Source organism: Pteropus medius, unplaced genomic scaffold (assembly GCF_902729225.1).
Source record: "Pteropus medius unplaced genomic scaffold, Ma_sr-lr_union100, whole genome shotgun sequence".
NCBI lineage: Eukaryota > Metazoa > Chordata > Mammalia > Chiroptera > Pteropodidae > Pteropus > Pteropus medius.
In genome coordinates, this window is record NW_024340695.1 from 1,495,714 (window position 1) to 1,567,802 (window position 72,089).

A 72,089-nucleotide genomic window follows, 5' to 3' on the forward strand; every position below is an offset into this window, starting at 1 on the left:
GGCCCCTGTTTGTTCACTCTGTCCCCAAGTACAAGTCCCATTTGGCCCTGCATGGCATTCAGTGTCCTCTTCCCCCAGGCTGTAAGTATATATGATTAACAAGCTGCTGTTGATCTCATCTGTCCAGTGTCAGGTGTCGGGTATTCAGCCATCCCCATAATCCTAGAGCAGGAATCCCTCTCTCACTGTTGGGTGAAAAGGAGGCAATTAAAACAACTCACATTTTCCTAAAGTGAATCCTGTGGTTTTTAATTCTTGTGCCCCTTTCTCAGCATTCTAGCTGCAGCTGTTCCCTGCAAATGTTTAACTCCTGCTGCCCTTCTGGAGCACTATGTGCTGCGTTTGCCATGCTTGCCCACTTTCAGTTCTTCATACTCAGCGAGTTACCATCTCTTCTTACAATATCAACAGCAACATGGAAGTGATCCAGAAGCACCTTCTTCCAGGTCAATAAAAAAGTAATAGAGTATTTCACTTTCTTTCATTGAAACATTAATGTCCTCCAAATCCTCTTTAATATTTTACTACATCCCCCCTCTCTGAGGGTTATCCACACATATTCTGAGAGTAAAAGTTTTTGCTATAAAGACCCAAATGTCAGATAGTTACATGGTAGCACACCTTTAAAAAACCCTCCACTACTCTAAACGAAAAGCCTCTTTATTATTTCACTCTCTTGCAACACTTAAGCTGACTGAAGTATAGCCACAGTAGAATGTATTATTGACTAACCAATCTGCTTCTAATGTACAGTTTCTGCAGTGGGCTTCAACTTGCCCTAAGGAGCAATAAAGGGAAAAAGAGCACCTGAATAGTCGCTGCTGAGTTTTGGTGGATTCCTCTTACAATCTAGGATGTAGATCTCCCTTCTGTAACTTTATGACAATTTGACTAGTTCACCTGAAGATTTAGAAATTAGAGTTACTTAGATTAGCCAGAAAATATAGGTGAATGCTTATCTATCTCCTGATTGGAGAAGGCCTAAATTTTGGAGTAAAGTAAGAAAACATAATGGGAAAAGGTCATGGGCTTAACTTTCTAAAATAGGCAAACTTCTGCAGGCTAAAATTAAAAATTCCTAAATGAAAAATTTAAAATTCCTAAATGAAGTCAAATAGGAGGAAAGATGAAACATATATAGCTGTTAAAGAGTTCCTACTCTGACTAACAAAAGAAAAATCACTAACTACCAAAAGGTCTATCTAAAAAGTCCATCTCTAGCAAATAAATAAATGCAAATTAAAATAAGACTAAGGAATTATTTTTCGCCTATCAAACTGGCAGTAAGTGGGCTCTCCCACCTTATGAGTCTTGGAAGAAGGCAGGGCTCATCTCTCTCAATAGAAGGTATACACACCAGGTACCCTCAGTCTCTGTCCCTAGGCTTGGGCACTCAGATGTGATGACCCAAGATTGTGCACCTGTTGCCTGTCATACTGAGAAGCCGGGAGAGAACAGAACTCTTTCTGGCCGCAGTAGTTTCGAGGAGCTATAGGATAGTGGTGCCTCTCATTCAATGTGGCTTTCATTCAGCCTCAGGGGCAAGAACAGAGGCTGCCTCACTGCACTGGATGTGTGGCATGGCCCTGGCTGGGTCTCCGGCTGCACAGCCTTCCTTCATTCCTGCCCATTTCTAAGCCTGAGGCTCTAGCTTTCCTGGCAAATTTGTAGGCTGCCCAACACCTTGCAGCAAATTTCTGCAATGGCTTCTGTGGCTTGGCTGATGTAGTAATACATAACAAAAGCTCTTTAACCTAGTATCTTCACTTCTCAGGCCATATCGTAAGAGATCATTAGAAATGTGTGCATTTAAGTAAAAGGATATTCTTCCAAAACCTGATTAGAGTAGCAAAAACATGGAAATGATCTGAATATTCTACCACAGGGAATTGGTTAAATATTTTATAATATATCTACTACATAGAACATGATATAGTAATTAAAAATCATGTTCTTAAAGAATATTAAAAGACATGAAAATAGTCATGATGCAATAAGTTTAAAAAGCAAAACATTTATAAAAGTTCAAGTTTTTATAACCAAAATGTTAATAGCTGCTTTCTCTTGGGAAAGAAATATGGGATATGAGAGTCCTGGTGAGACGTATTTTTTTTTTTACTTATTGTGTGTCTGTTAATTCTTCATTATAAACATGTATATATATATATATTTTGCCAATATCAAAAAAGTGAACAAAAGCTAAGTTAGAAAAAAAATATTTACATGAAATTGTCAGGTGCATCAATTGGTCTTTTGGTTATGTGTTTGCTTTTTGCAGTTTGGTAATAGATATGCTAGCAAAGGACAGGGAAGATTTAACGAACTTCTGAAGAGATCTAATATTTCATTTTCTGTGTGCTATAGACTGAATATTTGCATGCCCAAAAATTCATATATTGAAATCCTAAGCCCCAGTGTGGTGGTTTTCGGAAGTAGAGTCTTTGAGGGGCAATTAGGTCATGAGAGTGGAGTCCTTATGAATGAAATTAGTGCCTTTATAAAAAAGACCCCAGGGAGTTCTCTGACTCTTTCAGCCATGTGAGGACGCAGTGAGAAGACAGCTATCCATGAACCAAGCAGGCTTTCAGCAGACACCCAATCTGTTGGCGCCTTGATCTTGGACTTCCCGGCCTCCGGAACTCTGAGAAATAAATTTCTTTTGTTTATAAGCCACCCCGTCTGCGGTACTTTGTTACAGCAGCCTGAACTAAACACCTTATTTTTTTTCACAACTATCCAAAGAACCATCTCGATAAACCAATGGTAAAACTAGAAAACTTGATTTTTTAAAAAACCAATAACCTGGAATTCTTTTGTATACTTGAGGCAGGTTGTTAACAAGAGAAAATTCAGGTCTGAATTGGAGAAAAGATTAGAAGATAGGTGTATGGACTGATGGAAAGACTCACATAAGGAGGGCGAAGAGTCATAAAAGCAACACAAACTCTAAAAACCTAGGGAACACAAGTATATCAACATTCTCCACTGAGAATATGTTAATTGTCTTTGCCTTCTGCTGATGCTGCTCTTAATAACACTTATTACAGTGGCGTGATGCTTTACAGTTTATGAAGTACTTGTATTTCCCCATATATTATTATTAGGCTCATTTTACTGAAGAGAAAATTAAGCCCTAGAGAAGGTAAATGATTTATTGAATGTCTCATGCTTATTATGTGGCAGAACTGGGCCTACAGACCAGGTCTTTTGCTCTTTTGACAGTTCCTGGAGGTGTCAGAGCAAAGTGATTAAAAGCTTGGGGTTTTGGAGCCAGACAAATATGGTTATGCACCCAGCCTGGCCCTATATAACTGTGTGAACTTGGTGAAATTGCCTAGCACCTCTCGGCGTCAGTTTCCTCATCTCTGGGGTGAAGCTGATTTTAAAAACCCACCTTAGAGAGTCCCTGTGAGAACAAAAGGTAGCTGTTATTATTATCCTCCCCAACTCTATCTTCTTGAGAAGCTTTGTTTTCAGTGTCCTAGGGCCTACATCCCCGTTATGGGTTAAATCGTGTCCTCTCAAAATTTATATGTTGAAATCCTAACCCCCAGTACCTCAGAATGTGACCTTATTTGCAAACAGAGTTTTTGCAGATCTAATAAGTTAACATGAGGTCATACCGAAGTAGGGTGGGCTCCTAGTCCAGTATAACTGGTGTCCTCATAGAGGGGGTAATTTGAAGACAGGCACACGCAGGGAGAACACCACATGAAGATTTAATTATGCTGCCACAAAGCAAGGAATTATCAGAAGCTAAGAGAGGCCTAGAGCAGATCCTTCCCTACTGCCTTCCGAGGGAGCACGGCTCTGCTGATACCTCGATTTTGGACTTCCGGTCCCCAAACTGTAAAACAATAAATTTTGGTTGTTTGAGCCAGCCAGTTGGTGGTACTTCGTTATGATAGCCCTAAAAAAAAAGCAGTTTGAAAAATATTAAATGAGAGATTTCGGAAATAAACAATTCATAAGTTTTAAACTGCACGCCATTCTGGGTAACGGGATGGAATCTCGTGCCATCCCGCTCACTTCCACCTTCCACATGAATCATCTCTTTGTCCAACATATCCATGCTGTACACACTACCCTCCCATTAGTCACTTAATATCATTCTGGGTTAACAGATTGCCTGTTGCCGTATTGCAGTTTTTGTGTTCAAGCAACCCTTATTTTACTTCATAATGGCCCCAAAGCAGAAGAGTAGTGATTCTGGCATTTCAGATATGTCAGAGAGAAGCCATAAAGTTCTTTCTTTAAGTACATATGTTTGTATGGTTCAGTCCTATCTGCAGTTTCAGGTATCCACGGGGGAGGGGGCTTAGATAAGGCGGGACTACTATATATGCATTAGTTTCCCATTGCTGCTGTAAAAATATTACCATAAACTTAGTGGCTTAAAATAACTCAAATTTATTAACTTACAGTTCTGTAGGTCAGAAATAGTATCTGTCTGTAGCACCGTTCCTTCTGGAGGCTCTAGGGAAGAATTAGTTTCCTTGCATTTTCCAACTTCTAGAGGCCATCTGTACTCCTTGGTTTGTGACATCTTCCTCATATCACTCTGACCTCTTCTTTCATCATCACATCTCTTCTGACTTTGCCCTTCCTGCCTCCTTCTTATAAGGACACTGTGATTACATTGGGCCTGCTCTCCCAGAACATCAGTGTGTGACAATATACAGAGTATTGCCAACCATGGAAGCTCACTCAAACTTTAGTGTCCAGAATTTTCATTAGGGTTTTGTTGCATAGACATGATTAATTAAATCATTGGCCATGTGACTCAATCTCCAACTCCCTGCTGCTCCCTGTACCTTGGGCTAATATCACTCAATTCAAAAGCCCAACCCTCTAATCACATGGTTGGTCTTTTGGTGTGATCAGCTTCTTCCTGAATCATCAAATTTGTTAAACTAAGGGTCCACCATTAGTCACCTCATCAGCATAAGCGATGAGAGAAAGTAAGGAATAACAAAGACACTCCTATCATTTGGGAAATTCCAAGGTTTTAGAGGCTGCTTCCCTGGAACTGGAAACAAAGACTTTTTCTTTTTCTTTCTTTCTTTCTTTCTTTTTTTCTTTCTTTTTTATATAGGCTATGAACTAGAATACCTACACATGGCCCCTCCCTGTTACCTGGGCTTCCTTAGAACATGGTACTGTGGTTCCAAAGGCAAACATCCTGAAAGAGAGAGAACCAGGTAGAAACAATATTGCTTTTTATGACCTAGTCTTGGAAGTAATGCGGTGTCACTTTAATCACACTCAATTTGTTGAGGAAATTCCAAAAATTCACCCAAAATCAATGAGGAACAATCTAGATCTTCTCTCACCTTTTCATGGAAGAATGGCAATGTTTGGAAGAGGAGAGGTGAAACAGGAAATATCATAAAGGCCTTTTTCAAAAATTAAATCTGACATAACCATCAAATCTAAAGACCTCCTAGAGGTTTTCAAAATCTTTGGCAATTGGGTCTCACACTACTTTTCCTTCCTGATCTAACTGCCTCTTCACACTTTGCTTCCAATTCAGTTAAGGGAGTCATTCGCATCTCAAGGATTCTGGGCATAGTTCTTCCCCTACTGAAAAGTCTCCTTCCAATGCAAATCCAGCCCATTTCTTCAAAGATCATCCCTATTGTGACATCTATGAACCAACAGACAGAACACCTGATTTAACATAACAGAGAATGTATTGCCTCAAGAAACTAAATCCTCCAGAGGAATAGCTGACTCTGGCCATGCCCCTGAAAGCTCCAAACTCTTATTATCCTTACTGCCATTATAGAGGAATAGGGTGGCTTTCCTCTAAAGAATCCCAAACAATTCTTGGGATTTACTCTAATTGGTCCACTTAGTTCATACACCCAACCTTGTACCAGATTGTGAGGTCAGAGGAAAAATATATATTGAGAGAGGAAGGGGTGGTTCCCCCTAAAGAAATGTGATAATTGTTACCAGAATATGGGGGAAATAGAAGTCCAATTCCAGAGCGAGGGTTTTTTCCTTGCTAGAGTGGTGGAATGTTGAGGCCGGAAGGGACTGTAAAGAGTATTTGGTTCAATACATTCGTTTTACATATGTTGAAACTTGAAATTCAAAAAGTTTAAATGACTTTCCTAAGGTGCTCACATTGGTACAGCATCAGAGCCAAGGCTAAAACCCTGTGTTCTGGCTTCCCTGTTTGAATAGCTTGGTGTTTTAATAGACACCAAGATTATATTTTAAACTTCAGTTTCATGTTATAAAAACAGCAAAAATTAGAATCACATGGGCTTCATATTCTATTCACTCACTAGCTTTACTAATTTGAGCAGGTGACAACCTCTCTGAGCCTCCATTTTGCATCTGTAAAATATAGCAATAACTGCTACCTTGACAGGATATTGTCAAGATTACATTAGATACTATAGAAATATTCTAGTAAACAGGAAATGCTTAATAAATGGTAGCTATTACTTGCATCTTTTGCCATATTTAATAGAGTTTGACTCACATTCCATATTTGGTGTTTTACTAACTTAATTCTTGTCACAGGTGTGGGTTAAGGTTTACATCATTTAGAGCATTTTATTGAGAAATCAGTAGAAGTTTTTGCCCTCAGTAGGCTTCAAATAAACATTAAATAACCACAAAGGATCTGGCTAATCCAAATTAGATGGAATTACAAGGAGCATTTCATGGGCTTTTGAATATCCTTTTGCAACATTGCCTTTGGGAGTATAAGCGTAGGACAGCAGAAATTTTATATATTATCAATTCCATGTGTTTTTGTATTTTAGTTTTTGCTTTTCAAATTCAGGCAGGACTGACATGTGATGATGAGTTTAACGATGACAGTCTAAATAGTGTGACTGCCTTTAAGCCAGTGTTTATGGGTACATAACCCAGATATAATACACATGACTCACCAGGCCGTATAAATCACTGGTATTTTATTTCAAGCCAAAATTTTTCTTTTGGCATTGCATGTTTCAAGTACTCACAATGTTCCCCTTAACCTTTCCATGCTTTTGTTGTGACTGACAACACAAAAGAGTTTTGTATGTCTTGCCTACTTGCGCAAAGGTGAGTACTTTTACTGACCCCCCAAGAGATGTACATATGGTTCTTTAAAAGTACAAATGCATATATTCTATCAAACATTTCTTTCAAGAATTTATAATTGCCACAAAACATAATTTGAACAATGAATTATTTCTAACAGAGATTTTGAATAGAATTGACGTGATATATATGAGTCTAATAAATAGGAGGTTTCTAATATATTACAGCAGCTATTATTTGCATTACTCTCCATTTTTAATAGTGTTTGACATATGGTAGGTTCTTAATCAGTACTTGGTTCTGAATGATGGATTATTCTTTCCAATGGCAGCTTATGATTTAAACCATCTAGTGCATAGGCTGAATTTGGCACTATAGGTACAAATTATTGTTTGGCTCATCAATGTACAGATTCTATAATTTTAATAAAGCAGCCATATAACTTTTATTATGAAATATTTCTTGGGTCTCTACAAGGTACTAGTATAAGATAAAACATAAAATTAGTCATGATCCTTTGCCAAAGGCCTATACTAGGTTTACTTCGAAGCATACCCACATATAACCATTAAATTAAGTGAAGAAAATCCAATAGCAAATGAGAAGACCAAATATATGAAGTGTATATATTTCTTTCATAGGTCCATGAGCAAGAGAACCTTGGCATGGTTGTGGAAGAAATAGAATTCATCTTTGGTATTATTGAGGGCTTTACTAAATCCCTTCTCAAATTTCTTTTACCTTATTTACCAACACTTGTCAAGGTAACCTACTTACCGAATATTAATATTCGACTCTGCAAAAGATCTAAAGACTTTCATATTAAGATGTAAATGTATGCCTTAGGTAAGGACACCTAAACTATTATCCTCACTAGGGGTACAAGACATAAATTAATGAGTAGAATTTTAGTCTTTAGCCTTCAGATGTGTGTTGGGAGAGTAGTGAATGGAGAGGGAGAAAGAGATTCTTAGAGTATATTTTTAAGGGCAATAAGTATTCATTCACCTGTATTGAACTGCTTAAATGGGTATTAATGACTCTCGGTCTTTCCTGTAAGGTACCCCTTACTATATTTTACTAAACTTACCAAGAAAGGTTACTTGATAAGTCATTGGCAAAATACCTAATTATAGTTCCTAGATAATGAAAACATGAGCCCTAGTAACAAGAGCTCTCTAAAAGACCACATTTCACCATGAAAATGTAGTCACTCTGTGCCATTTAAACCTGAAAGCTAATTTCGCTTCCTCTTTAAGGATTTTTATGAAACTGACACGAAAGGATTTTTCTACTTCCACTTTTGCTTTCCTAAAATCTTTTCTCCATGCTGTAGCAAGAGCAAAACATAAATCATACATGTCACTCCCCAGATAAAAGCCTCCAGCAGTTTTCCATCACACTTTAAATCAAAATCCTAACTGTGGCCTACAGGTAGGTAGCCTGCTTACATAGCACTCTCTCTCTCTCCTTTATTATGCCCCAGACATCCCAGAGTTCTGTCTGTTCCCTGGCATACCAGGCTCTCTCCCCACCAGGGCCTTTGCTCTTGCCCGGAACACTCTTCCCAGACACTCAGCCTCATCTCACACTTATAGTAGGCCTACCTGGTCCCTACCATAGGCTCTTGAGTTTTCGGTCTTTCATGTTAACCTGACTTCTTCCCACTATCCGATACTTCTCTACAAAGAGGCCTCTGCCATGTTTGTACCAACGGCAGGATGATAGGCTCAAAATGATATGTGGAATGGGGCCTATGTGTGTTGTCTTGCTTAGTGGGATTTTTAAAGAGTGTGCCAAAAGGAAAGGAGAGTGTGTTAGAGTGGAAGAGAAAAGTTTTCCGTGAGTGGACAGAACAGAAGAGTGGAGGAGGTTATAGCTGGAAGTAAAACTCTAGGAAAAGTGATGATTTTACATGGAGCTTGAGAAATATTTTGCTATGTAATGTGCAGTAGAGCTCCTTTCTCATCTCACCAAGACATCTTCAGTAAAGATACCATTTCTCCTTGGATGGGAAAATGCACTGGAAAGGGTCTCAAGGAGAGAGCAAGTCATCGAGAAGGCCCGTCAGCTTGTGCAACAGAAAAAGCAAGGACTTTGAAATTAGATGGTTCTAGATCTGCAAAAGAGCTTTTTTCTCAGCCTTAGTTTCCTCTTTTGTAAAATAGAAAAATTGTTTCTTTTTTGCAAAGTTATTGTGAGAATTAAATAATACCCCTAAGTGGTCTGGTGCGGAGCTTGGCACATCTAGGTCAAGGTCGTTCCCTTCCCTTTGTATTGAACTAAAATTATCTTCTTTGTAATTACCACGAATTGGTTCTAGTTCTACTCAGCAGAACACAAAGGGATTTGGTTACCTTTTTCTGCGATAGAGCTCTAGTTTATCTAGATCCTGCAATAAAAGAAAATGCATATTAATATCTCCATATTGAATTGGCCTCAAGCTTAAAATGACTTCATTTTTCAGTTACTGCTTTTACTGCAAATTATTGCTTTTAGTATACTTTCTTGAAAGTAACAATCGAATAAAGATTAAAAGTAAATCTAAGTGCTGAACACATCTCTCAAATATGTATTCAGTACACATCTGACTATGGCAGCTTTTCTAAAGGCAAAGGATTTGTTTGGGTGATTAACCTTTCTGAGCACTCACTGGGTGTCAGAGATTGGGTGCTTTTAGCTACAAATGCCAAATACAAAAATAAAAGTGGTTTAAACAATGAGGAATATTTATTATCCTCACTGAAAATAAGTTCCCAAGGTAGACAATTCCAGGGTTGGGCTCAAAGCCTCAATAATGTGAATGACCCAGTCTCTTGCCATCATTCCCCTTCTCCACATTACTTTGGTTCTTTGCTAGATGACCCAAAAGTTCCAGGCTCACATATAGACATAACTACATATGGCTGAAGAAGGCATTTTCTCTTCTGTGACTCTTTTTATTAGGGAGGAAAATCTTTCCCATATCCATTGCCCCATTTATTTCCTTTGGGTTCCATTGGTCAAAATTACATCACATTACCCATGCCCTAAGCTAGTGCTTCCCAACTTTTTTCACATCAGGACACAAAAAGATGATGTTTTTATGACCCAAAGGGGTACCAGGGCCAGATGAGAGCATCTCAGGGGTTCAGCAGGTGAACCTCACTTGTATGTCCCAAGGGCTTAAGAGACCAATACCTTGTCACATCTATAACCCATTCAAGACATACCAGTGTGTGCTGGCACATGGATTGGGACACTCTAGGCTACGAGGGAGACTAAGAGAACATGTATCCACATACAAACTCTAGTGAGTGAGGGGTCTACCAATGAAGAGAAAAAAGGACATGTTGGTCGAGGGCACCTCATCTCTTCTAATTCTCATAATATATCATGAGAGAAAGTATTTTGTGGAACAAAACAGGGGCTAATAAAGTCACAGAGCCAGTAAGTGGCCCACTTGGCACAATGGAGGCTGATTCAGCGGTGTGCTGGTAAATGTTTAACAACCAGCTCTCCAAATGTAGCTCGTCATGCCTCTTGGCTAATATTTTAAGATAAAGGTGAAAAAACAAAGATGTACAATGTGGGAACATACTTGTTTATGATGCGAGTGACTTTTTTTCCTGAATCGGATGTTTCTGTGCTGTTCACCATGTAACAGTTATAGACACAACATACGTTTTAAGTTTAATTTGGGTTATTAACACTTTCTCTATCACTTTCTTAGGTCTATCTAGACAGTCAACAAAGCAATAAGTCAAGTCCTGATTTGTGGCATTTGCTGATTTGCAAGGGAGTAAACACTCCCTCTATGGCTAATTTCAGGCTACCAAAGTGAAGTCACTGAAACCAGTGTTGGGAAGAGATGTGAAATAACACATGATAGAGAATTTTCATCATACATACACTATATGTGTAAGTAATCACAAGCATAGATAATAGTAAGATATGTTAAAATAATTTGGGTGTAGTAAATTTGAAGTATATATTACCTTTGTTTAAAATTTATTTAATTAGAAGTTTGTATAATTTAATTTTTCATAATGGCTGTGTTTAAAAAACAGCTGGCAAATTCCTAAAAATTTAGCAGTCTGTTCTCATGACAGTACAAGCCAGCTCCACACACCACGACATGCTCTTTCTACCCCTTGACTCTCCTTGTTGCTTTTCTCACTGGCACGTAAATGCGAGAGATGATCAGTAGAAGACAGGGGGAAACCTGGGTGCCAGTCATTATTTTTGATGACCTTGGGTAGTTGCTACCCCTTTGACACTCAGTTTTCTCTTTTGTTAAGGATAAGAACAACAGTCCTTGTCTGGCCTATCCACAAGATTTGTTGGGAGGATTAAATTGGTTGGTCTAAGTGGCAGCGCAAAGCAAGATATAGAAAAAAGCCTTTTTGATGATGGTCATTTCATCACTGGTTTTCAACCAGGCCATAATTGTTAAGGATACAAAATGTGTTGCAGCTTTCAAAAGTATGTTTTAGTTTGAGATCTTATGTGATGCCCACATGAAATAGTAATCACCTAGAAAAAAAAAATGTTCTCAGGAAGTCCAAACTTTTGCTAGTCTTTACTCATTAAGAACAGCTATCTATGGGGCGGGGGGCGGGGAGGTGGTATTTTTTCAAAGCTTGTAGTTGACTCATTTCTAGCTGCTGTTGGATTGTCTTAGAGAACTTTCCTTGGGATTGCGGAACGCTTCTTAGTTTCAATAGTTATATAAAGGTCTTTTGATTTTTAATTTGATTTTTCAAGCTGCTTTTGCTTTTTGGGACAGACCAATTCACTACGTTATTTTGTATGGACTGTACCCTTCTGCTCAAGGTGTTTTCCTGATTGTAAGATGGATTAAGTATCCAAATATCCTAAATTGAAATTCTAAACTTGAGCAACTTTATAAAATATTTGCTTTGAGTTTGCTGAACTTCTCTTTGCTGTGTAAATTCTTTTTCTGCTAAAGCTCTTCTTTGCACCTAGCTCTTTGCTGGTGCTGATCCTCTAGAAAGCTCTCCCATGATCCTTTGCAAAAGCTGACTCTCATCCTTCAGCTCAAATGCTAACTTCTTAGAAAAGTCTCTTCTGAACACCTGACCACAATCTGCAGTTTCCTTATTTATTTGTTTACTTCTTTGTCTATATCCCTCGTTATAATATCATCTCCTTGGGAGCCAGGCTTTTGCTTATTGATGTGATTATCTAACCCCAGCACCTAGCACAATGCCTGGCACACAATAACTATCTGTTGAACAGATGAACTTGTCTGACAAGAGGCATATTAATGTTGTAGGGCTATGGCCATACACAGTTCTCTTAAGGCAAGGACCGACCATAAAGATTATCCAGGGCTTGGCCTGTGGAGCTCATGGTGGCCCACTTTCTCTCAAAGCCCAGGGGAAGGCCAAACGGCAGAAGACCGCTGACTTCCCTCTGCCCCACCCTATTGGGCTTCCTCAGTGATGTCACACAAGACCGGATTCTCTAACCCTTTTCATTCTATGATAGTCCTCTAAACAGCTAATGTTTCATGACCTGATATGGTGGGAGGGTGCAGGAATGGAGGAAGGAGGACTGGAGTAGGGGGATACACCCCCCAACAAAATTAGTTTAGGGGCACTATCGACCCATATGTATTGTTTCAGGAGAAAGTGAGTAGTAGAAGCTATAATTTGGATTAAGCTAAGAAAAAGAGAGAAAAGAAGAATGGGGAAAAGGGTAAAGGAGATAAAAAGAGAACGGAAGAAAGAAAGAAGAGCGATAAAAAGAAAAGAGAGAAGAGGAGGACAAATGAAGAGGATGTTTGTGAGAAAAAAGCATGAAACAGGTAGTGGAGGAGGAGGAAAGAAATGCTGAACCTATGTTCTGCTTGGCTTTGTAACTTTTGAATAGTGACTGGTTTCAGTGTGAAAGGATGAATGGTTTAGGTTAGGGGGATTCTCAGGTATTCCACGGAGGGATAACTTAAATTGCTAAGATTTATTCTGAGAAGCTCTAGCAAGACTCTCTCAGGGGTGACTCTCCTGGATTCGCAATAGCAATGGGAAACCCGGAATGTTAACCCTTTCTTTAAATGATGAATTGTCGGGGAAAAAAAGGAGAGTATTAATGACTGGACTAAGTTTATACTCCTCACTGCAGCCCCTGTCCTCACCCCAAGCCTCCAAATTACTAGGCTAATAGCATACAGTTAAATTCAGGACTTGAAAGCCAATCTTTCAGAAAATCTTCCTCTTTGGTAACTGAAATACAAACAGATTTCCAAAGAAGAGTAGAACAGTTTTAGAATATACCTATAAAAATTACTAAAATACAGTGTGGCAGTATATTCCAGCAATGTTTCACAAAAACTATGAACATCCCTAACATGTGTAGGCCCAAACAAAGCCTTGTAGTTCAAGAAGAGAAGAAAACTTTTAACATTCTTTTTCAATGTCCTTTTCCCCTACCCCTGCCCCTTTTAAAATAGTTTTTGCTCTTAGTATAATATTCAGGGAATATTTAGGATAATATTTAGGGAACTTAACATTTAGTATAACAATAAGAAAAGGGATATTATAATATCAAGCATATTTATTTAGACAATATTAAGATAACTTTGTTCTAAATTTTAAAATGTTAATCTTATAACCCGTTTCCTAGTTTATACCAAAATGTCTTTACAAGCTGTATCCAGAAATAAGAAATAGAGGAAGGCACAGCTTTACTGGTAGTCTGTGGTACACTATGCAAACTCCTTAAAAATATCTATGTTCATATTTTCTATTTTTCCACCTTTTCTGCTACAAATGAGCCAGATTCTCCTACAAGTGTAGAGAAGAGGGAAGAAAGTTATGAATGCCTAAAGGAAGGAAGCAGAAAGATAGGCAAGACCTTCATGTTTAATGCCATTGCGCCATTAGCAATCCTGGTTCTGTCTTATGAATAAGAAAATTTGTTTTCTAAGGCACTCCCAATAGTGGTTGCCACACGGGCTTTTCTATTTCAGAATGGTAATGAATCCACTAGCATGCTAATCATGCTGTTACTTGTCTGAAGTATTAAGGATGCCATTAAAGGCAGAGTTTCAAAGATCCTTGATCTAATTTTCCTTTTTTTTTTTGGCAAGTGTGTGGAGAAGCAATTTGAAATTATGTCCTCACATACTAGACCAAATGCAGAAGTGAATTTTATTTTTACTTTTTATACCTGGAAATGAGCCACCTTCATCTTACTCTTAAGAAATTCTAACCTCAAAAACATAGGGTAGAGTAATTTTCGGGTTCTTTGAAGATTTGGCAAAAAACAGTGACCATTTGGTGATACTGTTTGATCCTGTTGCTAGATCCCAGGCCTAAAAGTGAAAGGAACAGAACCTTCCCATGAAAGTTATGTTGAAAAAAATTGGAGATGGCTTTCACAGCTTTAAAAGCAGCTAAATGTTTGCTGGTGACAGAAAGACAAAACAATAGGTTGCTTCTGCTCTGAGCTGGGGCAACAGAGTGGTTTTAGGAGATACAAAGCAGTAGAGTACAACTTGCTACAGTGAGCTCCTGAGGTAAAACGGAGAGGCCTCGCCACAAATTGACCATTTTATTGGCCAGAACAAAATTTGGCTAATATTTTCCGTGTTCTTTTAAAGTAGTCGTCTCCTACAATGAAGCATGTATTTGGTTTTTTTGTTTGTTTGTTTGTTCGTTTGTTTTTGTATATACCAGAGCATTTTTTTAAAACATGGATTTTTCTTTTAAACTTGTGTTCCTGCAAATGTGGTGTAGGTCAAATCTATGAACAGGTTAAGCCTCTGACAAGAAGGAAAGGCACCCCAGCCAATGGGAACCCGTGCTGGTGATGTACTGCTCCCCAGTTCTGATTCATTGGCCTGCTAGGGTTTGTCATTCTATCCCCCGGCGTCTGCAAACCGCGTGGGTCGGGTTTTCCCTAGTCGAGCTAGCTAAACTGGATTTTGGACGCCTGCACGTGCAGTTTCAATCAGAGTTAGCTCATCTCTAACTCTTCATAGAAGCAGCTGTTACGTTTCTAAGTATCCTCCACATTTTGAGAAATCTTCCATTCCTTTGCACTCACTGGAGGTCGCTGGAGGTTCCCTGTGACAGAATCATGCAAATATATACAATGTGGGACCCCACGAGCTACAGCTATACAGAAAACCCACCAGCAATTCAGCATGTGCCCTGTGCGCGTATGTGGGTGGGCGGTGATGGTTAGCATATGTTGCAGCCTTTTGGGACGCGAAGTGTATGGCTGGGGCACCCGCGTGGGCCTCCCAGGATCACTGGGGGAGAATGGCTCTGGAGACGTGGAGTCCTGGGGGGTGGGGGGAGGGGGTCTGACGGCGGCCTGGGACTCAGAGCGTGTTCGAGCCGCAGCAGCTAAGCCGTGAACAGGCCGCGACTGAGCTCGAGATAAGTCGAAAGGCCGGGATCGGTCTTAGGGGATCCGTGGACGGCGTTTTCACGGTGACTGTGGTGTTTATTTGCAGACAGGTGGAAGCGCTGGGGCGGGAGGCCCGGACGCCTTAGAGCTTCCGAGTCCTGGCTCGGCAGACTGCCGGGTTGGAGAGGCTTCCGATTCCTGGGACTCCTAACAGGCTCACTCTCCGTTCAGTCCCCGGCGCCTGGGCTCAAGGCTCCGGTCCCGGGTCTGATCCGGGATTCAGATGCTCCCGACGGCTTCACCGTGGGGCCCAGGCCGCAAGGGAACCTAGACTAGAAAACCTGGGTAGGACAGTGGCGTCATCTGCGGCCGCCCCTCCCCCCTCCGCCCGCCAGCCCCCGCCGCAGTTCCTGCCCAACGACATCCGGGTCTCTCCAGCTGCTGCGCCGCAGCTCTAGCGGCTGCTCAGCCGGCGGGGCGGGGCGGGCGGAGGAGTGGGGGAGGGTCAGCACGGCGCCGTCGTGAGCGCGCCTGCGCGGGGACGCGCTCGAGGCGGCGGCGGCAGCGGCGCTAGGGGCGGGAGCGCGCGAGGGAGCAGTGGCCTCCGCGCCGGCCCGGGCCGCAGCTTCGGGTGCTCGGGAAGCTGCAGCTCGGGAACGGGTGGTTGGGGAGGGGGGGTGGGGGGGCGCTAGTCTAGTGGGGCGCGAAAGCAATGAGTCTTCGGCTCTTCCTCCTCCGGGACCCGCTCTCCGCCTCCCGCTCCAACGCCCGGATGATCTGAGCCGCGAGAGCGCCGAGAGCCGGGGGCCCGGACGCAGCCCGGCTCCTCCCCTCCTCCGCCCCCTCCCCTGCCTGACCTGGCCGACCGCCGCGGTGGTGACCCCCTTTCCGCCCCCTCCCCGGCCGCCGCCGCCGCCGCCGCCGCCGCCTCGGCCGACCAGGGACCTGCCCGCCTGCGGCTGCTCCGGGTAAGCGCGACACTCGGGCCGAGGGCGGGCGACGCGGGCCTGCGCGGCGGCAGCGGCGGCCAGGCCTGGGGCCTGTAAACAAGCCGGGCGTCTGCCCTGGCGCTCCCGGGAGGAGACGCGACAACTCCACCCCCTGGCCCGGCCTCCTCCCGGAGCCGGGCGGCGGACGGCGAGGGGTTAACGCTCGGCGAGGGCGGGGAGGCGGGGGCGGAGTGTTTGTGGCGGCGACGCGGGGAGGGGGCGCGACCCTCTGGCCTCCTGGGCTGGGTTGGGTGTTTGCCTTGGCGACGCGGGCGAGAGCCGCAAGGCGGCCTGGCCCGAGACCGGCCGGCGGAACTTTTCCTGGGCGGGGAGGGGGGCTCCCGGCGCTCCCACCCTCGCGGCCGCGCTGCTTTGGCTGCCCTAGCTGCCCTGGTCTTCCACCCCGGGGGTTGGGGGTTGGCGACTGGGAGAAAGACGGGAGAAGGCGTCCTTTGGACCGGGCTTAGCTTGGAAACCCAAATTCTGTAGAATTTGCTTCGGGTTTTATAGGGGGCAGAGCTGAGAGTGAGGCTCTTTCAGAACTCAAGCCAGTGATGCCTCCAATTCATTCATTATTAAGGCATCGAACAAATCCATTGAAGTAAATCACACAGATTTTTTTCATCTCTTTAACCGTGTAAATTGTGTGGGTAAAAGTTCTTGATGTTAGAGCTTCGTTGAGGTATGGTTCTGTTCTGCTTGTAGACTTGAAATATTTTCTTGAAAGACAGCTGGCTGTGGAGAGCCATCTACCAAGCACACTTTTATATGCATTTTGAAAATTTCATCACCTAAGCTATTTTTCCTTTTTCTCAAGCACCGCATGGTGCTTAGGAAATCCATAGAGATCATATTCCAGTTGTCCAAACCAAGAAATCTATGTGCCGCCCTCACCTCCAACCCTTTTTTTTGCAATTGGAATAATGAGCCGAATTCGTTTTAAGAAATGATTGGAAGGAGTGTGAGAGGTGTAAAAATCTATGGAAGATAGGTATTATTTTCCCAGAGTAAATGATTTTTATATTGTAAGATTAGAAATTTTAAAAATTGTTTTGAGGGAAAGGCTTATTCCTTTCCAGCTTGCACGTTGGAATTTTAAACATAACCACTGTTTAGATGCAAAGAGCTCTGAGGAGTCAGAGGATTTATTTATTTAGACAGTATTCTACTGAACCTTAGGGGCTCTCAGTCCAGCAGGACTTGCTCCTCAACTCTTTAACTGAAACAACCTCACTTTTATACTTTTGTCTTTTTACATATTGAGCCTTTCTCTAAGATTATAGTCCTGTAACTCTTTACAGATTAGAAAACTGACTAGTGACCCACCCCACTTTCAGTTTTCTAATCACAGATGTTACCTTTACTGATGTAATGTTTCCTTTGCCAGTAAATAAGTTGAAGCACAAAGTAACATTCCTTGCCTGATGTTATAATTATGTTATGTGTAACTCTCATATATCTGATTAAACATTCAGTCATGTAGGGATGATTACTTTTAACTTGCAAGTTGGAGTAGTCCCATCAGAACTATAATGAACTGCACGTGGAAGTTGCTTAAGACATTTTTTGTTTGATATCATTAAACATTTTTCATATTAGTGAAGTCATTATGGGAGAGAGATTAAGACTGGTAAAGTTTGGCTGGGTACCTCAGTATATGAGAAATAACATGATTGAATGCTACTGTCATCAAAATTTTTTTTACATGGCATATATGTATATGTGTGTATATATATTTTTAACACGGATTGCATCTGTTTATATTTTAGTTTGAAAGGCTGAAGCGATGACCATAATTACAGTATAAACTGTTGAAGGGAACACTGCTCTAGGAGACAAAAATTGTTTAGACATGGCTGTGCTCCAAATATCTGTGTCCATGGACAAGTCCTTTAACCTTTTGAGTCCCAGCTTACAAATCGGTAAAGCCAAAGGGGTAGATTATAATATCAAATGTACTGTCCAGTTAAATTTTTTTAATTCTCTTAACATTGTTTATTCAGTATGCCTTGACCAAATGCCTAGTATGTACTTAAATGTTTCAGCATTCTAATCTGATTATCTTTCTAGGTTTTGTTTTATTTAAAAGAATTTTAAGTTGGTGATTGTTCTTTAGGAAAGATATTCCTGTAGGTGGCCTTTATTGATTTTTCTGTTGAGATTGGGAAGTCTAAAAATTCCACAGTAGACAAAGGATGGTTGAGACTACACGTTTGAACAATCACAGGACCCTTGGTAGTTTGATGTGAAAGGCATTTTAAGAACACGTGAAGGTTTTTCAGTTCAACTGGGTCTTGCTTATCTTATTAATAAACCTTTGAAAATTTGTTCTGTAATACCTAATTTTTTCACAGAAATCTATAGCAACATCATGTTGTCGTATGGTAAATATCGATAAGCAGTTACTAAAAACCTACAGTCTTTGAATTTGTTCAGATTACACCCAGAACCGTTTATTATAATGGCTGATAGGATATGTAACCAATTCTGATTTAACTATGAATCTGTTTAATAATTTAAAACTCAAGGCTGACTTAAGTCCACAGGGAGCTTGTTATCCCTGAAATGCTCACCGAAGAGAGCTGGATTAATTTCTTAAGGTGTAAGTCTGTGATCATGGAAAAATAATTCATTGAAAGCTAATATTTTGATGGTCACCCCTAATGATCATCTAACTCTTGCCTGGGCCCCGACCCTGAGTGGTACTCTTGACTACTATTCATTCTTAAGCAGATCAGAGGAAGAAAGTAGTTAAGCAAGAAGATAAAACAAGGTGTGGCCCTGTGAAATATTTGGACCTTGCGGGGTGGGGGGAACGTGTTATAAGGCAACTAGGTAGGTAAAAGTTTCTGTTTTCCTATACCTTGGGTAACTTTATATCTGAATATATTCTCTTTTCCATCTCAAATAATGTTGATATCAACATTTTAAAAATTCAGTTGCTTCATTTGTTATTTCATTATTAGCCAGGATGTATAAATTCTCTGAATTTCCACAGGGATTATTAACCACCTTATATGAAAGAAGCTTGGGTTAAATTATATCTGAATCAAAAGGTTGATAATATTCTTTTCCTCCTTATAATATCTAGTGTGCTCCGTATTACACAAGTAACAATTTTACATTTTATTATGAGTCTTCAGGATATATTTCTTGATGATTTTGACCTTTGCATGTCCTAGCTATCTGTGTACTACCTAGATAATCTCTTTACCTAGCTTTTCTTTTGCTGAGGCAGATAGGAGGAGCTAGAGAAAAATAAACAGTTATGAGAGGTGAGAGTTTCCATATACCTTTATCTAAAATATAATAGACTTTACAATTTTTGTAGGAAGCTGAGGGAAAGGTACTGGATGTTAGCATATATTAATAAAGTAGACTATTGATACTGTGTTTATAAAATTAGAACTGTTTTAAACATTCTTGAGTAAAATGTATGATACAGGATAGAGCTTGAGTTTTATAATTCTTAATATGTTTATTTGGAATCCATTGACCAAGTTTATGTAATATTTGTATTTAGGATCTTGTTTGAAAGTCATTAAATGAGTTTTTGTGGCTGATATGATTTGAATTAAAATCCTATGAGACCAATCTACTTTTAGATCAGAAGAAAGTGAATAATAAAAGCCATAATTTATTGGTCATTTATTTGTGTCAGGCTTTAATTTTCACCGCAGCTCTCTAAAATATATGATGTTATCTTTGACAAATGAAGAAATGTAGGCTTAGAGAACCTAAGTTACATGTCAGAATCAGATCTGTGTAGATACAAAATTATTTTCAAAATATTCGAGTAGGTTTTTCCCAATTAGATGAGCCTTCTTGTTCCTAATAGTCAAATTTTGAAAAGCTGATGTTAATACTTCTGATCCAGATACCTTGAATCGAGTCTTTATAAATTTAGTTAAGACTTCTTATGCCAGGATCTCTTCTAAAACATTCAAAAAAGATTTAAGAAACTCATATTCTCATTCAAAAGTTTCAAAAATCAGCAGAGCTAAACAGTTTTATATCTTTAGCTATCATTGTTCAAATTGAGGAATGGAATCAAATGTTAATTTGCAAATGGTTGATATCCTTAATGAAGAACTAAGAGAAATGGTTCTGAGTACACATAGTAGAGCCACAGTGAAGGCTGCAGAGAGGAAAAGATAAAGTATTTTAGTGGGGTGATCTTGGGCAGTTACTACTTGATTTCTCTGAGACTCAGTTTTATCTGTCAGATGGAAAAGGCTTTTTCATAAGGGAGTCTTGAGATTAAATGAAATAATTGTGCAAAGCACTTGACATTTTCTACCATGAAGAAAGTACCAAAGAAATATGGTGACTGCTGTTACTTAACATATGAAATCTTGAGATTCTTAGAGGGGGAATATAGACTTAATGAGTGTGAGATGGTTGTCTTTGAATATAGTTTTAGCAGTGAGACTGGAAGCTATAAGAATTATCAGAAAGTGAATAGAGACTTTAGAAGAGGTTGTAAAGGTTGTGAGTATATAGAACTGGTATATGAATAGACTAAAAGTTAAGAGGTACTGGAAGAGGAAGTTGAGTGTGAGTAGATTTATTTATATGAAGCTGGAGAGAAGTCATGGAGTTAATGATTAGGTAGGAGTAGATGGTTAAATAGAGGATAAAAAGTAAAGCAAAGGCAAATATTCAGACTAGAAAAGTGAGGGAAATTCAAGGGTTGGTATTTTGAAGAGAAGTTAACAGGTCATGATTAGAAATGGGCAAGAAGATACTGCTATAGTAAATGATGAAAGTAAGAAAACTAAATTATTCTAACTCATTTCTTCCTGTTCAGAAGAAATAAAGAGTCTTCATAAAAGGCCTTAAAGCTTTGCATATGGGTCCTGGTAATTTAAAGTTGAAGAATTGGAAAAGTTCCGGTCTTATTACCTCATATCCAAACCATGGTTTTAGAACTCGTAACTGGTCTTTCCTACCAGCATCTTGTACTGCATCTCCCCCCTCCCTCGTTCTATAAACATCATAAAATTCTTCCTAAAATATTATTTTCATCATATTTACCTGTTCAGTATACTTAGTGTCTTCTTTTGCTTCTAGAATAAACTTCAGAATTCTTGGTTTGGCTTTTGACACTTTCCATAATTGGACCTCAGGACTGATCTATTTCAACCAAACTGGTACACTTGCCATCTCTGGGACACGCCCTATACTTTTAGTGGATCTTTGCTCATGCTAATTGGTAGCTTGGAATTCTTGCCTTTCCTTCTCCAGTTTGTTTTCTCCTTTATCAAGCTCATTTCTAGTATTTTCTCTTCCATAAAACCATGCCTGATCACCAGAGTATTTTCTCTCCTTTTCTCTGTACTTCTAGAGCAGTGTCTATTGTATTATTTGTATGGCTTTAATCATATACTTTACTGCTAGATATTTGTGTTTTAGTTATAATTGTGTGTTCAGTTAAATTATAAAATTCTGAAGGGCAAAATACAGTAACTTTTTATTATATCCAAAGCCTTGTGTGTAGTAGACATTCAGATATTCTGTTAAGCATTAGGCAAAATCTACCTGAGAGTGGGAGTGATTACTGTAGGAGATGGTAAAAGAAGTTGAGCTTTCTGGGAGCAGACACTTATGGCTGAACCTAGATACTTAAGAGTAAAGATTCTACAAATCTGAAATGTGCCAGAGTTTACGTTGGAAAATTAGTTGACTGATTCTGGACCTAAAGGTTTCATTCTAATTTCCTGTGTTTGGGCTTCCAAGGTTAACAGGATATTCATAATTATGCATCTCTTTCCAGAGTTACATTTGCAAATATTATGAACTAGGCTTCCTTTTAGACAACTTATTAGTTAAAGAAGAGAAATAACTATCAACTGATTGAATGTGAACTGAACAAATGTCTAATTTATGAGTAGTCTTGTGTTCATATAAACTAAGCTAAACTTTATACCTTATCAAACTGTTAAACTATTTCTAGTATTTAGAAAATATATAGTAAAATTTCTTTCATGAAATTTTTAAATAGGTAATTTTATATAGGTAGTCTGTAGCTGCTTAGATCCATTTTTCAGAGTATGATATTAAGGAGACCAGAATCATGGATTAGATTCTTTGTGTGCCTCTTAAGTTTTTCTAGCCCTGACATTAGCTAGTAACAATGATAGGTAACATTATTGAGCATTTATATGCCAAGCATTATCATAGGAATTTTCAATTATCTCATTAAATCTTCATATCTATGTGAGATACTGTTATTGCCTGTGTGTTAATAGATGAGGAAATTGACACAGAAGTTAAGTTACTCGTCCAAAGTTTGACAGCTAATTACAGAAGCCAAACACATGTCATTGGACTTTTCAAAGTAATAAATATGTGCATTGCTGCAGTTTTATTGCCACTTAAAAGAAAACCTGTTGGCAGTTGTGATAGCTTAGAAAATGTTTGTATAGGAAGGATATGACTACACTTCCATTGTACCCAGAAAGTGAATCTTGTGATTGAGCTGGGATCTGACGATGGAAGTGTACACTAAATTTGAAAAGCACAGAATCACTTGTCGTGTCAGCTCCCTTTAGAACATTTCACCAAGAAGAATTATAAAATTTCTTAATATAAAAAAGCATATGAGATATAGTTATCATACAACTAGTACCACAAGCCATACACAATTTTGCCTTATGGCTTATTTTATTCATATTCACTACTTTGCAACCCACTGACAAATGATTTCATTAGTCCTTTAGTCAATGAAATTTTTAATGAATTTAAGAAGATAGTCTTTAATACAAGCTACCTACTTGGGCTTACAATAGAGATTATACTATAGATGGAACATTTTAACATTAAGATTTATTAAAAATCTTTGAAAGCAGAGACCATTTGGTTTAAATGGGTACTCAGTATATGATTGCTTAATCTTAGTAGTCTCTCTGCTCATTTTCTGATGAACACATGGCAAAGAAAATTGAATGTGAGCCAAAAATATAGTAGACTATAAGAGAGCATAGGTCATGTATAATCCAGTTTAAATTTAGGCTTGTGCTTTATATTCATCAGTGATCAGTGTTTCAGGCAGCGATGTAGATAAACAAGGTTTTTGGTTTTTGTTTTGAGTCATGCTGTAGGTGGCTTGCTTTTTTTTTTTATTTAAAAAATATGTTATTCAAGAACTGTCATGCTTTTTCAAAGAATAAGAACAGAAATCATTACGTATTTGACTGTCTTGGCTTTTTAGCATTGCTCCTTTGCTTTAGCATGAGTGGTAAAAAAAAAAAGTGCATCAAATTTGGCATTACGTCTGTAGGAGATACAGCTTACTTACCTTTGTTAACAGAATTCAGAAATGAAAATACTAATGGTAAGGATAAGTAAAGAAAGACTATTATTTTTTGTTTTTGTTTGCAAACAATCATAAACCTTAACCAAGCTTTAGAAAAACATCTTTGCAATATGACATCATGTCTCAAAATGTAAATAAGTAGTAAATAAAATTTTCACTTTTTATGAAACAGTAGAATATTATCCTTGCTGAGAGTCTGTAAGCCTGTTTTGGATGTCAAGGGGCTGATCTTAGAATTGACAGCTTTTGTTCTGTGGTCAACCCACAGCTTAAGCCTCTGTTACTCCATATCTGTCATCTTCATTTTCTCCATCTGTATAAATGCTTCCTGATACTCTAAGCCTATTAAGCCATCTAGTGTGATCTTGTACTGGTTTGCTAGTCAGTAGAATAAGGAGCTCCTTAAGTGCAGATGAGATTATTCATTTTATATAGTAGAACTCCCAGGCTAAGTTAAAGATATTTTTGTTTAAAATACATTGAAAGTGAATTTCCTAGTTCCCAGAAATTATTCCTTGTGTCTAAATGACCTTATACTTTGCTTCTCACATAGAAACTTTTTAAAAAAATTTACCCATTCATGAATGTTGAATGAATGAGCAGATAAATAGGGAAAGAATGTATGCGCTCTAACCTCTGGTCAAAACTACATATTTTCTCTTTTGTCCCCTCCAATATATCTTACATGGCATTTTTCAGTAGAGTGTATCTAATGACGTTGAGAAACTTAAAAGTCATTAATGAACAGTAATCTGAAAATCAAGTTTTTGATTAGTAAGCTGCAGATTTGTTTTAGAGTCCAATATTTTCTTATTAGAAATCAGTTATATTTTTGTAGAGATTTAAAAGCTTAACAGTATGTATTCCATAGAATAACAAAGTGAAAATGGTAGAATACCGTTTGTAGGTCAACTTCTATGGGAGTACCTGGGTAGAAAAGAATTCCTAACTCTGTTGACAAGGGAGAAGTCACAATCATTTGCCCTACATATTAATCAAGTGTCACTAAGAGGTAAGTACTATGAATAAAAAAGACATGATCCCTTCCCTCAATAGATGTTAAAATCTAAAGTGAGAATTCATCTACAGGGTCTTATGTGCTCTGATAAGGAAAATAGAGGATTCTGTGAGCTCATGACTAATGGTAGATTTATTTCCTGAGGGAACTAAGTAGAAGTGGTAGGGAGTTGAGAAATTCATTTTGGGCCAGGTCATTTGAGGTGTGGCTAATCAAGTATAGGAGGGAGGGAGGGGGTGTGTGTGTGTGTGTCTATTAGAACTTTCACTTAAAAAAAAACAAAAACACCTTTTCTCTGTGTCTTTCCCAGCACCCTTTTCCATACACACAAAGCATCTCATGCCACTGTTTATAGATTCAGTGAATGATTCTGTTTTAAAAATGTTAGAATGTATGGACAGAAGTCTGTTTCTTAGAGACAAATACTTTTTGGTCCTTTTTCGAGCAGGACATTTATTTATATGTGTCAAATATTTAGAATCCCCACATATTTTGTAAGTGATTGGACCTTTTACCATATTTACATTGAATGTTTTATTTTCTCTTCTTTGAAATTAAATATACGAGGTTATCAGCAAACACTTACAAATGCTCTCTATGAGGGGTTTTGTTTTAAGAAAAAGAAAAACGGGTAGACTGGCTGAGAAAGTCAGTTACTGTTTTCTGGGTCAGTCTGAGTCTGAATCCTCCCGTATGCAAGGATTAACAAATAGCAAACTGGGAATTGAATCCACTTCTCAGTTTGTATACAAGTTATCCAAAACTGAGAAATTTGAAATAATTAACAGATGAGGCAAATTGAGATTGTGAATACCAAAACATTCTTAGGAAACTTTATAAACTAGATAGCTCTATGCCCTCTAAATCTTTTCAGTGTTTGGCTTGTACTATAATTGTTAGGGAAAATAGGTCAGTATCTAATTTTTTCTAGTCACTAGAATCCTCCAACTAAATTTAACTTAGATATTTTTCAGGTACTATGTACTTCTAAAGGTTACTTTTTAAAACTGTACAGTGCATACCTTTGTAGAAATTTAAGACTATCTCAAGTATATAATTCAGATCCCAGCACATATTTAGAAGATGGTGATACATTAAAAATCATGAAACGTGAAGGAAACATGAAAAGTGGCAAACTGTCTCACACATTTTGTGTAATTGAAACTGCTACTAATACCTGCAAACTGTGGCTTAGGTGCTTGTATGCTTTTATCTAATTCAGTGAAAACTAATTTTTTTTTAATTTTTGGTAGCAAAAATGACCTGGGTCATGTGCTTTATGGAAATACTATTTAGCATAGAAGAGCTTTATCTGCTTTACTTTGGTTGGTTCGATTGGTCAGTTTTGGTTTACTTTTTGAAATTTCCTTTTTAAGGTTAATTTAGGGCATTTAAGTTAGGGTATTTAACTTGGTAACAGTCTTTTGCATTAGAATTCATTTGGTTGATATTTGGTTTGTTGGAGGATGTTACGTAAATATTTAATTGAAAGAGTGAAATATTTAGTTGAAGCTATAAGGTAAAGAAATATTGAACAGCTGAGAAATTTTCAGGTAACTCTTAATCTTTGAAAACATTTCAATATAATGTTTTCCATATTACTACCTATAGTCTATAGTAGTCATCTTTTTTAACTTTTTTATGTAAAATAAAATACAGATACAGAAAACCATGTAAAACCATAGTTATCTTTTTAAATGGCATTATTGAGATATAACTCACATGGCATAAAATTCACCCAATTAAAATTTAGAGTTCAGTAGTTTTTAGCATATTCACAGAATTGTACAGTCATTACCACAATGTTAATTTTAGGATATTTTCATCAACCCCAAAAGAAACCTTGTACTCATTAACAGTCACTGCCCATGCTCTTCCCCCAGCTTTTGTCAAACACTCTTCTGTTTTCTGTTTCTGTAGGTTTTTGTCTTTGGGATATTTTATATTGGTGGAATCCAGATAACTTTAATGATTTCTAGCCTTTATCAACGTCTTATGTATATCCTGAGATAATAGCCAAGTATGAATAATTTAGCCTCCTTTTATAGCTTAAATAATGGTTGCTTTCTCTTTCTCTGACCAGGAAAAATTATTCAGTGCTTTGGAGACTGTATCCAAATTTAAACCAAGAATTGGGCTCTTCACTAGTATTACAATTTCAGTCAATATGTACTGTTAGTGCTCACCTTCAGTAATATTTTTCACTGTGGATTGCTCAGTAGCCCCTCAGGTTTCCCTAAAATTTTGCCATAGTAGCCATTTCTCTTCTACCTCTAAAACAAATTTGCTGAGTTTACTGAATGGTTCCCTTTGCAGCTGGCTTGCCTGAACTCTACCTTCTCATTCCCCTAAACCCAAGAATGAGGAAGAATTAAAAGCAAGAAAAGGGAATATAGAAGAGATTACTCAGGCTGGGGAGGGACAAGGTGATAAGAGCAATAATAGAAATGGTGTAAATTTTTCAAGGAGATTGACTTCGTGGGCAGAAAAATAAAACTTGGCAGCTGTTTAAGAGAATAAAACCTAGAGGGAAGAAATAATAGAAGGCAAAGATGTTATAATGTAATAGAAGATAAGAAAGGTGAAATTTTTTTAAATTTTCAGTTCTGAATTTTGAATTTTAGTCACATGTCAGTGAAGCACACATGAAAATTTCATTTTCTGATGAGAATTAGTACCCTTAATAATATCTTTCCAGAACTCTGTAGGAATTTTGAAGCTGAACTACAGTCATGGGTCATCCATCCTTTGTCTTTCGGATTGTTTGAAGATCTTCAGAGTAGGAAACCCATTTCACCTTGAGATTATTCTTCAGAGAATTCCTACAGAGAATTAAAGGCACTATCTTCTTGGGGTTAGCCAGAGTACAGCCACTAATTGAGAAGTTGCCACTGCCAAAGAACGTCCTATTTGAGTTGATAAATCAGGGGCCTTCTGGTTGGATTAGAACTGTTAGCGAGATTTTAGGGACAGTCAGTAAAAGTGCCCTAAAAGAGGCAGAATCCTACATATAGTTTTAAAATGAGTAGAGTCCTTTCATAAGCAAACTGGAAATTTGGGATGAGGAGAGTACAGACTAATAGGAACTGTTAGCACCTGCATTTGATCACTTGGGTATGTTTCAAACCCTATATTCAGTTCCTTGTTCAGACATATTGCCTACAGTTTTTTCTATACAGCTTTTTTAAGGAGCAGGTGATGAAGATAGGTTACCTTTTTTTAGAACAATTGAGATTTATTAAGAAAATATATGATTTATATGAATTTAGTAATAAAACCAAGTTCACAAAATGTGTGTATAATTTGTTTTAATAACAAGTATTCCTTTCTTTACAAAAGAACTGTATATACATTGACCCTTGACAACATGGGTTTGAACTCTGCAGGTCCACTAATATGTGGATTTTTTCAATAAATACTGTAAATGTATTTTCCTTATGATTTTAATATTTTCTCTTGCTTTCATAAAATTACAATATATAAAACATGTAACATACAAAATAATGTGCTAATCAACTCTGTGTAAGGCTTCCAGTCAACAGCAGTTCAGTTTTAGGAGAGAAGTCATACTCAGATTTTCAACTGCATGGAGGGGTCAGTGCCCTTAACTCCTTCCTTGTTCAAGAGTCAACTGTATATCTTCATACCTGTTTCATAGATTACTTACATTGTAGGAGAAGCTTAAGAATAGTTGTTAATTTAACTAACTTGACTATAGGATTGAGCTTTATTTTATTTTATTTTTTTATTATTATCTATGCCTACAGCACCTGGTCTTCCTAGGTGGTCTCCCATCCAAGTACTAACCAGGCCCTACCCTGCTTAGTTTCTGAGATCAGACATCTGGCTTGTTCAGGGTGGCATGGCCGTGGACCATGGACCATGGCTCCACTGGGGCATGAACCCAGAACCTCCTGCATGTAAAGCACACATGCTAACCGCTACACTGTGGAACCACATCCTGATTGAGCTATATTAAAAGAACATCTAACCAGAAAAACCTGTGAAAATTTAGTCCTTAGACTGGAATAAACCTAGACCTTGGCCCTGTGAACTGCAAACTAATGAACCCTGTAAGAAATTTGTACCTCTAAAGTTAGGTGTGAGAATTTAAAGATTGCTGTGATTTACATATATTTAGAAAAAATGAAATACCAGAAGAGCATTTGTTAAATGAGATTAAGCTTTACTATATAGAATTAAGGTACTCTTATTTTGCTGCTGTTTTCTGATTCTCTGTTGATAGTAGAGTCTAGAGTACTTAATCGTAGCCCATTGCAGGGAATTGACATGAACAGAGATGTTATAGCTCCTACGCTTCCAGGGTATACAATGTCCAAATCTTAAATTTCTTAGCTCATGTTTCTGTAGGGGAGCTACTTAGTATTGTTGGAGGATTTTTTTCTCCTTCCCCTTTCTGTCCTTTGGTTGTAGGTTTTTTTGAAGTGAACATTATTTTTTCATCCTTCAGCTCAGTGAGCTGATTTGTTTCTAATCCATTGTTTAAGTCATTCTTTGAATTTTTAATAATAACAGTTTTTTTAAAAAATGGTATTTAATTCTCAATTTGCCTGGTAATTTTTTAATAATTTCTTTCATTTTTCTTTTTTTTAATCTTGTTAAACATTTCATACATAGTTATTTATTATATTTGTTAATTCCAGTTATCTGAAGTCTTAACAAGTTATATTATTATATGTTAACTGCTACTCTTGGCAGTTTGTTTCCTAGAATATTTGATGATTTTTTTATAAGCTCATATTTGATTGAACAGTAAACATCCCTCCTATCATCTGTATAATTGCCTACAACTTTATTTCCCCTTTTTGTAGCTTAAAAAAGCCTTCACTTTTTTATAGTTAATACCTAATTTAATTAGCCAGTTTCTGTAATACTACTGTTCCTTGTATCTCACTCCTGAGTTCACCTTTCTTCTTGCTAAAAGGTATTTTTTAGTAATCTTTTTAGTAGCTAGCAGAGGATGGCTAGTTGTTGTCTAAAAGTATATTTTATACATTACTTTCTTTTTTTAGCAAATAAATAGTTCTTGGTTAATAGAACTATTAACCAAGATATTATTTCCCCCCCTCAAGATATTATTTCATTGTATTATAAAACTTAGCTAAGTTGTATCTCTGAAAAATCTGGTCTCTACCTAATCGTTAGGCCTTTGTATATAATTTTTCTCTCTGGTAGTTTTTAAAAAGATTCCTGTTCTGTATCCTGGCACCACTGTTACTTTGTGACCATGGACAAGTTCTAAATAGAGTTAATGAAATAACATCTATATCATTGTAGTGATGATTACATTAACATATTTAAAGCACTTAAGACAGAGCCCTGCATATTTTAAGAATGATATAAATGTTAGTATTTGTTTGTTTTACCATTCTTGATGTCCTGAACACATTCCCATGATGTGCCTAGGTGTGTGTATGTTGTATTACCTGTAGGTACCCTGAAATCCATTGTTGATCTGAAGACTCATCTTTAGTTCTAGAAAATTTCTTAGCCTTCATTTCTTTGAATATTGCTTTTCCGTATTTCTTAACCTATGCATTATGCTCTAAGCATTTCCTAGGTATCATTTTCCAATTCACTGATACCTTGGCTTTGTTCATCTAGAGTTTAATGTGGCCTCAGTGTTTGTTTTTCAGTGAATATTTTTCTCATGTTCAAGTTCTCTTGCTTTCTGTCTCTGTCTCTTTCTCTTTAATAGCCACTTACTCTGGTTTGATTTCCAGCTTTATTAGATTCTTTTCCTCTCTTCATGTCTACTGTTCTTTTTAACTTTAGAAGGAGCCTAAACACATATTTTATTTTCATATTATTTTTTCTTCTAGATTGAATTCTACAATTATTGATTTTGTTGGCTAATTTTTATTAGTTTAGTTTTCCTCGTGTGTTTTGGAGTTTGGTTTTGCAGTCTCATATTAAACAGACGTTTTTTTGTTCTGTTTTCTTTTCACCTTTCTTATCCAGTGATTTGCATGTGCCTACTTCTTGGCCCTAGGCTGCCCATTGTGAAACCATGTCTTGTATTGGAGGCTTGGTTCCCTGATTCTTGATAACATCAGGATCAGGCTTAATCTCTCCAAGAGTAAGGTACAGGCTAAAAGATTTATACTTCTGCTCACCAGGCACATAATTTCATCTTCAGTGAGCCTGGGGTCTATTCCAGCCTTGTACAGGGACATTTTTAGTCCTTGTTACTATCCCTACAGGATGTAGACGTCTCTCCATCTCTGTTACTTGAGCCCAGGAGTCTCACAGTTTCATCTTCACAAAGTGCTTTGTATTTTAAGTTTATCTTTAGCAGGTGGCTTGGTCTTCTTAATTTTCCATTTTATAGTTAATCTGTTTTTAAAATGCATTTGATACAGAGGAGCACTTCAAAGTGTGAATATAAAAAATCATTTAAATGTAAGTCAACATTTAAAATTAATGTATATTATACATATCCTTCAGAAAGGTGCCAGTTTACTCTTCTCTCTACAAGAAACGTATGTTTTTACTCTTTTGCTGATAGTGGACATTATAAAGTTTTAATCTTTGAAGTAATGTACAAAAATAAATTTGCGTTTAATGGCTAGTGAGATTGGTCATTGCTCCATATATTTATTGGCCAGTTGTATTCTTTTATGAATTGAATTGCCTGTTCATGTTCTTTGTCCATTTCTTTTCCTTTAAAGTATTCATTTTATTGTCTTATAGGAGCCTTTTGTCTATTTTAGGAACATTAACTTTATCATATGTATTGCAAATACTTTTAAAAAATACTTGCCATTCAAGTTTATGAGCTTTGTTTTATAATTTAGAGGTTTTATTCTCTGGAGTCACTTTTTATGCCTTTGGAGTCAGTCTTCTCTTTTTTGCCATTGATGTCATACTGATACCTAAAAAGTCCTTTTCTACCATAAGGTTATAGAAACATTTGCCTGCATGTACTTACATGATTTTATTAGTAGTATTTCAAACTTAAATCTTTAATCACTTGGTATTTATTTTAAGATGTACAATAGGGATTCAGCTACCCTCCATGGGAGGGCAGGAGTGGAACAATAGGCCAGCTGTTCTAACACTGTTTATTGTTTATCTCTGTCTAGATTCTATTCTACTGATCAGTTTCCTCTTAAATATCATAATTTGAATCATTTTTAATATTGGATTTGGCAATTATCAGGGTTTTTGGAATATTTTGGCTGTTCTTAAACATTTATTTCATATAACTTTTGGAATCATTTCATCAGTCTGGGAACAAAAAGACCTACCTGTGATTATATTGCATTTATTGATTAATAAAAGGAGGAGAAACATCTTTTCAATAACGACTCTTCCTATCTAAGAAAAAGGAATGTCTTTTTTCCTGAGTCTCTCTTCTTAAAGGTGTCTTGAATAATAATTTCTTGTTAATTATTTATTTAGATATATTTTTATTTTCTAAGTGATTATTGTTAATAGGTTTCTCAGTCTGTTATGATTTTCTCTAGTCTTCTTTCTAATAATGTTTTAAGTTTTGAGTTTGCCTTCACATTGTCATCTGCAAATAATAATTTGATCTCGTGTCATAATTTTATACCTTTTTTTAAATCTTGACTTACTGCATCGATCCCTGTTTCTAGATGTTGCTAAATAACAGGGATAAAAGCAGGTGTCCTTGTTCTTGTTTCTTTCTTGGGAATTGTTTTAATCACTATGCTTTCTGTTTGGCTTGAAATATGTATTGTATTAGGGAATTAATTTCATTAGATCTCTTTTAGTATACAAAGAGATGAAAATATGGCTTTTCTCCTTTGAACTTTTTAAAAGGTGACTTATATTTACATTGCTGAATGTTGGCTTATAGTTAAATTCCTAAAATAAACTCTACTTGGTGATTTGTATTAAATGCTTATATTTTACTTTTTTTTTTTTTGCATCTGTATTAATGAGTATGGTTAGACTATAGGTTTTTTTAGTGTTTAGTCAAATTTTATATCAGGATTATGGTATGTTTGTAAAAAGTGGGAAGTTTTTTTCTCTGTTCTTGATGTAATTTAGATAATTTGGAATTATATGTTCTTAAGGCTTGAAAGATCTTGGTTATGAAGTTGTCTTGCTCTTTTATTTTTTAATGACTTTTTTGAAAACAATTCAAACTTACAGAAAAATTGAAAAAAAGAATACAGTGAATGTCCATATTTCCCTAAATGACTAATAGTTGTTAGCATTTTGACACATTTGTTTTATGAACTTTGTTTTTTTCCCCACTCTGTGTGTGCACATACATGTCCTCTTTGCACACACAAATAAATATAAGCCAGTGCACAATTACACATTATACTTTGTTGTAATATCTCTTTGGTCGTCTTTAAACTGGAATGTTCTTCAGCCTTTTTGTTTTTCATGAGCCCTAGTTTTTTTGAGGGATAGTCCTTTGATAACTTTCTCATTTTGTTCCAGAATTACTGGTATTTATTCTTATTTCTTGAAAAAAAAAATTTGGTGATTAGTTTTCCAAGATCATTCTTAGTTTCCTCCATATTTTCAAATTTATTAGCAAAGAACTGTGCAGTGTGTTTAAAAAAAAAAAAAAGTCTACATCCATGCCACCCTGAACAAGCCCGACCCTGTCTGATCTCAGAAGCTAAGCAGGGTCAGGCCTGGTTAGTACTTGGATGGGAGACCACCTAGGAAGACCAGGTTCTGTAGGCAAAAAACAACAACAATAACAACAAAGAACACCTTCCTATCTGTGAGGTAAGTATAGCATGTTTGGTTTCTAATTTTAGATAATAGTTTTTCTCAATTAGGCTAACCAGTGGTTTACCTATTTTACTCATTTTCCTCATGTAATTTATCATATTTACCTTAATTTTTCATAATATATTTCTAAACTTTCCTTAGGTTTTGTGTTGAATACTTAAAATACTGATGTTTACTTTTTTTAATTAAGTTTTCCTGAGAAAGATTTCATATCATAGAATTTGATATGTGGCTTTTCTCATTGATTCTCAATATTCTGTAGTTGTAAAAATATAGACATTCAGTGCAAAGTTGAAAGCAATTTTCAGATGCTTAAAGGTTTTTTTATTGTTATCAATATTTACTGTTATTGTATTAAAGTCAGTAATGTGGTCTGTATCATTTGTATCTTTTTTTCATTTTGATCCCTGGGGTAGGGTGGGTGGGAGTGTGTTAGGAAACTCTAAAGCTTTCGTTTTCCAATATAAAGCCCAATAAATGCTTGATTTTTATTAATGCTTTAAGCATGTTTGAACAGAATGTATAATCTTGGTTTCAGCATATAGTATTTTTGATAGGTTTGCTATGAATTATCTGGCATAAAAATATTTAGCACATAAAATTCATGTTAACTTATAATTTTAGACTACACCCTTATCGATTAAAAAACAATACTTATCTTGTTTATTAGTTAATTCCTTGTGCTTTCCTTGTCTGAAATTAAAATTGTAACCCTGAATTTCTTTTTGATTATATTTGCTTGGTATATAGTGCCTACCGCAAAGCCCTGCATTCTATGACATCTTCATTAATATGTCATTAAACAGGCTTTTCAGGAATGGTACATGGATGATACATTTTTTTAGTGCTGGCATATTTGATGATATCTTGTTACCTTCACATTTAATGCCAGTTTTGCTGAGTATAGAATTCTTGGAATATCCTCCTTTACCCTCAGCATTTATAGACATTACTTTATTATCGCCTCTCACCTAACATTGCAAAGAAATTTGAAGCCAGATTGATTTGTTTTTGTTTGGGGGGTTTTTTTGGTCATGTTTTGTCTAAATTCTTGTATTCTTGAAATTCATTATCTTCACCAAATTATGCTTTGGCATTAATCAGTTTTTACTAAAATTATCTAGTACATGATGAGTGCTTTGAATTATCAAGTTCAAATTTTCCCTCAGTTTGGTATTAATTTCTTCTGTCTTTGAATTTCTCTTCCACTATTTGACTTTCTTTTTACAACTGTTGGATCTGTATTGTTTGTACTTTTTCTCCACCAACTCTAATCAATTTATTCTTATGCTACTGGATGATTTTTTAATTTTGGTTTTTACTCCTTACAAATTATTTTCTATAGGTTCTTTGCTCCTCATTATTGCTTTTCATGCCATTTAAAATATTACAATAACTTTATCTCTTAAATTATTTTCCTTAGCTCTGTTAATACTTTTCATATTCTAGCTTCTTATTTTTCAGATACATTTATTCTCTTACAACTCTGGATGTCAAGTCCAAAATCAGTTTCACTGGCTTGAAATCAGGGTGTCGGCAGGAATGTGCTCACTGGCTTTAGGGAAGAATGTTTTCCTTGCCTTTTCCAGCTTCTGGTAGCTGTCAGCATTCTTAGGATTGTAGCTACATCACTGTAATCTTTAAGGCTGCCATCTTTAAATATCTCTGCTCTGTCTTCACGTCACCTTCTCTGTGTTAAATCTTCCTCTGCCTCTTATAAGGACATTTCCTATTGCAGTTAGAGTGATATAATCCAGGATAATCCCCCCGCCCCCAATCAAAAGTTTCTTAATTTAACCATATCTGCAAAGATTTTTTCTAAATAAGGTAACATTTACAGGATTAGGACCTGATAAAGTTAGGAGCCATTATTCAGCCTACTACAGGTATCTTTTTGTTTTGCTCTTTGGGATGAGGTGGCCACATTAGTGAAAAATGAGATTAAATTCTCATGGATTGTATGCTTTTACAATCACAGGTATTATCCTCTTTACCAAATGGTACAAACTTAGATGCCATGGCAGAAGAGTAGATGAAACAGCCTACATGTGTTCAATAAATAGTAGTAGGGACTCTGGAGAACTTATTTTTTTTCAGAGAGAGAAGATAACTGTATGTGAGGGTCAAATTCAGGCTACCAGATTGCAGTACTGGTTGCTTGGTAGCTGCTTTTTTCTCCTTACATTCCTTACAGGCTAATTTTTCTGTAGTAAAATAATCTTGTTTATTTTTCATAATCTTCTTGGTGCTGAGAATAAGAGTTTTTTTATTCTGCAGCATGATTTTAGACTAAAGTATTATTTTTACTAATGCATTACCTAAGTATTCCTAGAACTTTAGTCTTCTCATTTATATAATTCTCAGAACAATTACCTTGTTACAGTACAATTAATCACAGTCGCTTTTTTTTTTTATCAATGAGGAAAGTTAGACATTAAGCTCAAGGACTTGTTTTAAGTTTAATCTTATAAAAGGTATTTCATTTTTTGATGTTTCATATATGCTTTGCTGTTGATGTGAGGGGTTTAAAGACGTAAAGGAGTGCCTCCTGGTATTAAATTGGATAATTGCGCAATTTCCCAAGTTCTTTTACTTTATATATTTAGGATTTTGTTTTTCTAGAGTCTTACTTTTAAGAAGCACGTTGCTTCGGACTTTTTCTGTAATGTTATTAAAGAGTTTAATGACAAGTCAGACATTAACTTAGTTTTAAGACATAGTAAGATGTTTGCTTGGCTGAAATTTTTTCTTGAATTTTTTATAAAGAAGGTATAGTGTATACTTTGAGTCCTTCTGTATCTTAAAATGTCTCCCGCCTTCCTTTCCCCCTATACAAATGAATATAGTTTAGATGATTATGTAATTCTAGGTTCATTAATATTTACTCTTAGAACACTGTTGATAGGGTTTAGATTTACAGTTGTGATGGCTAATACCAATATAATATTTTTTCCTTTGAGGATTACCCAAGATGATTTTAGAAGCTTACATTAGTTTTTTTCTCTTTTCTTTGAATTTCTTCAGTTGTAGGTAACTAGATGTGGGTTTTAGCAGTTAATCATGCTAACTTTTCAGTGACCTTATCAAGTTTGAGCACTTCAGCAGAGGGAAAATTTCTGTTATTTGATTATAGGCTCTATAGTTCATTTAATCAGCAAATGTTTATTTTTTGTGGAATTGACCTAGGGCACTGGTCCCTAACTTTTTTGTACCAGGGAATGGTGCTTCTAGGAGAATCTAATGCCTGATGATCTGAGGTGGAGCTGAGGTGGTGATGCTAGAGCTGGGGAGCGGCTGCAAATGCAGATGAAGCTTCACTCCTTCACCTGCTGCTCACCTGCTTTGCAGCCCGATTCCTTACAGCTGGGGATCTGGGGACCCCTGACCTAGGGTATTTGAAGGAGGCTCTCCTAAAGAATTGATACTTGAGTTAAAATCTGAAGAATATGAATTGACTAGAATAAGAGATGAGGGAATAGCTTTTTAGGTAACAGAAGTAGCATTTGTTTATCTTATTTGCAGGAAAGAGGCATGACAAGTACTAGGTACTGTAAGAAAGCCCTTATAGTTAGAGTAGAGAAGGAACGGGACATTATGAACTGAGATAAATCTGGAGAAGGTTGTAGGGGCCTGAACACTCAGGGCCTTCATGTGATCTATATTAAGCAGTTTTTTATCCCCACAAAACAGTGGAAAGCCATTAAATAACACTTTTAGTACAGAAGTGATATGGCGAAATTTGTATTTTGGTGAGGTTTTTTTTGGTTTATCTATGAAATAATTTTTTAAATTTTTATTATTTTTTTAATCGAAAAAATGATTTAAAATTTCCCCTTCCCCCCGTCTACCTTCCCCCTCAAAATTTGTATTTTGAATAGTTTACTTAGGCTTTGGTTTGTAGAATGAATTGGAGGAGGCCGGCAAGCATATGAAGACAAAATAGGAGGCTAGTATAGAATAATGCAGTGAGAGATGATGGTAGCTTGTAGACTAAAGTGTTAGAGAAAAAATTAAGCGTATTTTCCATGGGACTTAATGATGGACTAATGGGAGATAAAGTAGAAAGAGGTGTGAAAGATATGTCCTCGGTTTCTATTCACTTTGATAGACGATGGTGCCATTCGCTACCAAAAGCTGCAGATATGTGAAAGGCAGCCAGAGTGGAGTGAGAAGAGGGCCTTCATTTAACCTTGAATGTCAATATTTAATGGCTTGGGAGATGGACTTGGGGCCTGCAAAGGAGACAAAGATGGAAAAGCTAAGAGTAGGAGGAAAGCTGGGAGTGTATAGCATCTTGTAAAACTAATGGGAAAAATGTTTCAAGAGGGAGTGTTGTGTTGAATGTTGCTGTGAAAAAACGTCCATTGGATTAAGCAACTTGTGGGAGTTTGTTTTAGTGGAATGGCCTAACAGCAGTTTGGAGTATCAGTGCTTTTTTTTTTTTTTTTTTTTTTTTTAAGAAGTTGAACTGTAAAGAGAAGAAAGGAGAACTAACTAGAGGGGAATGAGTCACATAAAGACTTACAAGTATTTTTAATGGGTGACATTTGAGTGTCTTTAAAAGTTGTACTCCAGTTGAGAGGGAGAGGTGGAATAAAGGATAGAGGATAATAGTATAAGGTTCCTGAGAAGACATTGCATGTAAAGACATATAAGATTCCTTTGAAGCATGGACTCCAGAGCTTTAGTAGAGGTATTTACCTGAAGTGAGAGGACAGATTCTCTATTATAACAGAAAGGTATGAGGATAGGATAGGTGCAGATGTGGGTGGGTTTTATATGTTTAGAATCAGCAAGATGAGGAAAGACTTGAATTTTAAGAGAATTCCTTGAGGTGATCTGATTTATAAGTTTGTTGTTTTCCTGTGGTCTCCAATTTCTACTCATTGTCTCTATTGAAATTTTCAGTCCAGTAATTGTTTTTCATTTCCATGAACCTACTTTCAAGAGTGCTTTTTTTTTCAGTTGACAGTTAAAAATGTTTGTTTGGTTTTTTTTGCTCATTGTTGTATTTTATTTAGCCTGAGTATTTGAAATTGGCTTTGCCAGAAATTGCAGTTATTTCACTTGTTTTCTTTTAGTCCCAGACCAAAAAAAAAGTTTAGAGTTCTTGCTTTTCTTTCTTTTCTTCTTCACCTTTCCTTCCTTCCTTGTTTTTTGAGGGCAGGGGTTATTTTATCTTAGAAAACAAAGACAGAGAAAGAAATGGCACTAAGGGCACTTTCAGCTTTGTTCTGCAACAGTCTTTCCTACCTTTCTGCCTTGTTGTCTTTAAAACGTATATGTTTTTAGATTTTCATTACTTCATTTCTAAGTATACAGGATAGCATATGTAGAATTGGAATGCAAGGCCAGAAACATAAGTCCTATTCATAACCTTACTGCTGGACTGCCTTTGTGAACTGGGCAAACCATTCTATTTCTCTGCACCTTCTCATTTGTAAAATAGGTTTTCTACATTTTGACAAAAATTACACAAGTTATCAAAATAAAATTTGTAAATGTAAATACATGCAATCATTTTTTAAAGTAATGATCAGTGGGAAATTTCAGACCCCAAATGGGAGGAAATTTACCCAAAGGTTAGCCTTTTTTTTTTCCCTCAAATTGCTATAAAGTGTTGTTCATGTGCTTATTTGTTTACCATACATAACTTTGAGATGGCTGCTTTGGATTATAAAATATGATTTGTGAATTACCATGTCTCTCAGGTTGGGAAGTAAAATAGTTTGTGTACCCTAAATTATCCTTTGCAGAGTGATGCAGAGATGTTTCTTTACTGAACCCCAGCTACATAATATATTGCTTGTTATTCTATTGTGCATTCCAGAGGTCAGCTGACCATTTGTCCTTACCTTTGACAAAGTCTATTTCATTTATATAAGCATTAGTGGACAATGTAGCATATACTAAAGATTTGATAGTAGTGGAGAGTTTACATCCCACACTCCACTGCAGATAACTTGAATGTTGCCATGTTGTTATACACCGCTACTATGCTGCTAGCATTCCATTTTTTTCTCTCCCCTCCTCCCCCGCGCCCCCCACCGGGGGTTCAGAGATGAGGCAACTTGCTGTTTACTTAGTCTCTCTTGCTTTACAGTTTTTTTCCTCTGGATTTCCCCCAACCTTTAGATTTCTTATTTCTTATGCAGATTTACTCCAGATTTTCCTCCCCAGTTTTTATAACCAAATCTATCTCAGTGCTCATCAAACTAAGGTCCTGCAGTTACCAGCATCTCCCCTCCTTCAGATGCCTGTTTAGCAGTGATCTTTGGTTATGTGAGTACATCCTTTGATCCCTACCCCCTACCTTTACATATCTGATCAAAGTCGTGTTGCTCAGAGAAAGCAGGGCTTGCCCTAAGAAGAATTCTGATATCGATTGCTAAGAGAAAATAATTTTCTCGATATTGTTCGCATATGTCTATTTTGTCCTCTGTTAATGGAGCCTGGTGGTGTTCTATATTAGACCCTCTGTCCATAGGTAAGCAGAAAAAAAACCTCAGAGGTTTTTATTTTTCGATTTTTTTGCTAAAGGACTTTGCCCAAATTATCAGTTGAATAACTCTTGTTTCGGAGCTAATGTGTTGCTAAGGAATCTTAACAGTGGAATACTATATATAGAGCTTCTTTATAATTTGGGATGATTTTGAGGGCATGAAACCATATGACCAGGTTCAAGACTCTGCTATGATTATGAGATCAGTTTTGCTTAATAAAACACAGTGGTTGAACTTTAATGAATGACTTTGTGGCCCATCCTTAGAATTTTTCAATTTAGGAGTTAGTTTGGTTTTGAAAGACAAAAATCTTCACCAGATTTCCGGGTTATATTATTGATGAATTCACTCTTTTGATTGTTATAGTACTTTGAAAAGTTAAAATGAACTGAAACTACTAGTATTAAATGAGACCCAGCATGTGCTCAGAATAGAATTAAGACTAGATGAGAACTAGAATTTCTCTCAGAAACTAACTTAAACCTTCATGGACAAATTGAATCCTCTTGGGGTCTAGATATATGCCCATTTAATAATTTGACTAAATAAAATATTTTTTAGTTGTCCACTTATGGAGGATGACAATCTCGCTAAGATTCTTCATCTGTAAAATGGAGATAATATTATTACCCACTTTCGAGGGTTGTTGAAAAGAATGAATGAGGTAATGCTTGTAAAAGTTATTTTTAGAATTCTTTTTAAACATTAATGTGTCATTATGTTAACCTTTGTTCAGTCAGAACACTCACCCTAACCATAATATCAGCTTGGTGTCAGAAAGGTAATCTGATGAATACCACCATAAGGAATGAATGATGGTTAGTTTTCATTATTTGCCTTCCATTAGTGGAATTGTAATAGAGGGGGGTAGCAGAGTAGGCAGGAGATTGTTTTATCGCACCAATCAGCCAGACTTTCTGCCTGCGTTATTAGTAGGAAAAAGAACGGCATGGTTGCTGGTAAATTATTTCTTTCCTTAAGGGTTTTTATTTCTTCTTCTTTCTCTCCTAGCTTCATAGAGTTTAGCATCACCAGCATCATTAATCCCCCAGTATCATAACTGCATCCTGATTAACATAGGTACTTTTCCCCATCCCTACTGCCTACTACTTATCTCCCCTTCACTTCCATTAAATCTCATTCTTTTTTCAGATTGCTTTTGTGTTCAGATGTGACTCATTTGATGACTTGCACCCCAAGTCTCTACATTCCCAGGCTATTACTCAAGTAAAGGCCAACCTAAATCCTGACCGATTGTCTCCCTGCCTTGTGTAGTTCTGCCCATTCTAGACCAGAGGTTTTAGCTTTTGATTATTGGGAAAGAATTGTTAATGAAGCTACCTAATGGTCATAGAATGTAATAATAATGATACATGTTATTACCACTAGATTAATAGGATGCCAGGAGATTAATTTTGTTGTACATAATCTTCATTATATGTATGTATAATTACTTTCCAACTTGAAAATTGAAGCTAGACTGTTTATAGTAATTTAATAACTTATTGGCTTTATCAAAGACTGAAAACTTATGGAAAATGGTAGAATTTGGTCTAGACTTTAAAGGATGGATGGGTATACTTTTTTTATAAGTATGGAGGTGATGCAAGGGATTCTAGTTAAGGGGACTGACATGAGCAGAGGCTTAAAGGAAAGTGTGCAAATTTGGACCACTGCGAGTAGATCATTTTTTACTTTTTCAGAGGTTTGAAGTAGAGGTAAAACTAGGTAGTTCAGAATCAAACTTTGGAAAGTTTGAATGTTCAGCTAAAATGTAGTCTTTTGGTATGTCCTGTGAATTCATTTTGCTTTTCTTGATTTATATACATATACAACTCAGTTTTGAGATTCCCTAAGAGATTCACGTGCATCCTTAAATGCTTAGCCTGGTTCATGTAAATTGATGGTCACTGCCAAGTCTTCTTTCCACTCAAGCAGTTGTGCCTTGGAGATAGTGTCAGATCTGCTACCCTTATCCTGATGCTTTAGTTCTGTCTGCCTTTTGCCCATTCTGAGCTGTGCCTGATCAGTCTTTCCCCAAATTCTTCCTTGCTAATCTCCAAGTCAGTAATACAGTGAACATCTGCTTATAACAAGAGTTGTGAATTTTTATTGAAAGCTTTCTTTGTATCTCCTTCACTCTTAAAAAAAGGTGTTGGATATGTAGTTTGTTTTCAAATTGGTTAACTTTTTTTGTTTTTCTTCCTTTGCAGACCTAAAGGATCAAGACATAATGGGAGCATTTTTAGACAAGCCAAAGATGGAAAAACATAATGCCCAGGGGCAGGGTAATGGGTTGCGATATGGGCTAAGCAGCATGCAAGGCTGGCGAGTTGAAATGGAGGATGCACATACAGCTGTGATTGGTTTGCCAAGTGGACTGGAAACATGGTCATTCTTTGCTGTGTATGATGGGCATGCTGGTTCTCAGGTTGCCAAATACTGCTGTGAGCATTTATTAGATCACATCACCAATAACCAGGATTTTAAAGGGTCTTCAGGAGCACCTTCTGTGGAAAATGTAAAGAATGGAATCAGAACAGGTTTTCTGGAGATTGATGAACACATGAGAGTCATGTCAGAGAAGAAACATGGTGCAGATAGAAGTGGGTCAACAGCTGTGGGTGTCTTAATTTCCCCTCAACATACTTATTTCATTAACTGTGGAGACTCGAGAGGTTTACTTTGTAGGAACAGGAAAGTTCACTTCTTCACACAAGATCACAAACCAAGTAATCCACTGGAAAAAGAACGAATTCAGAATGCAGGTGGTTCTGTAATGATTCAGCGTGTGAATGGCTCTCTGGCTGTATCGAGGGCCCTTGGGGACTTTGATTACAAATGTGTCCATGGAAAAGGTCCTACAGAGCAGCTTGTCTCACCAGAGCCTGAAGTCCATGATATTGAAAGATCTGAAGAAGATGATCAGTTCATTATTCTTGCATGTGATGGTATTTGGGATGTTATGGGAAATGAAGAGCTCTGTGATTTTGTAAGATCCAGACTTGAAGTCACTGATGACCTTGAGAAAGTTTGCAATGAAGTAGTCGACACCTGTTTGTATAAGGTAGCTAGACTTTTTTTTTTTTTTTTAAGATAAAATGCTTTACTGCCACCTTAATTACTGCTCTAATATTTAATCATCTTAGAAATGGTAGTTCTCAGAAAAATAAGTTTTTGGCACAACTGCAGCTTGCTCTTCACCAGTTGTGAAATTATAGAAACACTTTAGAAATAAATTATCTAATTATCAAATACCCAAGAGTTATAATCTGAATGTTTAGTATTTTAATAACCATGACTACTAGAGCTTTTTAATATCAAAGGTAAAAAGATTATATATAAGTGAATGTCTTACAAAGGACGGTGAGGGCTTAGGCCTTAGTGTCTGTAAATGAAAAGCATTTTAGAATTTTAATATTCTTACCATGTGATATATCAGTATATTTAGTACTTCGAGACTATGGTCTAATGAATCTGAAGTACCAACAAAGCATTTAGTGATCATTCGGTGTGATGTAATAGAAGAACTTGGTATGAGACTGTATGACTTCAGGTAAGCTATTTAAACTGTATGGAAAATCAGTTTCCTTAATTATAAAAAAAGGTAAGAAGTATTAATACCCTGTCTCTTGGCATTGTTGGGATGATCAAACGAAATCATGTATGTAGATGAGCCAGGTCAGCATCTTTATTTTACATAGGAAGCTGAAGCCAAAGAAAGTTCTGCAACTTGAGTCACATAGACCTGGAGTCTAGGTTTATCTCTAATACTTTTATACTCTACAGTATTGAACAAGTTGTTCAACCTCTCTAAGCTATTGAATGGAGCTAATAGTATCAAATGCATAGGATTATTAAGGAATTAGTGAGTTAATGTATACATATGAGGTTTCTAGTTTAGCAAATACTGTTTACATGCTGCTCCTCCTATTCTAGAGCTAAGTTAAAAATGACTTCTTCAGGGTTATATAGTTTACTTCTCTGGTAGCACTAAGGCTAGAATTTAAGCCCTTGACTTAGGTTTAGTGTTCTATAACCCTGTTTATTTTGTCAGTAATGCTTGTTGACTAATTCTTTGATATTTTTAAAACAAATGATTTTATAAAACCCTTCTGAAGCTATATATTTGATTTTCTTTTAACATGCAGAGATAGAAAGTCAACATAATCCTTGTAGTTTTATATGCATACTGCCAGCGCTACTTAATATCTTAATTAAAATCTGATTATACTTAGAAATCAATTTTATGTAACATCCAACACAAATCAAGTTTATGTAATATCCAACCTTTATTTAAAAAAAAAAAAAATCAATAGAGCCACAGCTTAATAGTGCTGCACACTGTTAATTTCCGAATTTGGGGCAAACCAAACAATGTTTCACATACGTTTGTCCCTTTTAGTATGCATGAAAGTAGCATCGATTTGTTGGGTTTATTCTGTAACATTTGAGAAATACGTGTTAGCTAAATTAAAAGCTGTTTTCTTAAGAGGATTGTCAGATTCAGATATTAGTAAATTATGACTGAAATTCTACTTTTTCTCTTCTGCATTCTACTCTGTTTTAAAAAATTATTCCATACTTCATCATTTGCTCTATTTTATACAATTTTCCCCCAAGATTCTTTTTTAGTATTAAATTCTTTGCATTCTTTGCTCAAACTAATGGCATATGGTAAAGTTCCCATATGATGAACTTAAATACTGAAAATGTAAACATTAGCTCCAGTTACTAATAGGAAGGGGAGTTGTGGGGAGTCCAATATCAATTCAAGTATTTTAATTTTAGCTTTTTGAATATCTAGGTGTCTTTAAAAATGAATGTGCTTTCTAAAAAGTCAATTTCTTTGAATTATGAAAGTTAAATCCTAGTTTATAAACTTTATATAGTTTTTACTCCTAATTCCATAGTTCTTCTTATGAAACTAATTAGCCTCACAATTTATTATAATTTATTTTAAATGTAAATGTTGTGAAGAATACCACTAGAATTTTCTACTTCACTGAATTATGTCTATATATGTGTATTTGTGTTTAGGTATCACTTCAAGTTAAGTAGGCCACCAGTAAATGTTCAGGAATGTTTTTTCTTTTATAGAATTTTTTTAAATGATTGTTACATTGGAATTTAACCTGTCTTGTTTCTCTCCTGTCTTATAGAGTGTTGGTTATACTGTGTACTATATATATTGTATTTGTATGAGGAGGTTGGAGGGGGTGCCTTCTCCACATATATATTTTTTTTTTCTCCTTAAAAAAATATGTTCACTAAAACAAGTATAATTATAATTGGAGTGACTGTAAATGTTCTCAAGGCTTTCAAGAACAAAAAAAAAACCAAAATATTTTCTCACACTTTTTTCTTCCTAGGGAAGTCGAGACAACATGAGTGTGATATTGATCTGTTTTCCAAATGCACCCAAAGTATCACCAGAAGCAGTGAAGAAGGAGGCAGAGTTGGACAAGTACCTGGAAAGCAGAGTAGAAGGTGGATCATTTAACAAAAAATAAGTAGCTTTATTAAAGAAAAACCTCAACACAACCAAACTATAACATTTTAGCTTTCAGATCGTTACATGTCTTTGACATTCAGTGTTTAGTATACAGAACTGGGAAAGGCATTTCTATAGTAGCTGTTTAGATGTTTGTGATTGTTTTATCAGTTATATTAGAAATAGTAACCAGTGTTGCCCTGTACATTCTGTTCAGGATACTTTTGTTTAAAGGCTCAAGTGTTTGTATGCTTTAAAATTTTTGATGAATTCACTGGCATGAATAACTTTATGTCAGGAAAGTCTGATTTGTGGTTTGTTTAATTATAAACAGATTATGATGGTAATTTGAATGCCATCTTTCTCTGTAAAGCTGTGTATATGAATTTAAGACCTTTAGGTTTTGTTTTTGTTTTTTTTTACTAACTTCAAGATCACAGCCTGGTTATTAACAATTTTCATGTACCACAGCTTTTAAAATTTTATTTTAAATTGTTTTAAGGCTTTCTTGCCTAAGCCCTAAACTGCCTCACCTGGACAACACAGACCTAAATAGAAGACATACTAGGTCTCTATCTGGCAGAAATGTAAATGCTGAATAAGATCAAGAAATAAGCTGGGAATTCCGGGAATATATTTGTCAGAATTCTGCAGATTATTTTGAGACAATTAGACAGGTGTTGTAACTCTCAAGTGTAATTCCTTTAAATATTTGAAAAAATTTAAATGATCTTTGATGAAGCTACTAACTTGGTATAAATATTAAGTCTCCCCAGAGAATTCCAGTTTACTGCATATATTCAGTAAGCATATTAATTATGCAATTTCTTTATGTAGAAAAACTTGACGTGCCTATAATAGCATTAAAATGCATTTTGGGCTCCTCGTCATTAATTTGCACATTAAAGATCTCTAATAGCATGTAAGCATTGACCTATGCACTATTATATCCTGCCTGTATTATTAAAATTAATACACACTTTAATTTTGTTTTCTCCTTTTTACCTTTTGATATCAGTTTTAATCAATCTGATATTAGAATCATGATTGGTTTTGATTTGCAGTACTATCTAGAGTTGCTATTATGTTTTTATTGCTCTCCCATACTTGATAGTGATATATCTAGTAATATGTGTATATACTGTTTACTATTTCATTCATTGGACATACTATTCAAATGAGTTTGTTTCTTCACTATTACCAGGAGTCTTAGAATTTTTATATTTTAAATGAATCATTTCAATATAAGTTATTTATATATAATAAAGTAAAATATTTAGAATGGTACCAGGTCATAGCACATTGGTTCAAACTACTGGTTAGTGGAAAAGTATAAAACCCTAAGAAAAATATGTGTTGAGATAAGTCAATATTTAATTTACTGGGACTTTAACTTGAATGTACATCTTTTCTTACTGATTTAAAGAAACAAGAATAAGTATTTTAGTTTTATTTACTATGAAATGGGATCAAATTTTAGAAATGAATTACCACTTTACTTTTTAGTGTACACTCTTGAGTTTTTGATACAATTCTAAATAATTTTAGATATATAATTTTATGTTACATTATAAGTTTTATATTGCTTATCATCAAGCCAGAATTGCCACCTGAACAGTTACATTAATTTTCTGTTTTTGATGTTGTAGTGTTATTACACTTACACCATTCAGTTGGAGATTATTATGTCATAAATTAAATATGATATTCTTTACTGAGGTAGAGTTGATAAGATTGCAACTAGAGAATAAACATTCCATTAACTAAAACTATTTAAAACATAGAAAGAATGTAACTATTTGCATTATAAAAGTTATGACTTAAAATGTGAAAAATACTGCATTTAGCTTCCAAAACAGACATCGAATACCTTTTTCTTTCAATACATGACTTCATTAAATTGCCGTGACCTACTAAATCTCATTTTATTTGTTTTGAATACTTTTGGCTTCTCTGTTTACACCACAGAAAAGGACAGAGTCTTTTCATTTTCAGCTCTCCTGTTATCTGTGCCCTTCAAAATACATGACTCCAGGGTTCTGAAAAAATTCAGCTCATAATTTAAACCATACCCTAACCCAAGGTTGTAGTCCTTCTAAACCAATTTAAGAATACACTTATACATACATATTTTTTAAATCTTTGCTATCAACTGCCCAAGCTTTAAAGTTGCTAATTGGGAGATAACTGATAGAAGCCCTCAGACTTGGTGGGGGGAACGGGGAGGAGTTAAATGTGTGTCTGTATATAGGTATGTGAAACATAGATTTTCTATACATATATATTCTTTAACAAAAAGCATTTAGTCTTTTTACAATTCTAATTAAATTGTATAGTCCAAGAGCAACTAAAAGAATATTTCTTAAAATTCTTTTTTTTTTTCTAAGCAGAGAGAAGCAAAGCAAGCAGTGTAGCATTAATGGTCAGATAGTTTAAATGTATTATCCCATGTGGAATAGGAGATATTAACAGTTTTGAAAGCCTCACAGTATTTTATTTTAAGAATATGTCATCTTGTAATTGTCTTCAGAATTAAAATATCCTAATTTATATTTTGACAAAGGAGATGTAAGATACATCAAATATAGACGATTCAAGGTAATGTTTTTTAGACCTGAAACGATCATTGATTGAATTTATCATCAGTGTTCATTCCTATTATGTCTAGTTATCTATCCAATAATTGTATTGGCTTAGCAGAGACTGTATGTTAAAGTGTAATACAGCTTTAGATTGTGAAATTGTGCAGTTTAGGTAAACATCAAATCCCTTTATTTTTGTACAGCAGATTTTCAGCATTAGAACCATGTAGAATAAATATACTAGATGTTAAAGATTACACAATAAAGGAACTTGGCAAACCAAATCTGAGATCCTTGCTTTTTGTTCAGATTTAAGACTGGTTAAAAAAAAAAAAAAAAAAGGCAAAATATAATAGACGGTAAAATTTGGCCTTAATTCTAAAAGGATAGTTTGAGCCATTTAAAAAAATATGGGTAGCATTGTCTGTCTTTTAATATGTAGCTTTAATGATGAACTAATATTTTGATTAAAGGATGAAAGTTCTTTATATGCATTGTTATTTTCAAAGGTATTTACAGATTGAAAACTAGAATGATAATTTTCTTGTCCCAGTGGTGACAAAGAAAATATCTTAGTATAAGCACTGAAAAACAAAAAATTGAACAAAACTTGAACATATAACTTACACAAATACCTTTGGCATGATTGCATTTAGAATAAATATGCTAAAATTCCAAGTAAAGACTTCTTGTACTTAAAGTGAATAGTTTGAGAGTTCTTTTAAGTTGTACATAATTGTTGGTATTCTGTGGTATGAATAACAATATGTATCTGCATGGCAACGCTGCAGATCGTATCACTATACTCATTTAATAACTGGATGTTTTGAAATTAATACTTTAAAATACAGTTGTATGGTTTATCAGTTTTTTTTAATTTGTCACGAAATTTATATATTTTTTTTTCCATTTTATAGGCTTTGTTCAAATAATCAACTAAGGAAATGGTATTATGTATTGTTTAAAGATACTTTAGACAAAAATGAAACAGAATGGTGTTGAAGTACATAACTTAATCTGCACATTCTACTTAAGTATTTTGTGAATATAAACATATGTAAAAATGATTTGCATTAGTATGTAATCAGTAAATTCCCATATACTTAAAGGATTTTTTTCAAATCTTGAAATTGTTTAAAAAAATCTGAAGTGTATTTTCAGGGCAGAGTTCAGGAAACATGTTTCCAGTCTAAAGAGAGGAGTTCATTTCAGGAGTAACTAATTGGCATCTAAGAAGAATGTTCTCATTTGTACACACATATTTCTGATTTATGTATTACATTGATTTTAACGTGAAATTTTGTTTTCATGTTTTTGTCTTATTTTTATTCTTTGCAGTTAATATGGAAAATATCTTTTATGTCATTTTGTGCATCAAAAGACAACTTGATTTTTTTTTTTTCTTAATACCAGTTTAGAAAATCTCAGATGTGGTAAATGCCATCTTTAAAAACCTAAGTTATCTTTGTTTCAGTTTTTTTATTATTAAATTTGGATAGCACTTACAAAAAAAGTACTTCTGATTCCCAGAAATCATAAAGAAGCAGGGGGAAGGCGTCCCTGACTTAGTCCATGTGATGCGCACATTAGCGAGTGAGAACATCCCCAGCCTCCCACCAGGGGGTGAATTGGCAAGCAAGTAAGTTACATTCTGCATACTCTTACAGTTTATCTCAGTACATGAAAATGCTAAGTGTTTGTTGATCAAATGTGTATTTACCTATTGATGCAATTATCTGTGTCTTCAAAATGTTTAATTTGTGGTTCAGTGTTTTTCAGTATTTAATGCTGTATGGTGCATATTTAGAATAGCTATCAGAATGTCATTGTAGCTAATTATACTGAAGGCTGTCTTTAGTAGAGATTGGGTTACATTTATTTCCCCATAGTGAAAGAATTTTTAAAACTAAATTACATAGCAGTACAAAATTATGTCATTATTATTTCTACTATTATAATTTGACTTTGTCAATCCCTGGATAACTTAACAGCCCAGAGATGAGCATCTTTCTCCTCCTGCATCTGGGCCATTTTTCTACATCTGACTTTTCCTAATGTTTTTAGTTGTTGATTGCTTGTTGGTTGGGATTTGGTATGAGGGTGCAGTTCTTGCCTTTTTCTTTTTGCACTTTATTTCATAGAACTAGACTAATCTGTGTTAAATAGTAAGGTTACATCTTTATAAACTAAAGTGGAGACTAAGCTATTTTATAATTTAAGACTTAAAACATTTTTACCTCAGATATTCATATAATTGACCTACAAAGATAAATTGACTAATTTCCTTGATTCTTCACTGTGTTCCATAAGTGTAGCCATGTTCTTCATAATCATTATATTAAATAGTAATTGTAAAAATTCCTGTTTGAAGCTTTTATTTTTTGGAAACCTTTTTTTCCAAAATGACCTTCTGTGAAATGATTGTCTATAAAATTGCTTCAAATTGATTTAACTTATAAATACCACTACAGATTTTTAAACAAAATATTATTCAAAAACCAATTTTTAGACTTGTCAGGGAAATATTATATTTCACATTTCAATTAGAACTTTTTTAAAAGGACATTATGAAAAGCACAAATTTACATGTAAAATATAAAAAAATTATTTTACAACAGAAGTCAGTTACTTCTACTTCAAAACTAGTTCAGCTCTTAACCAGAATATATTAATACTATACCTTAAGAACTGCATCATCATTGCTAACTCATAACCACTTAAGCTAGTTCAAATAGAAAACCATAGAGACTGATTTAAAAAAAAAAAAAGTGACCTTTAGTCTTCTATTAATTGGGTTGGTGGAATGTTACATTTTAGAGTAAATTTACCTCTTTAACATTGGGCCTCAAGTATCTTAAAATGAGGCTCACTTATTGACAGTAAGAAATAGAACTAAAATAATTTCTAAGTGTAAGATTATCTTTGACATTATAATGAACACCTGGCTGTGAGTTATTAAATAGTTTTATGCTCTGAAGAATTAACTTTCTGCATTTTTTAAAATTTAGGCGGAATGTAATTGAAGCTGTTTACAATAGACTGAATCCTTACAAAAATGATGACACTGTAAGTAGCATTTTAGCTCCCTCTGCTTTCCTTTTTCCTCTACTCTAAATGCATATCCTTCCTACCTGTTGTTGCAGAGCTGTTCACTGCACCCATTCTCTTACACCCACCCCTGATTGATTGCTCTGAACTCTGCCTGCACCATAGTTCTAGTGATTGAGGACATAACCATGGTGAGTGGCTAGGCTCTCTCAAAATAAATGAAAGTCCTTTTAAGTTATTCTGGATTTTTTAAGTCTCTAAAAGCAATCAACTTCAGAAGATTTGCCTCCACTAAGTTTTTTTCAAGTTGGAAATAATATTTCTACTTGCAATTTTGAATTATTCTGAGTTTTATAAGCAGCTGCAACAGAACTTCAGAATGTCCATCTGTACTAAACAGTTTTTATGGTTGGAAATACCTTTGCCAAGAACCCTGAAGTATATACTTCATGTAAATGTTAAAGTAGAGAATTCTGTTTATATAAATAGACAGAATGTCATATTTTCCAATTAAGTTTCCTGTTCTCTTGTTGTATATTGTTTACAGAAAAGTAACTTCAAATCACTTGGGCACAGCTCTGAAATATTTTATATATTGCATTAAGAAGCTGCCTCAAATCTCATATTACTTGAGGTCTTAATCTCTTCTTGTGCAATAAAAGTATAAAAATAAATTGAGGTTTATTAAAGAACATTAAAAATTTTTAGTAGTTTTATTGGCTTAGAAATATATTTAGTCAACCTCTTGGTAAATTATATTTCAAATACTATTTTATTCCAAAATAAAGAGTTAACAATTTTTTGAACAGATTAAATATTGATACTTGATATGCACATATACACATACTTATGTACTTTTAAAAACATTTACATTCTAAAGTCAACTTTACAAAACCTTATCTTTCTGCATTATCCAGAAAGTAATGTATTTTGGCACCTCTGAGCTTTAATTTAGTTCCTTGTTTTGCTTTGTTCCCTTTTATAAAGGACTCTACATCAACTGATGATATGTGGTAAAACTGCTCATCTAGCCATGGAGTTTACCTTCGCCTCCAAAGGAGAGTACAGCTCATCTTCATTGAACCTTTTAAACATCCATCCTCAACTTTAAAGAAGGGCATATGACATGGGTGAGAGTGATTACACCAGAGAACTTCAGCAGTACAACAGCCCAGAACTGATTTTTTTTTTGTAAATTTGAGACTTATGTAAACGTGATTTCAAACCATAATTCATGTTGTAAATCAGACTCCAGCAACTTTTGTTGTATGATTTTGTTTTTTGTAAAGTGTAATTGTCCTTGTACAAAACGCTCATATTTAATTATGAACTGCTTTAAATCATTATCAACGTTATAAGAAATGTTTGGCTTGTTGTGTGATGCAACAGATATATAGCCCCCTTTCAAGTCATGTTGTGTTTGGACTTGGGTTGGGACAGGGAGAGCAGCAACCATGTCAGCTAGATGCTCAAATGTGCACATGATTATGGAGAATAATTCCAGAAGCTTATAAAGCCAAACATCCAGGGAGCTTATTGAAACCTATCTAATGTTCTTGGCAGTGGGATTGGCATTGTTGATAAAGCTGGTCCTTTCATTTAATTGTCTTTTAGGTTCTATACTTGTTGCCATGAGTATTGCAGGTAATACAGTATATTCATAAGAATATCAATCTTGGGGCTAAAATGCCTTGATTCTTTGCACCTCCTTTACAGGTCCTTACATCTAATTATTAATTGATAAGCAGCAGCTTCCTACCTATAGTAGGAGACTGCCACATTTTTGCTATCATGATTGGCTGGGCCTGCTGCTGTTCCTAGTAAGATATTCTGAATTCCATTTTATCAATAAAGCTTGATTTAACAAACAAGAAATTTAATCATGTATGTGTAATTCCTCCTTTACCCTGCCCTTTTGAAACACCATGCCATTGTAAATGAGAAGTTTTTCATGGGGAAAGATGTTAGTCTCTTTTAATTGGAAAATCCTGTTACTCAAGGCATAGATGGAACTGTTTCCCTTCCATTAGAAAGACTAAAAGATTTAAGTCTCTGTTTTTCCTTAATCTGTTTTTAAAATGGGTTTTTTTCTGGCTACTTATTTTTCATTAAGATATGTATCAGCTTGAATTTGCCTACTGTTTAATTAAAATAATTGTCAAAGCTTGACAATCTAACATTCTATGGTAGGTGTGTGTGTGTTCGTGAGTGTGTTTGGCCGTGATTTTTAATTGGCCCATGTCTTTAGAATCCAAGTAGTTAAGATGTATTTGTGATTTGAAATATAGCATGTCGATAATATTTAGTTGTTGGCCTTTAAAAATAATTTTCGAAGCTTAAAATATTGTAGATATAAAAATAACCTAACGTAATTTAGGCTTAAATTCCTCTGATTAAGCATGTAAAAGTAAGTTTTAAAATCTGTCACATTGAAAAGACTACTGTTCTGTGCCCTTTTGTATTTTTGTCTTTAGGTTGAAAATTGTATTTATCGCCATGTAATTTAATCATCCAGTAGGCAGATTCCCCACTAGAAAACTATTAAAATACAACATTGAATACAAAATCAAAACTTTGTGTATAAAAGGTAATATAATCAATTTTGTTTTGTTTTTTCCATAACTTGGAAATATACATATTTGTACATATAGCCTTAAAACCAATGTAAAGTTAGGGGAGTAGTGGGAAAAGTAATGTGAAATGTCTCAGATTTAAGTAGTTACATACCAGCAAAATCTTTTCATTATATCCCTCTTATTTGTGAGGTGATTAAATGTAACTTAATTGTATTTAATTTATATTTTAATCTAGCATGAAGAAAAACAAGTACTATTTATATTTAGAAATTCATAACAGTTGGAATTACAGAACCAATTCCGTACTTAACTTACAAATAAATGCTTAATGTCTAAAATCTGTGGTAGAGTGCGAAGTATGATAATGTTTTAAATTATGGCTCTGAAAGCATTAAATGTGCATTTAATGAATACCAGTGCTTCTAGTATAGATTACCAGGCATACTAGTACTGAAAACCAAATCCCTGTTACAAGAAGCCAGGTCCTTAATTTTTAAAGTAGCCTCACGTTTTCAGTTGTAGAAATTTCAAAATCTTGAATTAGATTTTGAAATGCAAAATCTTAAGTCACAAGTGAAAAATATGATGGAAAACTATATTTCAAACCATCACACCATATTTAGAGCCTTTTCTATTTGAGAGTCTTTAAATAACAAAGAGGTTAACATATTCCTCTGTTAAAGTTATTAGGACTGAAATTAGGCTTGGAGGTGAGAGAAAACTGTATTAAGTGTGATTTTAGATTTTTTCCACATGAGTCAGAATGGCCATACTAGATATAGTTTTTCATTATAAAAATACAGGAAGGAAGTATACATTTCAACAGCGGGGACTGTGTGTGTGCTTGGTTCCTGGAGGTAATGATGGTGTTAGGGAACCAACCACACTTTTAAAAGGCACTTTTGCACCTCTATTGTGCACTTCATTTTTGTACCACTTAAATCCTTGACCTCCCACCCCCTTTTGTGTGCTAATTAGCATCTCAGGGCAATGCCTCAAAATTTCTTGATTTGTTGTATGTTGTTTTATTTGAAGAGAAAAGGTTCACGTGTGATGATAATATACTATTCAAAATGTACTTTCATTTATATGTTTTAATAGGATGACCCCAATTTGCTGCTTTTAATAGGAAATTCATTTTGTAGAGCACTCTTGTTACCCTAACATTAAAGGTCGTCACTGATCTCTTACTGTTTTAGCAAGGCAAACTCTCTTAATTGCTACTTTCTTAGGGAATATACTTTTAAAGATAACAGAAGCAGTTCTCAATATTAGCATTAACTTTTAAAAATCCAAGAGGTATTTTTCTTACTCAGCTTTAGAACTATTTCAAACTTTTTAAATTAAAATGCATTAACTTGCTTCTCGACTACTATGCAATTAGTGTATTGCTCCAGCCACTTAATTTTTTTTACTACATAACAATAAGATACTTGAGTCAAAGAATAAATCAATTATGTAATTCAGATTATCTGAATTATAGCAGTACTTTTAGTGATCACCCATTTGGTCATGTATTAATTCAGCTAGACTCAGCTTTTCTACAAATGTATTGAGTAGTTATCCACAGAACACAGTTCTAGGCTAAGCACCTTGGACTATAAAGAAATGAATAGGTCCTTGCCCTCAAGGAGTTTACATTTGAATAGAATTTATAATCTAATGTATGCTAATGTTATATAACTGGATGACTCATCCAACTTGAATAAGGCATGTCTCTGCCCTAAAGAACTCATTTGTACTTTATTAACTTGAAAACTCTTCTTTTTATTTTTTTCTCCACAAAGTTAAAAATCTCATTCAAAAGAAAACTTTGTTCAGCATAGAAATAGTTGGACTGATGAAGCTCAGTTCTATTCATTACACTTGATCGCCTTTAGCCAATAGCCTTTACTCTTCCCGCTGAGAGCAGCAAGTCACAGAAATAGGGAATGGACTTCTTAGAATTCTCCAACCCTGAAAATATTGGTAGAATTTGAGATTAAGGCATTAAAAATATATATGTATAGCTAAATGTATCTTATTTAAGTAAAACTGTTCTTGAAAACACTGCCAGTGCTAATATCCAATTTTAACCAAATGATTATTATGTGGTTTAATTTTTTTAAGTAATTTTACTGCCTATCTTTACTGGACAAATTCATATGAGAATTCAATTTGTAATTTCTGAAAGAAATGATTAAATTGGTTAAGGGTTTTTTTGTTTTTAATTTAATGATGTGTATACTTTTAATTCATAAAGTTTAAATGAGAGGTTTAAGCCTTTAAAATGTTTTGGTTGCTGTTTGTACAGTATTATATTAGGATTTGGTATTAGAAAATGTTATGTCAATATTTCAGTATATAAGTGTTTCTTATTTGAGGTTTTTCTTTGAAAGAACCTTATAGGGTTTCATATACTTTTGCTTGCAGATCCTGCTGGTGAGATGACCATTTTTAACTGAGTCATCTAGTCTTCTAATTGTTTGTTTCTTTTTTAAGATTAAGGAAGACTTCTTTATAGTTTAGATGTTTAGAAGCCTAATTTTACTTTACTTTCTTCAGTAATGTGCCATGAGTATTTTCTAATGTTATTAGTATAATGCTGTCTTGTTTTGTTGGTCAGAATAATATGTGTTAGTTATTACTAATAGAATGCTATGTACAGAAATGATGCGAGGCATTAGGTTCCACTTCATTGTCAAATGAACATTTCCACTTTTGTTCACCTCAGCACAGATTTTTTCCCTTTAACCTGCTTTATGTATTAAACTCGTGGTGGCTTCTCTCATCCTTATTTACTAGCAGGTAGGGGTGTGCCAATTAGAAAAACTGAAATATGTTGAAATTGTCATCGACAACTTATACTTTTATTACATGAGGAGGAAAGTTGGTTTAAATTGATATAATAACAAAATAACTTTTTTTGCCCTTATTCTTCCAAAATATTGCTTCATTTCCTCTACCCTCTTGGTGGTTTCTGTCTCTTTTTTCAAACGAAACAGGCCAATTCCATTTCCTTGAGCAAGAAAGCTCAAGTGCATTACCTTACTAATAAAGCTGATTAATAACTGTGTAAAACTGGGCCAAAAAGAAGAAAACTTGGGAGATAGAGGGGTGTGGAGATGCCAGTGAGGATGACAGAAGAGGATTACTTAATTTTTAAAGCCAGAGGAAGGTCTTCCCTGGACGCAGCTGTCCGTTAAGAACTGTTGCATCACTTAAACCAGCAAGAACCAACCTTTGCTTCTTCAGATAATTTGCTTTTTCCAGCAAGGGAAGTGATAGTACTACTACTTCAACATGGAAACAACAGAAAAATGAATGCCAACCCTTCTGTTCTTTTCATTGCTCCAAAATCCAGTTTTGTTCTAAGAGCTTTGTCATTGAACTAAATGTTTAAAAAATTTGTTCAGAGTTTTTCCTTTCTTTTACATAGTCCTGATCCAGTAAGGGACATTTAGTAACATTAGCATTTGTATGGTACTATCTGAAGTTAGGTTTATGTAGAAGATTGGGTAGCTGCAAAACAAAATTAGTAATCTAGGCATAAATTCATTATAGCAATGGTTCTTAACCTTTTAGGGTCACAGACTCTTGGAGACCGATGAATCCTGGGAACTTCCTTACCCAGGAAAATGCGTATAATGTACATAATTCCCCAAAGTTTACAATATTGTAGTTGTTCAGGGGCCCCTGGTTAAAATCCCATACTATATAGCATAATAAGAAGGCATCAGCTTTTTTCCTACAAAGCCATAAGACATATATCAAGGGCATCAAAATAATGTTAAGGAATTGTTACAAAATTTTAAAACATAGAAGAGATAGATAATGGGCCTAGGATGGAATCTGATATTAAAATACTCTTTTTAAAGGTTGTATTCTTAGGGAAAAGAGTGATTAATGGTAAAAAAAAAAAAATAGGACTAGCTTTGGAGGATAACATTATTCACTTATTTTGCCACTTTTGCAACTCAGAAAAGAGTTACGGAAATAGAATGTTTCTAACCTACCTAGTGCAGATACGATATAGTCACAACGCATTTAACGCAGATCTCACTCAGGTTTTAAGATTTTGCGCTTCTTGGTGTTAGAATTCATTAAATGTTTAATTCACTTCGAATTCCAAGGAATTTGATATTTAATGATAATAATGTTAAAATAGGATCTAACAGCCACCAATGTACAGGATTAATGAGATTTCTAAAATATAACTACCATGAAAAAACTCAGCTTGTTGTATTTGTTGCCAAAATTAAATGTTCATTCAGTTAACAGTTTAATTCCCACTTGTGGGAATTTTGAAACATAGAAACAATTGTCTTACCTGGTTAGCGCTTGACTAAGTCAGTAGCATACCTGCAGGAGAATATCTTGTTTGTAGTAATATATCCCAGTTCTGGTTGGTTTCACTCTTGAAATGACTTAATTTGTATAAATGTTATGAGTGGAGAGACCATCTACATGTTAAAAGCATGTTGCATTATATATAGATTGATTTTTTTTAAATCTATAAATGTAAAACTAATACAAATACAGAAATATTTTTCCTAAACAGTGTATAACAAAATTCTCCACAGTAACTTACCCGCTGTTTGCAGTTTATACAATCTAAACTTTTAAAGAAATTCCTTAAATGTATATTTTGTATTATGTATCATTTCCTGGTCCAAAGAAAATATGTGAATTCAGTTCTAACTTTAAGAATGTACTTTTTGTTTTCAAGTCCGTTAGAGAAATTGCATTCAGCCTGTGAATGGTTGCAGATTATATGTGAGATGAAAAGTAGAAATAATTTCTAGTTTGCAAAACTGGTGCCACTAAATAAACAGGCAATGGCATAATGTGTGTGTATTTATGATTGATATTGCAAGCCGTATTTTTGTTCTGGCTAAAAACTTGGAAAATTTGAAATTAGTTATTAGGAGTCCTTAAGAGAATTTTTTTCAGTTGAACTTGGTTAATTTGCTTAAAAAGGTAGATCTAATAGTCACAGTCTAAACGAGACCTGTCCCTTTCTGACTTCAGGAAGATTATTAAAAGTAAGTTGGATTGATGGTTATTTTTCATGAAAACATTCCAGAAATACAGAAGCCAGAAGTAGTTTCTGTTTGGCAAGAATGCTGCCCATTGTCGTCTTATAGATGATGTACACTTCTTAAACCCTTGAAGAGTTGAGACTGGGAATTGGGAATGGTCTGGAAAAGGACTTCTCCACCTAGTATCCCTGGTGTAGTGCCTGCTTCCTAGTAGACATGCATGTGTTTGTGTTTAGGATGCTTCCATTGTGAATTCTGATAAGTGGTTGTACTACCTGTGTCCATTCTTATCTGAAAGTGACATTTCATAGGCTTACACAATTAGAGGGATTTTAGAGTACATTGAATTGGTGATGTAAGTGAACTGTGACTGCAGGAGCTTATTTTGTTTGTTGTAAAATGTATAACGAAATCACAATAATGAGGCATCCTAACCAAAGGTAGTAGGTCTTACAACTAAATAAAGTTGAGACAAATAAGGATTTATTTGGCTTATGTGTAACTAGTACCTGTTCTCTTGTCAAGGTGATTCCTTTCGTTTTTTGTACTTTTTCATTTGAAAGTTGAAGCTAGGTTTTTTTGGGGGTGGGGGTAGTAAACATTTTTTATTTCAGTTATTTTTCCCCTTGATTACTTCCAGAGAAACCAATACTGAGGTACTTGTCTTTCTCTTTTCCTTGTTATCACTTAATAGCTTAGAAAAGTCTTTCTTTGGTAAAGGTGGCTGAGTACTCTAACTTTGTTCTAGATGACAATCAAACTCTCACTTAGCTTGTAGCCATGCTACGCCTTTCCCAAAGATCTTTTTTTGTGTTATATTTTGCTACTTGTGTTGGTAACAGTTGACTAAAATTGTCTAGTATTTAAAAATTAAAGGATTCACTAGAAGAGTGTGACTGTTATAGATGAAAGAGGTTGTATGTGTACCTTACATTAGCATTCTGAAAACATTCCAGGACTGTTTGTCTTCTGAATTCTCAGCACATCTTGGATACACGTTCTGTTTAATGAAGAAAGCGAAGGTTTTATTATATATCTATTTTACTATTATCAAAGAATTATTCTTAATTATTTTAGCCAATGATATATATTAACTGCTTACTAACAAAATTGAAAGATTTTTTAAGACAAAGTCTCCAGAACATTCCTAACATAACTAAAATTTTCTAGTGATTGGATGGGAAGTTGTTTTTGAAACGTCATTTTAGGCAAATAAAAGTCTCATGTAATCTTGTAAATTCAACTTTTATAACTGGCTGCACGTTCTTGATGTATTTTGACAGACTCTTTGCTGTAGTGATCCTTAATAAAATAAAAAGAAAGAGGTCTTAGCATTTGATAAGGGCAGTGAAACTGATTCTGTGCCTAGATCGCAGAAAGGAAGCTTGCTTGGTGTTCTCCTTTCTTGGTATTTACTTTTATATCTGAAATCAGAATGTTCGCCTTGTTTTTTCCCTTTGATTTTGTTTTAAATATATAACTTCCTAGACTACATTCTGCTTTAGGACTTTTGCAAACATTTGTTATAAAAGTGTGAGGGTGTTGAGTTCTGCCTCCTTGGATATCATGTAAGGGTTTGCCACGTGCTCGCTCCTGAGTTTTACAATCGGACTGTTTTATGACAATATGACTAAAAGTGTATTACAGATGCATGTATAAGGATCCTTGTTCAAGGTCAACTCCACAGTACCTGTCACTAGTCTTACTGGTTCAACTTGACTTTCAGAGAGGTTTTTCCAGCTTTACAACCAGATGGATTTGGCATCTGACAGGGACCACAGTATCAGTAAAAGCGTCATCTCAGGAGGAGCAGGGCTCCAAGAGGGAAACTTCCTGGAAAGCAAGTCTCCATAATTTGAGATAAGGAAGAAGATAGTATCAATTTTTGAAGATCACATAGTTGGTTCTCTAAATCTGCTGGAACTGGAACTGTCTTAATAGTTTTCTTGGGTTGAAAATTAAACACATGTCCAAAAATCATTTGTTCAGGTATAAAAATTTGAATGTGAAAGTAATTGTACTTTTTAATCTTAGAATCTGATTTTCTTGGACTTTAACTTGAAGTCATTTAGTGAAGTTGGCATTTTATTTATGACAAGAAGAAAAGACTATGGAGGAGGGGAAGAAAAGGAGATAAATACTAAGGGCAAAAGTCGGTTTAAAAGTGAAAAAACAAGGTATCTTTTTAAGTTAAGAAAATTCTATTTTTCTGAAATTCAAATGTAACTAACCAATTTAGTCCCTATAGATCACCCTTGGGTTTTATAGCAGTCAATAATGCATCACTGGGTGGTAGATTAGTCAAGTCTCTCTTTGTTCTCCCTCCATTATGTTCCCCCAAAGTATCAGGGAAAAGAGATGATCTAACTCAGTTGCCAACTGTCACCTGTATGTTCAATTAGGAAGAAACAAAAAAAGTTTAAGGTAAGGATTACAGGTTTCCCTTTTACTATCAGTTTTATTCTCTGAAGCATTGGTTCTCAACGTGCCACCTGTCAGCAAGATAGGATGACCTGAGAAGCTTAAAAAAGTACTTCAGCATTAAAGATCAAGTTGGAAGGTTCATACTGAAAGTGTCCCCTCCACCTGAGAGAATGCCTGCATCCTCCTGTGCCCCTCCTCAGATCTTCTATTTAAATCTCTGGGATGGTTCCTATTTCACTCAATAAAAGCCAGAGTTCTTACAGTGGCCTACAAAGCCCCCTATATGATCTGGTCCCTCTGACCTTTCAGACTCATCTCCCTCCCTCTGCTTTAGCCACGCTGGTTCCTGGCTATACCCAGAATTTGCCTGTTCTCACTCAGCCCCTGCGGTCTTACAGGTGCTTGCTTTAGCTGTTCCCTCTACCTGGACTGTTTTCATTGGTCAAAGCAAGTCATATCTAACTTCAAGGTGACCAGAAAGGAACAAACTAGAATACTTGTGAACAACCCTAGTTACCATGGGGCCCAATATGCATTCCATTGTAGTATAAGCCTGTGGATGCGTGGCCTTATGTATGCTTCAGGAGACCGTCTAACTTGAACTGTGCACTTTGAACAAGTGCTGGTAGCAGATGTGCAGGGACGTGTGAGGTGGTCTCCTTGTAAGTACTCATAAATATTAGAAAGAGGTCAATGTTCCTGCATCTTTGGGGATGAAGTGAAATGCCCAGTATTGTGGCCTAGGTTAGGTTTGCAAAGGCAGAGCTAAGTAGGAAGAATTCCAAGCAGAAGATACAGGTGAACAAGGTAGGCAAGGTGGCTGAGGCCAGGGAGGATGTTTATCTTAGCAAGGACTTCCCACACTCAGACCCCCTTAGAGGGCTGAGAACTGTGTATCCCTAAGAAGGCCTGCTTTTGATGTTCTTTGCTGCTCAAGCGTTCTCTACGTTATATGACATTGCTTATCTCAAATCAGCTTTACTCTTTAAGTCCAGTGGCATTTCGGTAACATGAAAAAATTGTCCTCCCCTCATACACCACCCAGTGTAGTGCTGCCCCAAACCTAATAGTCTTTAAATAATTTTGGCTGATTGCCCAGTCAGAAAAATGTGTTATGTACCCCACCTGAGTGGAATGTTCAGGAGCCTCTGAAAGAGATACAGGCTGTGAAGTGCCTTGGCAGTAGTCTGGCAGACCCGAGGATCTACGTAGAAGACGTCCTTCATAAACTTGGCTGAGCCTCGTGGAGCTGGCCTGGCTAGCACCTGGCCCGCATGAGCCAGGAGCTGTGGTCTAATAAGAACTGTGCACTTAAAGGCGAGTGCATGAGAGCAGAGAGGCGGGGACCACATGAAATGCTGTTTGAGGTTTCCTGTTTGCTCTACCTCCTCTGCCATCACCACCCTCCGAGCCAAAACAAAATAATACTAACATTCAGGAGGCAAAGTTAGAGCTAAAAGCAGGCAAGTATTTGATAGTTCATCATGTTCCAAATCTTTACGATGGACAGCATATATTTCATAATTCAAAAAACTATAAAATGGAGCCTCCAATTTATCAGCAGCTTGATTCTGATGTGACTGTCTTAAGATGTATCATAATTATGTGCATATTTTTGAGCAGCTTCTAAAGTCCATTTGTTATATAATTCAGATGTAAACACTGCAGGACTCTCTGTCTTCTCAGAAATCTTCCCTTCACCCATGATGCTCTGCTCTCATTCTAAAGTAGCAACCTCTACCGATTGTGGCTAGGACACGAGGTAAAACCAATACTATATTTTCTTTTTAGTAAATGTGATTCTTTGGCAGAAAAATTATCTGAATATAAGTGGTGAGCCAAACCCAGCAGCATGGGCTCTGCTCACTCACTGGATATTTCATCTTCCTGCTGCTGCAGCTTATCCTGCCCCACGGTGCTGGGAGAATTATTAACCAATATTAATAAAACCCTGCTGTCACTTCCCCTCCTCCCTCCCGCAAAATATGCTAAAGCTGCCCCTGTCAGAAACCTCTCCACTGCCATCCGCACCTGCAATCTGCATTTCTGCCTTTGAGACTCAGTGGGCAGTTCCCGTGGAAACCACTGGCTGTCTTTCTGCTCCTGTGCACCAGCAGACACGTGGGCCTCAACCTGTCCTCTACATAATGATACCTTATCTCTTTGAGGTGCTTCTGAGAGCACCAAAGTAAATTTCATGTTTGCCACAGAGCCTATGTTTTAAGTTAGACAACTTTAAGCCTCCAATCTTGATGGCAATCGTTCCAATCACGTTCTTGTGATACAGGGAAATGATAAATCAAATAGAAATTTGAAAAAATATGGATTATTGTATACGTTGAAGAATATTAATAGTTAAAATGTACTAGATTTATCTCCCAGCATGATTTAAAATAACTTGTTTTTTTTTAAATCCTCAAGCTGGAAAAAAACTATCTTTTTCAAACATCTTTGATCAACACTAACCACCCTCATTAAGTTATCAGAGAAGATCTCATTAACTTTATTAATTTTTGACACTTTTTAATTGTAATATATACATAACAGAATTTGTCACTTTAACCATTTTAAACATAAACTTCAGTGGCATTAAGTACGTTCACAATGTTCTTTAACCATCACCAGTATCTATTTCCAAAGCATTTTCATCATCCCAAACAGAAATTATGCTCCCATTAGACAATAATTCCCCATTCTTTCCTCCTCTCAGCCCGTGGCAATTTCTATTCTACTTTATTTCTACGAATTTGCCTATTCTAGATATTTCGTATATATATTTTGTGAAATCGGAAATATATCTGTATAGTGGAATCATTCACTATTTGTCCTTTTGTGTCTGGTTTATTTCACTTAGCATAATGTTTTCAAGTTTTATCCATATTGTAGCATATGTAGGAATCTCATTTCTTTTTATGACTGAATATTATTCCCATGATGTATATATCACAGATTGTTTATCCATTTACCCATTGATATAGACACTCGGGTTTTTTTTTTTCACTTTTGGCTATTGTGGATAACATTGCTATGAACATTGATGTACAAGTTTGAGTCCCTGTTTTAGTTCTTTTGGGTATAAATCTAGGAGTGGAATTGCTGGGTCATATTGTAATTCTACGTTCAACTTAAGGAACTACCAAACTATTTTCACAGTGGCTGTACCATTTTACATTCGCACCAGCAGTGCATGAGAGTTCCAATTTCTCCACATCCTCACCAACATTTTTGTTTGTTTGTTTGTTTTTGAATAATAGCCATCCTAATGGGTGTACAATGGTGTCTAACTGTGGTTTTGATTTTCATTTTGATGACTAATGATGTTGAACATCTTTTCATGTTGCCAATTGGCTATTTATGCATCTTTGGAAAAATGTCAAAATTCTTCGCCCATGTTTAATTGTGTAGTTTGGGTTTCTTTTTTTTATTTGCTATGTTGAGCCATAGGAGTTCTTTGTATATTCTGCATATTAATACCATCTCAGATAGGTGATTTGCAAATATTTTCTTCCATTTAATGGTTGCCGTTTTACTCTTGATGTTTACATGATTTACTTTAGTGTCTTGATGCACAAAGGTTTTTTGATGAAGTCCAATTTTCTTTTTCTTTTATTGCCCTTGCTTTTGGTGTCATCCCTAAGAAATCATTGCCTAATCCAAAGTCATGAAGATTTTCACATATGTGTAATTCTAAGGATTACGTAGCTCTTAAATTTGGGTCTTTGGTCCATTTTTGATTTACTTTTTATATATGGTATAAGGTAAAGTTTTAGCTTCAGCCTTTTGCATATGGTTTTACAGATTTCCCAGCATGATTTGTTATAAAGATTGCCAGCTTAATTTATGATGATGAATTGAGCTATTCCTTTCCTCTTTCTGTCTCAGCTGACACTGGAGACAGAAAACTTGCAAACCGCCTCTTCCCCTTTTATTACCTGGCTGACGAGGATTAATCCTAATTCCTAAATTCTCAATTTGCCAAGACAAATGGATTCTGTGGTTCTTGCTACCACCAATTAATCTTTATATGCCTTTCTTCCCCATGAAGCAGGTAGATGGCTCTGAGAATTGGTGAGACAATACATACAAAACACCTAACACAGTGCCTATCACACGGTGGATGGGTCAGTTAGGGCTCTTTCTTTCCAGGCAATAGGTCCTGACTCTCAATAAGCAACAAGTGAGATTTATAGAAAGGCCATCAGAAGCTCACGAAGATATAGAATGGCTGGAAAACCAGGCTTGGACACGGGTAGGAACCAAGGTAGAGGAAGGGTCTATCCTTGTATCTTCACAGCTTCATAGTGGGGCAGACACCAAAATTTAGTGACGCACCAAGAGTATACATAATGCTGTATAGGAGATTTCCCAAAGAAAACCAGAACACAGGAAGAAGGAGGGAATGCTAGGCAACAATTTATGGCAACTGTCTGCTATAATTTATCTTATTGGTTTCCCAACATCCACATCCATGTCCTTTTCATTCATATACTCCCCAAAATGCTCCTGCCTCACATACTGCATTTTTCAAAAATGCATTAGCCTCTCCCCAGAGAGAGACAGTACAAAGTATTGTCTATTACCGTTCCAAGCCCAGAGTATCTCTGTGATGTATCTATATGTATATATTTATATATTTTTCTTTGAATGATCTGAGAATATGGTGGAAACATTGTGCATCTTTACCTCTGAATACTTCAATGTGTATTTCCTGAGAACAAGGATGTTTTCTTACATAATCACAGTACAAATTATTACAATTAGGAAATATGACATTGATAAAATATAATTACCTAATCCACAGTCCATATCCGAATCTCATCAATTACCCCAAAATGTCTAGCATAGCTATTTTTCCCACTCCAAGTTTCAGCCCAGGATCAAGCATTGCATTCAGTTGTCATGTCTCTCTAGTTTCTTCGTTCTGAAGCAGTTCCTCAGCCCGCCTTTGTCTTTAATACCTTTGCCTTTAATGCCTTCTACTTTTGAGAAGTACAAGCCAGTTACTTTGAGAATATTCCTTAATTTGGGTTTGTCCAGTGTTTCCTCACTATTAGTTTTGGATTATGAACTGGGACATGAGGTCATGTCCTTAGTGCCTCACATCAGGAGGTACATTACTGGTGAAGTGATGTTTGATCATTCGGATAAGATGATGCCTGCTTTTTTTCCCCCTCCACTGTGAAGTCATTGTTTTTCCCTTTGTAATTAATGTGTAATTTGTGGGGAGATTATTGTAGACTCTGTAAGTAGTCTATTCCTCATCAAACTCTCACTCACCAGTTTTAGCATCAATTGAGTTTCTAACTCCACTCCTTTCTATGTCCTACTATAAGGAAAGACTTTCCTTTCTTTTTCCAACTTTTAGCTTTTTTGGAAATTAACACATATGCCCTGCATAATCCCACCCCATCCCTGACTTCTATCCTCAACCCACTGTTGGTCCCCACTCCAGTCCTGAGCCTTGCCTCTGACTGACTGCCATCCCATCCTGACTCCTTCTCCATCTCCGGGCTTCACCCATGCCCAAGCTTTCCTGTCTTCCTCACTTCACCCTATTTTTGGCCTTGAGTCCGGACAATGTGCCCTAGCAAGAAGAGTGGATATTGATAATGTGCTATCAAAAACATTTCTGAAATTACATCAGTCTTCCTTTCAAGTATTTTATTCTCTCTTAACATCTTGTACATTTCTACTATTTTCCATCATTCCTGAAAGTTTTAGACATACTTTCATTGCTAATCTTTGTTTCATTGGATTTACCAAAAGTCAAAACTTTTTTTTTCTTCTCAAAATATGAGTCCTGATTTGACTATTTTTTAACACCTTATTTTAAAAGGTAGTTTTCAAAAACATGCAATCCAATGATAGTTTTGAGAGAGAAAATAGGGATTAAGGGATGTGCATTGGTCTGAATGTTCATATGTTTTCATTGGTTCATATATAAAAACTCAAATGTTGAAATCCTAATCTCCATTGTGATGGTATTAGGAGGTGGGATCTTTGAGAGGTAATTAGGTCATGAGAGCCCTCATGAATGAATGGGATGGCTCTCTTTCCACCATGTGAAGATACAAGAAGTTGGCAGTTTGCAACCCAGAAGAGGGCCCTAACCAGAACCCAACAATGCTGGCACCTTGATTTTAGACTTTCAGCCTTCAGAACTGTGAGCAATAAATTTTTCTTGTTTATAAGCCACCCCTAGTCTACGGTCCTTTGTTATAGCAGCCCATACTGACTAAGACAGGAAGCAAGAAGAGCAAAAGCAAGATTAAACCTGGAGTAAAGCTAGTCATAGAATGCATGACATATGAGCTTTGCTTGGTTTTGGGCTTCCTAGTGGCCAGGACAGAAGGAAGTTTTATCATTAACTTGTCATCTTTATTTATCAAATAGAGAGTGATACTTTTTAAATTTCCCAAACTGAAGTCACATAAAACTTGCTACTGAATATGTGGAATATTTTTACTGTTATCTAGTGCTTGCTGGTTCTGTCCCTGGCTTTACATCGTTTCCGCACATGCATGTGCTGATTGGATCTCAGCTGAAGACTTGCAGGAACCTCTGCAGACCTCTAGAGCTCTTTCCCACTTCAGCTTTCTCAGAGACTCTCTCCTGAGAATTTTAGTGGTCTTGGCTTCCCTAGAGTCCCAAGTCTATCTGCTCGACACAGGGAGGTCACCAAGCCCCACGAGGTTCTCCCTCTCCAAGGGCAGGAAGCTGGGGGTGTCCATGGGGCTCATGTTTTATGTTTCCCTGTGTCTTGCTGCCTGATTGTCCAATGTCCCAAAAACCTTTGTTTCATATATTTTGTCTGTTTCTTTAATTGCTTTATGTGAAAGAATAAATCTGGTCCTTGATACTCCATCTTGGCTGGACTCCGAAGCCCTTTGTTTCTTGACGACCCCACACTTTTAAGTCCTAGCCTGGCTGCACCAACCTGTGTTCAGAACTTTCAGGAACTGCTGTGTCTTCTGGGCAACATTTATGTAAAAATATTTTAACAGAAACTCAAGGACATTTTACTTCTTCTAACTGCATCCAGGTTGAATGTTCTCAAATCCACAATGATTGTGGAAAGGCAATTATGTATTATTACAAAATTGTGTTATGGTATTAGCTTTTCATGGTATTAGCTGAACCCAAGACTTTTGTTTTCTAGAATGTAGTCATTGTTGGTTATCATGTCACATTTGTAGACAATATTTGTCATGTAAACATTTTTACATCTTATATGGCTGTGCATGGATATATGTAGATTTACTGAATATACACAATTCCTCATCTGCAAAAAGTAAACTATAATGAGGATAGAAAAAGACAATGCACACTAGAAAAAAATTAAATTAAATTACCTAGATATTGACAAAAAGCACCTGCACGTTGGAAGGCATTTATTGTTTAGCACTAGGTGGGTGCGGTAGACCCCATATTGGATCTACACAACCTAAGAACGCTCTTTCCTGGTCAACCAGAGGTACAACTTATCCAAATAGAGCTTTATTTCTCAACCCACAGCTCTTCTAGAGAGAAAGGCAGTGGCCTATGGTCTAGGAAGAGCAGCCAGCGTGGCCAGAGATCCCATTCCAGTCCATCTTGTTGAGACCACGGAATTAGGTGGGGGAGGGGAGGGAGAAAGAGTCTGAGCACTAGACCTTGTCCTGGACTTCAAAATAATGGGCTCAGCTAAAAAATGGCAGTTTTTCTTTTGGTTTATGTTTCCAAACTCTTTTACAGTATTTATACCTTTGTATGATGGTTATAGAAAAACAAACTTGTTCTTAAATATAGCATGTAATTTTAGCTAGACAAAGCCTCAGGGTTACATCATTCAAGCATATAACAGCTCCAGACTTACACGTGGGCAGCCATTGCTGGTCACTTTAAAGATTCCACCACATTTGTGATCGACTTGTTTCTACTACTTTTGCAGCCACCAACTGATGGACTGGCCTCCAGCGACCTCCAATTCAAGTTTCCCAGGAGTGAGGATCCGAGTGGCCACCCAGTCAACATCCATTACTCAGTCTTGCTGGGCTAAGCTCCCTCTCTGGGACATGTCATGGGCTACAGCCAGCCTGTGAAACAGCTAATTTAGACTCAGGGGCCAATCTTTGACCTCGGGCAGCAAGATCACACAGGAAAAGGCAAGATCACCTGTGATTGTAGCAGACAGTTAATCACATCCAGCACACAGGTGGAGGATTTTACTTAACATTTCCAACAATACATGCAAGCCCCTGAGTTAATCTCTGCAGGAGATAAAGATGTGGAAAAGCCTTGATTCCTGTAACCGAAGAAAAGTGATAGATGCTATACGCAGTTATGAGACCAGCCAGGGAATGAACAAGGGAGTGGAAGAATGGCAGCTGCCAGCTGATGGGTAATGTTAGTTCTGCCCTTAGTCAAGCCTGTGGATCAGTTGCTTAACTCAGGGCCTGCTACCTAATGAGAACTCAGTAATAGTTGTTACTATGAAGACAGCAGATAAAGCCCCACCCCGGAGCCTCCCAGACATGTTCTTGTGTCCCATCCTGTTCTGCTGGACCAAGAAGGGTTGGGGAGCAGGCACAGCCAGTCTGTGGTGATGCAGTTGCTTTTTTGCACATGGAAGAGAGCAGAGCAGGGACAGAATCCACAGGGGCTGACACTGTCACTCCAAGCTGCTCCTAATTATTCCCCTACGGCTGCTGCAAACCCAGGTAGGCACTTTGGCTGGGCTAGTGGGGGGTGTTCACCTGAAACTCGAGGACGTTTTGAGTGCATTCAGTTCTCCAGTCCTCCCACCCACTGCTTGTCAGCAAGTTAACTGACACACTATTCTTTCATGACACAGCTCTCACCTCTGTCCTGGAATTTGTGGATTCAGATAAATTTCTCTTGTTAGGTTCTTCATAGCACTTTCAACTTCTCTAAAGCTGTAACCACAGTGGTTGGCTGGAGGGTCTTCCTGAAGAGCAAGTGGCTGTGTTTCCCTGGGTGTCCCCAGCCCCTACTGATCCAGCTGTGTGGTCCCCCATGGACAGGAGGAAGGCTCACATGGAAGCTCCCACCGCCTCTTCACAGGCAGCATGCTTGGCCTCATGTGCATGCTTCCCAGGTCAGGGTGAGTCTAGTCGAATGAATAGCAAAGACTATTTTATATAGCACTGCAGACACTGCTTATAAAGTCCATTTGGGTCTTAGGTTCAAATTGGCCAAAATTAATCTCTTCACCACAAAAACTCAAGATCACCATGTAAGCATGACTTTTGAAAAATCACCTTTGAAATATTTTTAGGAAGGCTTTCAGCTTTTGGGAAGCACAGAAGCCAGTACTGTGGTGTCCCGCCCCAATGGAACCTAGGACAGGGACTAGGGGCTGTCCTTAATCACTGCTCCCACTGGCCAGGAGAGTTTTTCAAAGGCCATGAATATGAATTGTAGCCCTAAATTTAGCCTAATTTCTAAAGTGCAAACCATGATTGTTTTTCAAATGGAGGGTAGGCAGTGTTTTTAACTGTTGCCAGGGGTTAAGATGAAGTCTCACAGGCTGGTTAGGGAAGGGGGGTTGTGGCTGATCATTACATTTTTCATCCAAGGGCAGGTGTCTGACCCCCCATCATGTTCCTTCTCCTTCCCAGGTGCCCCACATCACCACTCTATTTTATTCCTAAATCCTTGACTTACTAAATCCTTCCTAAATCTCTCTCAGAGAAAGAAATATGGCCAAGGGACTGGCATTCCCATAAACTCCTCAAACACAACATATGCCACAGAAAGGCTGGAGACTAGTGGTGGCAGGCAAACCTAATTTCTAAAACAAGGTTGTTAAATCCTCCAGAATCGGCTTCTTAGAAAATGCATTGGTCCCAAAGAGACCAGAGAACCTGCTAGGGACATTTGGGATTTGTACCTCATTATTCCACCTCTGAGAAACCCTAAAGCAAGAAGACAGTTTAGAGTTCCTGTATTTGAATCATGATATTGTTGCAGGAAAGATCCAAAATTAGACCAATGAGAAACCAAGCAGCACTCAGAGTTGGAGAACTCAGGTTTATTACGCTAATGGTCCTGGAGGAGCTAGTGCTCTGAAGATGTGGGCCCAGAGCTCATTTGCAACATCCCTTATATAGACCCTTTTTGGCATGGGCTAATTGGTTAATTTGTCCTCAGACCATTACAAAGCTGCAGGGAGTTGCTATGGTTGCAGGTAGTTGCATTGTCCTTACAAAGGGCTGGAGTGGCTATGGGTTACCCACAGTTACAAAGTGTTACAAAGCATGGGAGTTGCTAGGGGGTATAAACAGTTACATTTGTTGCTTAGACAGATCAAACAAAAGGGAAGGCGAGTCTTCAGTCAATTTGGAGCACAGCCCATGCAGCAAGCATATTTACAGAAGAACAGAGAGCTGATTAGCCTTTTGAATGAAAATTCCTCTTCAATATGCCATATGGTCAAACTCAGTCATTCAAGATGAAAGTTATTTACTAATTACTCCTTCTTTATCACTTTTAATTCACTCTCTGGGACTTCTCAACCTCTCAGTCCAGAATGGTAGGCTCCTGAGCAAAGTATAGACATAAAAGGTGGAAGCAGCCTTTCTCCTTCCTAAGGAAAGAGACTTCTATGGGGTTCCATAGAAGCAAGAGACATGTAAAACCAGCTTCAGTCGCATCATTCTCTTCTTCAAGATTTGGAACGTGACATGCCCAAAAGAACATGGCTATTCTCTCCCACAACCACTTCGCACAGGGCCAAAGCAAATCAAACTAGGACCACCACGTGGTTGACACTGAGAGACTACACTAAGTGCTTCCCATGCAGCATCTCATTTAAATCCTCAAGATAACACCATGATGCATGCGTGATAATCGTCCTATCATTCAGATGAAAAACTGAGGATTAGACAGCGTGCACCACTACTAACTGATTAAGCCAGGGCCTGAACCTGGGAAGTCTGCCTTCAAGTCCAGTTCTAACCAC

The 72,089-nt window shown here is 36.3% G+C and overlaps 1 protein-coding gene and 2 pseudogenes across 2 annotated transcripts; 2 read left to right on the forward strand and 1 right to left on the reverse strand.

The window, feature by feature from the left end:
- Nucleotides 1–16,066: 16,066 nt before the first annotated feature.
- On the forward strand, nucleotides 16,067–57,584 carry PPM1A (protein phosphatase, Mg2+/Mn2+ dependent 1A). 2 transcript variants are annotated; one of them, XM_039864265.1, is made up of 7 exons: nucleotides 16,077–16,376; nucleotides 18,167–18,319; nucleotides 42,195–43,048; nucleotides 45,354–45,471; nucleotides 49,588–49,696; nucleotides 51,066–51,123; nucleotides 52,093–57,584. In XM_039864265.1, the coding sequence occupies exons 2-7, from the start codon at nucleotides 18,250–18,252 to the stop codon at nucleotides 52,120–52,122; spliced, it is 1,239 nt and encodes a 412-aa protein (XP_039720199.1). In that variant the 5' UTR covers nucleotides 16,077–16,376; nucleotides 18,167–18,249; the 3' UTR covers nucleotides 52,123–57,584. The 2 variants fall into 2 exon arrangements, with proteins under 2 accessions (XP_039720209.1, XP_039720199.1); XM_039864275.1 differs by lacking the exon at nucleotides 18,167–18,319 and having other exon boundaries at nucleotides 16,067–16,376.
- Nucleotides 28,492–28,607, reverse strand: LOC120603985 (uncharacterized; annotated as a pseudogene).
- Nucleotides 33,309–33,427, forward strand: LOC120604027 (uncharacterized; annotated as a pseudogene).
- Nucleotides 57,585–72,089: the final 14,505 nt, after the last annotated feature.

Excerpts from the sequence above, each read along its gene's own strand:
- PPM1A (XM_039864265.1), top strand. The coding sequence starts at position 18,250 with ATGGCTGTGCTCCAAATATCTGTGTCCATGGACAAGTCCTTTAACCTT. Across the intron at positions 43,049-45,353 it reads TCGACACCTGTTTGTATAAG|GGAAGTCGAGACAACATGAG; the intron begins GTAGCTAGACTT and ends TTTTCTTCCTAG. Across the intron at positions 51,124-52,092 it reads CTTACAAAAATGATGACACT|GACTCTACATCAACTGATGA; the intron begins GTAAGTAGCATT and ends CCTTTTATAAAG.